Source organism: Pinus tabuliformis, chromosome 4_1 (genome assembly GCF_031772625.1).
Source record: "Pinus tabuliformis cultivar Carrire ecotype Pingquan chromosome 4_1, CPIR1, whole genome shotgun sequence".
NCBI lineage: Eukaryota > Viridiplantae > Streptophyta > Pinopsida > Pinales > Pinaceae > Pinus > Pinus tabuliformis.
Genome location: NC_142303.1, coordinates 804,486,860 through 804,558,948, shown reverse-complemented (window position 1 = coordinate 804,558,948; position 72,089 = coordinate 804,486,860).

Here is a 72,089-nt window from a genome sequence, read left to right as displayed (position 1 = left end):
CGTCATTATCAGATCTTAGCTTAAGAATTTGATGTCTAGATTGTTTTTCAACAAAGGTCTTAAAGGCTAAGAACATGTTAAATACTTCACTCTTGAGTTTTAAGAAGTATACCCAAGTGTGTCTGGAGAAAACATCAATTAAAGTTAAGACATATTTGTAGCCAGATAATGAAACAACTAGAAGTGGACCAAATAAATCAATATGCACAAGCTGTAAAGGGGCTGAGGCGTGCCAAGAGGCATGCTTTTCAAAACTATCCTGATGATGTTTTTTGAGTACACATCCAGAACAAACACCATCTCTGCAAGATACCATTGGAAGACCTGTCACCATATTTTCTTTACATAGATTTTAAAGGGAGCGATAGTTTAAGTGACCAAATCGCTCATGCCAAAGTTTGCTCACTTCATCATTATGAGCAACAAATATCGAGGGAGACTTGATGACCCAAAGTTGTTAAACTTATACAACCTTGTAGAATCATTAGCAATGTCAGTAGCTAAAATCTGTCTGGATCTCTTAGGTCCTTAATTACAACATTGTGAGGTGAAAATTCAACGATTTTACCTTCACCTAAATGAGCTATTTGATATATAGATTGAAGGTTGCAGGATAAGGTTGGAACACATAATACATCATTAAATTGACCATTGTCTAGATGAACAGTTCCAGTCCCTAAAAAACTAAGAGATCTATCATCACCAACATATATATTTTTGGTGTTACAATCATTTAAAGAAGAAAACATGGCTTCGTTTTTGGCCATGTGATAAGAAGCTCCAAAATCAATGAGCCACTCATGAGAATGAGAAGAAGAAGATACATTTAGTGTATAACTAGACCGAGATCCTTGACAACCACATGCAGAAAGTGTTATTCCTGAAGATGAAGTTGAATTTGAAGAGTGCTACAAATGGATTTTATATTTCTTCATTGTTACTTCCAAGGATTCCATCTTCTTAAAGAATTTGGATTCTATGTGGCCATCTCGATTACAAAAGTGGAAATTTCTATAAGTCTTCTTCCCTTTGTTTTCATTTTCCTTATCATTTTGTTGAAATGATTTTTCATTTTGAGACTAAAATTTCTTAGGACCCTTGTTTGGTTTAGGACCATTCTTTTTAGGATATTGATTCTTAGGATTCTTTGAATTTGGTTGTTGTTGGGTGGCTAAGGCTTTCTTAGAAGAGTTTACAAGATTAAGAATACCAAGATATAAGAGTTTTTCTTGTTCTCTTATTAAATAATCACAAAAGGCATCAAAAGAGGGGGGCTTGTAGTCTTGCCCTTGAGAAATAAATGCTTCTCTAGTAGAATGGAAGGTGGAAACAAACACAGAGTAGACTAGTCCCAACTTAGTAAGAATGGAATAGATAAGGCTACTATCTTCTTTCTTAACCTTAACACCTTTCAAGATAAGTCTAAGGGTCTTGAACTTGGACAAGAAATCTTCAATGGAAGAAAAATTATTGGGATCAAACATAAGCAACTCATTTTCGAGTTGATGGTCCCTAATTTCATTTTTAATTCCAAAATCTTTAGTGAGTTGTTTCATTGCTTCATTAGGGGTATCAAGTTTTGCGATATGGAATCTAAGGTCTGGAGAAATAAACATCCCTATCAACCCACATCTTTATCTTGCCTATTTTCCTATTTGGCTGCCTTATCTTCATCTTTAGGTTTGGTTTCTTGGGCTGAGGCTATTCTATAAAGACCTTTACTTCTAAGTAAATCCACAATGTAGGACCACCATTGGAAGTAGTTGGTGTTGTCAAGAATAACTTGGCATGGAATTTCGATTTTAACAGAAACTGAAGCTGTAGATGTTGAAACTAAGTGTTCCAATGGAAAGATCTCGAAAAATTAGGTTGATTAAAAAAAACAGCTCTGAAAACGGTTTCCAGATGAAGACGTTATGGCTTTTTGAAAAAAAGTTGTTGAAGATGCCGACGAAGTGTGTGAATGTGCCGAAGTGAATGATAATGTTATATTTTAAAAAAATCCCTCCTCTTTCCAAAATTTATCTAATTAGCTCACTTTAAAAAAAAAATTATGTGACCCACTTTTATAAATAAGTGAAAGTCACTTTTACAATGGTACTTTATGAGCTACTCACTAAATTGTAACTTAAATAAAAGATAAAGAGACTTTAGAATTATAATTGACTCACTTTTTATAATGGGTGAGAACACTTTTACATAAAGTAACTTTAAAACATAAGTTACATGTGTTTTTGAAAAAGAAACTCAACAAAAAAAAAGATTTGAACCCAAGACCTCTATTCTCATAAAGCAACTTTGGACCAAGTGAGCTAGTTTAAAAGGTTAATAATTTTTGGAAAAGAAGAAGGGGTTTTTTTATTTTTTATTTTATTTTTTAAGTAACTGAAGCTTTGGGGTGCATGGTTACTTGAAAAATCTCTTTTTTCCTACAAAACAAAAACCAGACAACCCAACATAGACATGCAAACAAAAACCAAACCTTATGGCTTGAAGTTAGCTTTCACCGGAAACTAGATATTTTCCTCCATGTTTCTAGTTTTCCGATATCACACTAAGGCGTGACAGAAAAGAGCATAGGCATGAGAAAAATCCTTTCTTTCTGTTTCTGATTTGCCTAGATCACACAGAGTCGCAGGGCAAAGAGCATATGTAGAAATGAAAGGTATAGATCCGGTAATAAAAAATAGAGAGCTAAATAAACCGAAATAAATAGAGAGATGAATAACTAGAACTGCAAAAAAAATTGTATACCTCAAGATCTTAAAAATGACGTAGCTAGGGCTATCAAAAACCTTTTCACGTGAAATGAAAGGGGTTCCTCACTGGAACAGATGCTCCTAACACAATAGAGCAATCCTCTCAGCTCGAAATCAGTCAGAAATAGTAGATCTAGGAAACGACAATTAGATGCAGTTGTACTGGCTTCGGATTTGGATCACCAATGGATGCAGCCCTCAAATAGTTCTGATACCATGTAGGAATTTATAGGGTAAGTTCTTCAGATATAACACCAAAAAACACTGCTCACAAATAGATCACAGATCAATAAACCAATATCCTTGACGTGGTTAAAACCCTCAAAGAGGGAAATGATCCACAACCTGAGCCAACGCGGCCACTTTAGGCAATTTATTAATAAAAGAATGAAAATTTACATAAGCTTCTCTCATGAAAGGTTACTCTACAAATTACCTTCCATGCTCTTTAAATAGAGACCATGGACCAATCGGGTGTTCAACCATGGATCAAGTGTCGATAATACCAAGGAGAGAATGAAACGTCATATCACTTCATGTCTAGAACATATCGTGGCCTTCAGATTGTAAGTTACAAAAGTACATAGTAAAGAAACACACTTTACCTAACTCTACACTAGACTAAGTTATACTTAACTATTTCCTATGTGTCAAAATATCCTAACAATGATTGGTTGAACTCAATTGAGTCAATCGACCACCACATTGAAAGATTTTGATGGAAGAACTTACAAACCTTATGGAATTTTAATTTCCCTCCAAGTAGAACTTGGGGGAAAAATTATTTCCATAGAAGTCGAAGTTATTGACAGATCTCTCGATTATAATATTCTTTTGGGACATATGTAGGTTTATGCCATGGCTGCTGTCATTTCGACCTACTTCTGCATGATCTCCTTTCCTTGTAAATGTGGGATTGTAGCCATAGATCAACTCACCTTTTTTGTCTTTGATTCTCATGTTATTGGAAGTGTCCCTCTTGTAGGGGAAACTCTACATTTCTATCAACATGTCAGAGTTGGATTATTGAAGGATTCCTCACTTATGGGAACCTTTCCACTCCCTCCTCCTTCCATTCCCAATAGCTCATCTTCGATTTCTTATATCAACATGATATCATATCTACTGTCCTAACGGATTCCTGGATCATACCTGATGAAACCAACATCCAAATTTTTGGCAAATGAATGCTGCTTAGCCTCGTTGAGCTAGATTATGAAGCCATCTATTCAAATTGTGCGACTTCCACCTTTTCTTTGATTAAATGGGTAGATCGATCACTGGATTGTGGAACATCTTCTGATCCTTTCTCTCGCATATTCTCTACTAATGAGAACATCATGGATATCATGATGCTAGATCCTCATGGGATGAACATCATCATCATTCCTCCTTACGAAATTCCATAGAGGATAATCTTAGTGAGGTATATTTACCTAATTTTATCGAACTCTTTACGAGTTTCATATCCATTCATGAGATCGAATCTGAAAAGAACCTTTTGAATATCGAAGAGACACTATCTCTTGAAATTTCAATTAAATAAATTATAATCGAAACTTTATACATTGAGCATCTTTTTCTCCATCTCAGATCAAGATTTATAGAGCCATTTTTTGTGAATTTCGAGATTTATTTGCCCATGGTCTTATGAAGAAATGCCAGCATAGACCCAAATATCGTAGTGCATGAGATTAAGACATATCCTAATGCCAAACCTGTCCAGCAGTGCCTCTGTCTGGTCCATCCAAAGAAGGTTGTCGGTATTAAGGCTAAAGATGAAAAGCTTCTTCGGGATAGGTTCATATATCCCATTCCTTTAACTAATTGGGTATCGAACGTTGTCCCTCTCATGCAGAAACAAGGCAGGATCCTAGTCTGTGTCGATTACTGGGACTTGAATTGTGCTTGTCCAAAGGACAATTATCTGACTTTGTTTATTGACCAGATTTTTGATGACTGCGCTGGTTGTGAGATTTATTCATTCATGGATGGATTCTTAGGCTATAATCAAATCAACATTCTCCTATCGGACCAACCTAAGACTACATTTATTTTCCCCGGGGTACTTTTTCTTATCAAAATCTCCCGTTCAGTTTTAAGAACGTTGGGGCAGCGTTTCAACTGTTGGAAATACTGAGGGGGGGGTGAATCAATATTTCTTTTCAACTGTTATTTTACCAGTTAAAACATTTATATTCAGAACACAAGATGAACAACAAGAACAAATGCTTTTATTAATATAATCTTTGCAATAAAATAGATACAATATATATATGGTTCCAATCTGTTGCCAAGCACCAACTTGGACTTTTGTGAGGTTCCAACCTCTAGAGCACCAACTTTGTTTTGTCAAGGCACCAACCTTGGACTTAGGAGCACCAACTCCCAGGACACCAATTCTTCCAGTTCTGAGGCACCAACCTCAAAGGCTCCAACCCTCTGTTATCAAGGCACCAACCTTGGATATAGGAGCACCAACTCCAAGGACACCAATCCTTCCAACTTATGAGGCACCAACCCTAAGGGCTCCAACCCTCTGCCAGTTTACATCTTCACTGTAGTCTCCATGCTACAACATCAATGACAACCAGTCTTCATATGAAGGAGTCTTTACAACTCTTCATACTATCCACATAGAGCTTGCAAAAAGTTATCTCATGATGATATCAAAATAGCCATCATGATCTCCAATAATGTCTCCACACAACTTCATTGTGTCTACAATTAACTGCACTAAGCTTTGACTATCCCAACACTGGTCTGAGCTTTTCAAAGGTGAATCCAATCAACAGAGTTGCTTGTCCTTCGGCTTCCTCCTGTCCCGCTAGACCTTCGGCTTCCTCCTATCCTGTTGGACCTTCAGCTTCCTCCTGTCCTGCTGGACCTACCGCTTCTTCCTTTCTTCCAGTTCACCAACAACAACTGCATAAAGACAATTCTTTGTTTCCTTATCTTGATATGCCTGACCTTTGGCTTCCCTTTCGCTCACTTGAGCTTCGGCTTCCTTAAAGCTTGCTCGAACTTCTGGCTTCCCTCCTCTGGTCTCTTTAGCTTCCTCTACGCTCACTCGACCATCTATGCTCGCTTGACACTTTGGCTTCCCGATCCATGGCTTCCTCTGTCTATTCAAGTGTTCCAATACTCATAGGACATGTTCAGGAGGAAGAGAGGCTGAAATACAAATAAATGTTGCTTATTAAAAAATATTAGAGAGGTCCTTTTTCCTTTAATAATATTCATACATTAGACTTCATTATTTACAGAGGATTTCATTGGAGAGACTGTACCAACAAGGAGGTCCCAAATGCCACGTCACAATTGCAATCGCAATCGGCGATTTGACATCACTTAGAGACTAGCAATACATTGGATGCAATATTACATTTAGTCATGTTAAATGGTGCATTCGGGTTTGTAATATTTATTTCAATCAACAGTCGGACGATGTCAATTCTTTTGAACATTGGGATTCAACAGATGCGATATTTCAATAGGTCGTATTATAATGTTGCAGCGTGTCCGAATACATATCTCAATCGGTGGTTCGGGGGTGACAACCCTTTATAACTTGTGGTATGAGAGTTCCGATAGGCGGATGTGATATAACAATAGGACATTTTATAATGGTGCAGCGGGTCTGCATATATATTGCATCTATATATTATATACTCTTCTGCTCTTTGCTATAACCTGTTCGGGTCCATGTATTATCACAGTTGGCACTTTCAATGTGGCAAGGCTTTACAAGAGTCTTGCGATATGGCGGATGTGATAATATATTAAATCATATTACAATAGTGTAGTTGGGTCTGCATACATATTGCTATCGCAATTTTAACGTGACAAGGCTTTAAACACTGTGATACATAACTCCCGATATGGCAGATGCAATATACCATTAGGGCATGATATAATAGGACCATCGGGTCTACAACTATATATCGTAGTCAGGGGTTTCAATGTGGTACTTAATAGAACCCACCGATGTGATTTCTCCAACATATATATACTACTCCACTCTTATCTGCTTTTGGCTTGTCGCTCCTATGACTTTCAATACACTGCTCCAATAGCTCTTCTTTGATATTCCTTCAGCATCTCATGATATGGTTCCTCTATTAATTTCTCTTCCGCTGGCTTCTCCTCCTGATGCGTGTTCCTCTTTGTTCCTTCTTCCTCTTTGTGGAACTTCTTGGGCATATAATACATGCGATACTCCCGATATGGCTCCTTTTGCTCCAATAGGTCTTCCTTTGGCTTTACAATGTCTTTCAATGAAATTCTCTGATACCTTCATACCTTGATGGCTTCTGATATCTTTTCCGATATGCCTCTCTTGCTCTGATATTCTGCAATAGTCCTTTGATGTGTTAACTCCTCTTATACTCTGCAATACTCTTAAGCATAAGCGATAGCTTTGATATGCCTTCTTTGTTAACTCCCCCGTTAACAAACTCTTACTCAAGGCTTGGCTTTCCTGATGGCCTTTCTCCTTGGTTTCTTGCTCCTGTTTCTTCATGGATCTACTATGCTTCTCCTTGGCTTCATATCATCATTTAGTATCCTAGAATATTTCCATATTGACACCAATGACAATCTAGGTCAACAATCTCCCCCTTTGTTATTGATGGCAATATCCTTCTTCTCTCCCCCTTTGACATCAATGGAAAAGGAGTGCTCTGGGACTCCCCCTATCAAATTGCTTCTGTTCTTTATGAATAGTAGATCTTCATGGGTATGTTACTCCCCCTGTAATAGTGCTTTTTTTTTTTTTTAAGATAGAAGGATTGATGCTTTATCATCAATTAGCACATTATCCCCTCTTCATGTCTCAAAACTACTTTATCATGGCTTCAACAATGCTTAAAGATGATCCTCTTCAATGCTTTCAAATAGATTTCAAATAGCCACATACCAAGTGTCCAGGTTTTTATGCTTCAATCTATATTCTTTTGTCTCCACAGTCAAAATCAAGAGGCCTTCATAGTCCAAATCAAGAGAAAATGCCACTGAAATTTTCTTTCTTACTATCTCCCTTTAGATCAAATTTCCTTTGTATTTCTATGCTTCTCCTTAAGTTACTGAACTATATTCGACTGCACAACATTCTCCTTTCTATAGTCTTTTTATGAGCCATCTTTTCCTTGTGTTCTTGAAAAAAAAGATCTCTGCAAGTTATCTCCATGAGCAGATTTTGATATCCAATCTGTGACTGTCTTTTAAATTCTTTTTACCAATTGGCACCTTTTTGCAATGCTTTAGTTTTGTTAGATGCTGCCAACTGCTCTCGCTTCATGCTTCATTCCCAGATGTATCTATTTGTTTGAAGGTTGCCTCTATTTATGTCCATAATCTACCTGTTGTCACATCAAATACCTGAGTCGAAACATTTAACATCTGTAATATCAACGACATAGTTATTTACCCTATTTCTCTAGCATTGGATGGCCTTCTTTGCTGCTCCAATTTCTGCTTAGTGATCAAGTGGAAAGCAGCTTCAACAACAGTCCAAAGAATGGTTACAAGATCATGTTCTTCAATGGAGTACTCCTAAGAAATGATCTTTATCAAAGAATGATAGTTAATATAGCTCAACAAGGATTTTATAAGGACCCTCTCATGAATAGCTTCTGCAATAATGATCAAGAATCACAGGCTCCCCCTAACTGTATGCATCATCTCTTTTGGCAGAGTCTTCCCATCAAATGCTCAGATTGTTGAAGATCAGGTCAACAACATGTGTTGTTGGCTGGAGATTTTAAGGGACTTTCGAATTGTATTAGCTTCCTTCTCCATACTTGTGTAACTTTCTTCTTTTGCATGGTTCTAGCTTGTGTAAGAGCCCAAGTTAAGTTACAATCACGTGCCATATGACCAATGTTATGACACTTGAAGCATTCTATATTGTTCATGAATAAGAATTCATGATTTCTTCTTGCAAAATTGTTCCTTGGAGATTGTTGGGGACCATAATATCTATCTTTATGATATGCCCTACAATCTTTTACCATGTGTCCAAAGTTTGTACAAGAATAACAATAGCCAAGAAATAAACTTTGGTACCTGGGAGATGGAGATTTCCTTGATGTACTTTTGAAGTATTTCTATCTTGACATCCTTTGATGATAACCATTGCTTCTCACATCTTTGACATCATCTACATTTCTTCTTGGAGTGGGATTTCTTCCATTGTTGTCTTGACTCTTCTCCTTGCCTTTGCTGGAACTGGGAGAATCAACATTTCTTTCTAGCGTTCTCACATCCATTTTGCTTGAAACATTACCATTCTTGTTTGAGGATTCACCTGCATAGCCTAGACCTGATTTATCAAATGGACATCTTTGATGGCTGAGCATGTCATCCAAGGCTTGAGAGCTCTTCAAGGTTTTGTCCATCCCTTCAACCTTTTTCCTGAGGGAGACAATCTCTTCTTCCAATATTTCACAATAATTATTTTTCTTAGCAAGTTGTTTCTCAATTTCTTCCTTGATATGAGTAGCTTCATTTTCTTATATTTTAAGGGAGATGATATATGACTTCATTTTGAAGATTTCTTCATTTTCCCTTGCTAGACTGCTCTCCATTTCTTCCTTGATCCTTGTAGCTTTACAAGTTTCGGCCTTGAGAAGTTTGATGTTAGATTTTAATTTGAAAATTTCTTCATCCTTTGCTTTTAGTTGACATATCATGGTGTTTCTCTCCTTCTCCACTTCATCAACATGTTATTCTATGATTGTCAATGCCTCCATTGTCTTCTCAGCTCCTTGTGCTAACTTTCTTGCTTCTTGTAGTTGAGATTTGAGAGAGGAGACCTCTACCTTGTACTGACCAATCTCTTCTTCAAGTTTGTTCAAGATCTTGTGCATCTGTTCAAGTTGACCTGACAAGGTATCTTCCCATTTCTTTGCTTTATCCAATTGATTTGTCATGGATATGACTTCTTCATGCTACTTTCTTTTGCTTTGATGAAATTCCTTCTTAAGCTTCGCAAGCTCTTCATCCCTTTCTTGTACTTGAAGCTTGACAAGGTCAACTTTCTTCCTTGTTTGGTCTTGGTCACTAGCTAGTGCTTTTTTCTTAAGTTCCTCTTTTTCCTTTTTCAAATTGATAATATCTTCCATGGTAGCCATAAATTGAGCGTGGAGATATTCTACAAAATCTTTTTCATTCTCTTCATCTTCTAGATCTTATTTAGCCTTGATATCATCATTCTCATTTTCAGCTTTTGTGATGGGTTCTGGATTTCCTTCTTGATTTCCATCATCTTCTTGACTGATGGTCATGGTCAATGCTCCTTTTGAGTGAAGTTCATGAAGTTTGTCCCATATACCCTTTGCTGATGAGCATTTTCCTAAATTGTTCTTTATAGAACCAGGTAGCCCATTCAAGATTGCCTTCATTGCTTTTGCATTGTACTCCTTGGATGCTCCATCCATCATGTTATCAACAATTATTGATTTCCAGATTTCAGTGCCTTGAGTCTTTAAGAAATTCCTCATTCTTGCTTCCCGCACATCAAAGTTTCCATTGAACCATGGAGCCTTCTCAAATTGATTTTCTTCTATTTCAGTGGTAGAGGGAGACACATCTTTAGGAGGATTGGAGATTTTTTTTCCTTAACTTCACCATTTTTGTTCTGAATATCAACCTTCAAGCTATTAGGCTTTGAATGAAGGTACTGGCTTTGATACCAATTGTTGGAAATACTGAGATGGGGGGTGAATCATTATTTCTTTTCAACTGTTATTTTACCAGTTAAAACATTTATATTCAGAACACAAGATGAACAACAAGAATAAATGATTTTATTAATATAATATTTGCAATAAAATAGATACAATATATATATATATATATATATATATATATATATATATATATATATAGATATATATATATTATATATATATATATATATATATATATATATATATATATATATATATATATGGTTCTAATCTGTTGCCAAGCACCAACTTGGACTTTTGTGAGGCTCCAACCTCCAGAGCACCAACTTTTTTTTGTCAAGGCACCAACCTTGGACTTAGGAGCACCAACTCCCAGGACACCAATTCTTCCAGTTCTGAGGCTCCAACCTCAAGGGCTCCAACCCTATGTTTTCAAGGCACCAACCTTGGATATAGGAGCACCAACTCCAAGGACACCAATCCTTCCAACTTCTGAGGTACAACCCCAAGGGCTCCAACCCTCTACCCGTTTAGAGCTTCACTGTAGTCTCCATGCTACAACATCAATGACAACCAATATTCATATGAAGGAGTCTTTACAACTCTTCATCCTGTCCACACAGAGTCAGCAAAAAGTTATCTCATGATGATATCAAAATAGCCATCATGATCTCCAATAATGTCTCCACATAACTTTAGTGTGTCTACAATTAACTGCACTAAGCTCTGATTAACCCAACACTGGTTTGAGATTGTTAAAGGTGAGTCCAATCAACAAAGTTGCTTGTCCTTCAGCTTCCTCCTGTCTTGCTGGACCTTCGGCTTCCTCCTGTCCTGTTGGACCTTCGGTTTCCTCCTGTCCTACTGGACCTACTGCTTCTTCCTTTCTTCTAGTTCTCCAACAACAACTACATAAAGACAATTCTCTATTTTCTTAACTTGGTATGCCTGACCTTTGGCTTCCTTTTCGCTCGCTTGAGCTTCGGCTTCCTCAAAGCTCACTCGACCTTCTGGCTTCCCTCCTCTGGTCGCTTTAGCTTCCTCTGTGCTCGCTCGACCATCTATGCTTGCTTGACACTTCGGCTTCCCAATCCATGGCTTCCTTTGTCTATTCGAGTGTTCCAATAATCACAGGAAACGTTCAGGAGGAAGAGAGGCCGAAATAAAAATAAATGTTGCTTATTAAAAAATATCAGAGAGGTCCTTTTTCATTTAATAATATTCATACATTAGACTTCATTATTTACATAGAATTTCATTGGAGAGACTGTACCAACAGGGAGGTCCCACATGCCACGTCACAATCGCAATCACAATTGGTGGTTTGACATCCATTAGAGACTAGTGATACAACGGATGCGATATTACATTTAGTCATGTTAAATGGTGCATTCGGGTCCGTAATATATATCACAATTGGTAGTTCGGTGGTGTCAATTCTTTTGAACATTGCGATTCAACAAATGCGATATTTCAATAGGTCGTATTATAATGTTGCAGTGGGTCTGCATACATATCACAATCGGTGGTTCGGGGGTGACAACCCTTTATAACTTACGCTATAAGAGTTCCAATAAGCGGATACGATATAACAATAGGGTAATTTATAATGGTCTGACAGGTTCGCATATATATCGCATCTATATATTATATACTCTTATACTCTTTGCTATAACTTGTTCGGGTCCATGTATTATCGCAATTGGCACTTTCAATGTGGCAAGGCTTTACAAGAGTATTGTGCTATGGTGGATGCGATAATATATTAAATCATATTGCAATGGTGTAGTCAGGTCCACATACATATCGCTATCATATTTTTAACGTGACAAGGCTTTAAACGCTGCGATACATAAGTCCCAATATGTCGGACGCGATATACCATTAGGGCGCGATATAATAGGACCATCGGGTCTGCAACTGTATATCGCAGTCAGGGGTTTCAATGTGGTACTTAATAGAACCTGCCGATGTGATTTCTCTGATATATATACTGCTCCGCTCTTATCTACTCTTATCTTCTCTTAGCTTGTCGCTCCTATGGCTTCCAATACACTGCTCCAATAGTTCTTCTTTGATATTCCTTCGATATCTCATGATATGGTTCCTCTGTTAGCTGCTCTTTTGCTGGCTTCTCCTCTTGATGTGTGTTCCTCTTTTTTCCTTCTCTTTTGATGAATTCTTCCTCTTTCTGACACTTCTTGGGCATATAATACATGCAATACTCTCGATATGGCTCCTGTTGCTCCAATAGGTCTTCCTTTGGCTTTGCAATGTCTTTCAATCGACTTCTCTAATACCTTCATACCTTGATGGCTTCTGATATATTTTCCGATATGCCTCTATTGCTTTGATATTCTGCAATACTCCTCTGATGTGTTAACTCCTATGATACTCTTAAGCATAAGAGATAGCTTTGATATTCCTTCTTTGTTAACTCCTCTGTCAACAAACTCTTACTCATGGCTCCGCTTTCCTGATGGCCTTGCTCCTTGGCTTCTTGCTCCCGTTTCTTCATGGATCTACTCTACTTCTCCTTGGTTTCATATCATCATTTAGTGTTATGAAGCCAGCTCAAGAAAAGATAGAAAAGATAGATTAACGCCTTAGAATTCAGCCTCTTCGAGGGGGCAACCTCCTTTACATTACATAAATGAACAATTCTTGATGATACAAATGAAAAGGCCTCCTTTCTATATATAGGATCAAAGGGTCATAACAAATCAGAGCCGCATAACAATAATAATGTAAGGGCACAATAATAAAAATAGTGGCTTCTATGGGGCACAATAGTAACAATATGGTCACTACATTGGTACATCAATATAATAAGCAGGTTATACAATAACAATAAGGGTTGCACTAGTAGTATAGGGGCCTAACATGCCCCTCTCCTTCAAAAAGTGTTGTCCTCAACGCTTGAGTAGTTCTTGATGCTTCTGTATAAAATTCTTGTCCTCCCATGTGAATCTTCAGCGGGTAAGTTCTTCACTTGATGAGATACTCTGAAATTGATCGATTTCGTAGTTGTCGGGTTCTTTTTTCTATGACTGCTCCAGGTTCTAATATGATTTTCCTTCCTCTTCAATTTCTGGCAATATTTGTTTGAATTGGGATCTTTTGCAACTTTGAATAAGTGGCCATACTTCTTCGTCCTTCTTCCATTCATCCCTTGCTTCGTTTATCCAATCTGGTTGATAATAAAATAGCAAAAAACAATGCTTCCACATCCTCATCCTTGAAGAGTCTTCCCATTCGGTAAGGTCGCCATTTTTAAGTGCATGTAGTATTGCCAACATTTCCTTCTCATAAAAGCTTGCTTGAGATGTAGCAGTAAAAATACCCAATCACCTACATCAAACATCTTTCACTACGATGTTGATCTACCTGTTGTTTCGTTTGATTTTGCACCGAAGTGGCGTTATCCTTTAAAAGTTGGAGAACTTGTTGTTGATGCTCGATGTGATCTTTCACTGCTTGAACCTTTTTCTTCTTGATATGTCCTTCTATCTCTAGAGTTTGAGGAGTGGTAATTTCTTCCAATCCATTACAAGATATGGTCGGATTCATTTGTTGATGCTCGATGTGATCTTTCACTTCTTGAACATTTTTCTTCTTGATAGTTTGAGTGGTAATTTCGAACAATGAATTACAAGATATGGTTGGATTCATTTCTTCTTTCTCGATGTGATCTTTCACTTCTTGCACCTTTTTCTTCTTGATATGTCCTTCTATCTTGAGAGTTTGAGGAGTGGTAATTCTTGCCAACGCTTTACAAGATATGGTCTGATTCATTTCTTCTTTCTTTGGGGTGGGGTCCTGGCGTATATCTTCTTCTTGATGTTGTTTCTTGATCATTTTCTTCCTCCTCTTCATATTCTATGTAAAATAATTTATTCTCAGCACACTTATGACCTTTAGTGCATTTGCTATCACAATTGTAACAAAGCCTTTTTTCTCTTCTTTTTTTCCAATTGCTGTGGTGTACCCTTGTAGGTGTGAAGGCTAGGAGAAACAACACTTCCATCTTTATATTGTGAGGGGTACGCTTCCTGGTTTCCATAATTTTTCTTTCCACTATGTCACAAAGCCCTTTAACTCTTCCAATTGTTGTGGTGTTGCTCTAAAGAAGGTGTTGCTCTTTGTATCCTCATAATGTGCTATCATTTCCTCCGTGAAAATTGACCACGTAACAAGTTGTTTACAAGAACAAAGCCCTTTGTACCATAAAAATTGATCTGATTCTAAATATGAAGATGCAATACATACCTTTTGTAACAGTTGTACACCATGTAGATCAAAATATTGCTCCATCTGAAGTATCCAATTTACCGGATCCTTGCCATCAAACTTCCTCATCTTGTTTTTTCTTGATTTTAGGAGCTCGACATTGAAACGAATATAACTTTGTACTTTCAGATCTTTAAGTTCTGAAATTGCGGCCTATAGTAGCCCTCTGTGTCCTCTTACCAATGCCACTAGTTTGATCCAAATTGGATTCTCTAAGAAAAAGTTATGCACAATCTCCCAAAATGACCTGATTATAGACCTTTCCAGAAGAGTGAACTTGTATGAAGTGCCACGTGTCACTGTTTCGATCTTTGGATCTAAAAAAGATATAAAAAAAACTACAGTTTGTACTCTTTCTGTAACTTCTTACAAAATTTCAATCTGATCCCCAGAGAGAAAGTTATGACGATTTTCCCTAGGTCACCTGTTTGGAATGTAATTCAGGAGTCTGCAAAAACACCAACTTCCTCAGATCATATCTCTGCAAATATAGTGCAAAAAGCTCTGAAATTTGGACCCGCGGTTCAGCGCAATTTCTTCTCAAATGGATTTTTTTTGAAACTTCTAAAACGTCACAGAAAAAAAGTTATAGCGACAATGCCACGATAACCTGTTGGAGCAGCGAAACTCTAGAATCCAAAGCTCTAATACCAAATGTTATGAAACCAGCTCAAGAAAAGACAGAAAAGATAGATCAACGCCTAGAATTCAGCCTCTTCGAGGGGCAACCTCCTTTACATTACATAAATGAACAATTCTTGGATGATACAAATGAAAAGACCTCCTTTCTATATATAGGAGTCAAAGGGGTCATAACATAATCAGAGCCGACATAACAATAATAATGTAAGGGCACAATAATAACAATAGTGGGCTTCTATGGGGCACAATAGTAACAATATGGTCACTACATGGGTACATCAATATAATAAGCATGTTATACTAATAACAATAAGGGGTTACATTAGTATTATAGGGGCCTAACATTTAGTATCCTAGAATATTGCCATATTGACATCAATGACAATCTAGGTCAACATCAGCGTGCCATGGATTACAATATTAAACATATCATGAAACCTTATTTGGACAATCTCTCTGCTCATTCCAAACATAAGTTTGATCACCCGATGCATTTGAGGGTTATTTTCCTCTGTTGTAAAGATTCTAAAAGTTGACTTAACCCAAACAAATGTGTGTTCAGTGTCGGTTTTGGTTGCCTCCTTATTTTTTTCATTTCAAAACAAGGAATTTGTTTTGATCCTTTGAAATTGTAGGCCATCATTGACTTACCTGCACCTTCTTCTTTCGTTTAGTTAGAAAGACTCCAAGGGAAAGTTAACTTCCTATAGAGATTCGTTCCTAATTACGTTGATCTGACCAAAGGATTAACTCGCTTACTAAAAAAGCGGGTCCCTTTCCATTGGGATTACGCTGCACATAAAGTGTTTGATGCCCTGAAAGATGTATTGGTTTGGGCATCTCTTTTATACCCCCTGACTATCAACGCAATTATTTCCTATATCTTGTTACTTCCATTGGATCTACTACAACAATGGTATTTGTCCAAGAAAATGATATAGGGACAAAACATCCCATTTATTATATGAGTCAAAACCTCATTGACACCGAAATTAGATACACTCACGTAGAGAAGTTAGCCTTGGCGTTCATTCAAGTCATCCAAATATTTCGCCATTACATCTTGCGTTGAAAAAATACAGTCGTGTCGTATTGCAACTCTATGACATACATATTGTCACGTCAATTTTTGTGGGGAAAATAATCTAAGTGGATCGTTATTCTCCAAGAGTTTGAACTAGATTTCCTCAAGTCCAAGTCGAAGAAATCCTTAGTTTTCACCGAGTTAATGTGTGAAATCCCTTCCCTTGATTCAGAATTTACATCTGAAGATTCCATCCCTGTTGAGCCATTTTTTTTTTTTATTTCGTCATCTAACCCATGGTATGGAGATTTCCTAATTTATCTCCAAACCTAGATTTTACGAGCTAATACCTCTCACTCCAAGTAGGGATGTATTCGATACCAATCCCAAAATTATGCTATTATTGATGACATCCTTTACCGTTGTGGTATCGATACGATTCTATAGAGGTGCCTCACTCTTTAGGAGGTTGAGAAAGTCTTGAATGAATGCTACTCAGGGGCATGTGGGGGACATCTATCTAGTTATGCTACTGCACAAAAGATCTTACACACTGGTTACTTTTGGCATACTATATTTTATGACTGCATTCTCGTCATCCAAAGGTGCCATGCGTGCCATATCTACGATCGTAAGATTCGTGCTCCGCCTGTTCCGTTTCATCCCATTGTAGCTGTTGGTTCCTTTGAAAAATGGGGTATCAACTTTATGACATGTAACCCTTACTCATCTGGGGGTCATGGATATATCATTGTGACTGTTGACTACTTTACTAAGTGGGCTGAGGCAATGCCTACATACAACAAGATGGGCGAAAAAACTGCATATTTTTTCTTCAAACATGTTATTACTAGGTTTGGCATCCCGTAAGAAATAGTTACGGATCACAAAAAACATTTCCAAAATCATATGATCACTGAATTAATCGCTAAGTTGGGAATTTCACATGAAAGTTCCACTCCCAACTATCCTCAAGCTAATGGACAAGTTGAGGCTATTGACAAAGTCCTTAATACTATGCTTCAAAGAATGGTAGGGGTCCGTAAATTGAACTGGCACTTGCTTCTTTATGCTACCTTGTGGGCATACCGAACCTTAGTTAGGGCTGCTATCGAATTCACACCCTTCTAGTTGGTATATGGTTTGGAAGCAATAATCCCCATTGAATGTGAAATTCCATCATTAAAACTAGTTGTCAAACGTATTCCTTCTACTTCCGCAGAGGAGGAGCATCTTTTATATTTGACTTGTTTGGATGAGACTCGGCATGGTGTTGCCTTAGCCAACAAAGCTCATAAAAGACCTGTTAAGGTACAATGTGACAAGAGTGTCAAGATTCATGCCTTCTTGGAAGGAGACGTGGTTCTCTTATATGACCAGGAGGCCAATAAGTTAGGTCCATGAAAGTTCCAACCCATATGGTTGGGTCGATAAATTTTCAAGCAAGTCCTTGAAAAAGGGGCCTATGATTTAGTAGACTTAGATGGAGTTGTAACTAACAAAATACTATGCTTGATCCCATGTGTAGTACATTGTGTACGCATTGTCTATAGATGTGTTAAGTGTGGTTGCAGTGTGTTTTTCAGAGTGTCCCATGGTTTCTATTGATCCATTTTATGTTTGGTTTGCAGATGTCAACCTCTCTCGAACTGTATATTGGTTATGCTAATGGTGTTATTCGTAATAATCAGAACCTATCTTCCATAGCATGGACCATATTTTCTCCAAATGGAAATCCAGTGAGTATGCAAGGGATTTTCATTGATCGCTCTACTAAAAGCATCGTTGAGTATAACGCGGTGGTGGAGCTACTATCTGATGATATTTTGCATGGTATCTTCCATTTAGTTATCAATCTTGAATCACAACTCGTAGTACTACGACTCACAAATATCTATTGAGTCATAAATCCCACCATCCTTCGCATGGTTTTGAGAGTGAGTATTTTGGAAAGACATTTTGAGTTCATATGATATAAACATTTTTCTAGGAATCTTAACACATTAGTAGATTCCCTAGGTAATTATGTTTTAGATAGACATTTTCAACGAATGTAAATAAGCTTCAATTCACATCACATCAAATCGAAAGCATAAGAGGATCTAGGAAACACTAAAAATATATGTATATATATTAAGTTTGGTTTTACAAAATTTGTGCCCCAAGACACATATGGCTACATCACCCATATGAAAAACTACATGCAAATATCTAATTAGACAAATCAATGGTGCTCATGATAGAATGGCATTGCATGAGTTATCTTACATAGTAATCGACCAATACGGCTAGGAACTCCGATAGAGTATCGTTGAAGTCGCATCAGAATATGATAAACCATAGTCTCATCAATCCCATGTGTCAGTCCCTCCATGTGGCACTCTACCTCTAATAGGATCTCAACTACCTCAAGTTCCCATAGTGCATCTCGTCCTACCACAATGACTTGTACTGGTTCCACTTCATCCTCACATGGTTGTCTCTTTACTCGATGGAGATATGAATCACCAACTAGTCGAACTGATCTAATATATGCATGAAAACATCAATAGTTTAGTCTCGGAAAACATAAAAAAACACAAAAAAAAATTGTAAAATTTTCAAAAACTTAAATGGTTAAAATATTTTACCTGAAGCATCCCATTTCTCACCCTGAGGCAGTAAGAGTTCGATATCATCATTGAAATCCATCCTTGCGTAAGGATAGTCATTAATCATGATGAACTGTCTATGCAACCACCCAAAGAAGGATGGTGAGAAGTTGATTTTCAATGGAATTTCATGTCAGGTCATATGATCTGTTAGCGCTTGAAATTTCACCTCAGGCTGAGAAAGGTAAACCTCAAGGCAACATCAAACCACTTCGCCTCGTAGCTAGCCCTACGGGGTGGGAGAGGGCTCTCTCTGGTCTATCTTGGTGAGATCTTCAATGGATGAGATGACCAATAGGGTAACACTGATTTTAGGCTAGTAAACTGATCAAAAAAGTTGATTTGGGGTTTTTAGGGTTTTCGGTGGCAAATTGAGGGGATGGCAATTTTGGGTGCGGGGATTGGACACAGTTTCTGCAGGGGGTTCTTTGGGGCGAGGTAGGAGACAGTATTGATGCCTTTGATTGAGGTGGATGATCAGGAATGACAGGTGAGGAGCTAAGGAGAGCAAACAATAACTTTGAATTCTCCTTAAACAATAGAAAACATTGAAATTAAACAAACTTAAAAGCAGAGCATGACAATCATGAATTCTTACTTTAACACTTCGTTTGCTTAATGTGCAGAAGGAAAAGAAAGGAAATGATTCACATAACACACTTACAGGTACATAGAGAAACACACCATCAATACATGTAACCACAAGAATCCCAAAAAGGACTGCAAAACCCTGGTCTTCCTTAGCCAAAAATTGCAGAGATACAGTGAATAATACAATGATAGCTTCCCCCTCAAGAGTCCAACCATGAAAATGAGCAAGAAAGTACATAATATAGATCATCTAACCTCTTTCCCTGCCTCCATGGGTCGAGCTCACTATCCTAGGAGCTGTTTCAACCACTTCTAAACTAAGCACTACAAACTAGGCAGTCAAAACAACTTGCCTCTATAAGCTAGGAAACCAATTCATTCATTTAATTTTCACCTTTTTCATGAATGAATCTTCTAGAAGAGGTACATAAGTGTAAAAGTGTCATAAAAGTACATTAATTACATCAAAGAGGATAATAATCCACCCCAAAAAGTCAAACAGGGTCAAACTGCGTTTTTCTGAGCTGTACACTGAAATTTGGAGAAATTTGCCTGACGGGTCGCGCGCCTCTACCTGACGGGTCGCACGCCTTTGGGACCACTTTTGGGGCACTTCTAGGTGGCCAAATTGAGCAAGAGTAGGCTTGTTGGAAAGGTCTGTGAGTCTACTTTCCCACCCAACTGGAATTTTTGAATTTGGTGGTCATTTGCCCCTCCAAAATTGCAATCTCCCAAGACTGCTTTCTGTGTCTCAAAAATGTGGCAGAAAGTCATTTTTTGCTTGTTTTTTGACTTTCTGGAGGCCCAAAACTTCATAAAATCTCTTGTCCATGGATGAGAATATGTAAATTCTCATGAAAAATCTGGAAATGTTGAGTTTTTGCAAAATGGAGTTGCCAGGATGAAGGGTCGCGCGGGGGGTGAGACCCGTTAATGGAGAAAACCTGTAATTGCTTGAAAAAACCAAAATTTACCCAAAATGCTCAAAATTTCTTGGGATTTGTGCTGTGGCTAGGCTATTTAGTGCCTTGGTCCTTCAGTGAAGCCTCGGCCAAGATATGGAGGGGATCGGGCCTCTTTCTCCTTTTTTGTGCCTTGGCCAACCGCCTTTGGAACATCTTCATCTTTGCCTTGCACACGTGCATTCTCGCCCAATAATGGTTCTTCATGTTTCTCAACAATTTTTTATCTTGGTTGGCCTTAGCCAACAGCCTCTCCAAGTGAGCATTGAGCCGGATAAGCATGGACTCTCGCTCAGCGGGCAATAGATCACCGAGTCTTCTTCTATTCAAGATGCGATCTCCACGAATCCTCCACAACTCATCAAGAGCTTGCTCATCTTCCAACTGCTTGTTGCGCTGCTCTAGGTATGAGATTGTCCATTGTGCCCCCTCTAATCTCCTCTCCAATGCATCATTTTCAGCTCTAAGGTGCTGAATGATCTCCTTTGACTCTCGGCTAGGAGAACTGACATCAAGATCAATAAGCTCTATATCTGGAACACTTGATGGTCCCTCATCAATCCTGGGCTGCTTGCCCCTCCCTGGTACCTGTGCTGCTGAAGAAAGCGAGGCCCCTTCCACCTAATGTGGAGATAACACTCGCTGAGCCGATGAAGAAGGCGAGACCCCTTCCACATGCTGTGGAGAAAGTACTCGCCGAGCTACTGCAAATAAGGCCCTCTGGCCTCTTTGATAAGTAACCAAAGGTGAGGAGCTGACATGTCTAGTGACGGGGATGTCATGCTACTGTGATGGTCCTCCCTCCTCGTGAATAACCTCAGGATGTGGCGGTGGTGGTGCTGTGAAAAGCTCACGAGAGATGAACTGCTCCCATGAGATGCCCTGCTGAGCCAACTGATGTAATACCACAAGCTGAATCAAACCATAATGGTAAAGGCTCCTATACTGCTGTGCCGGGCTCTTCCTCTGCATCATGGACACCATCCTCTTAATGTTTTGATAGAAGAAAATAGGGATGTTCATCATCCGTACCCGTGTGAAGAGCATCAAGAGGCGAATATGGTACGAATATACCTGTGAAAATCTGCCCTCACAGGTAAAATAGAGCATGATGAGCCTCATCATGGGAGCATACTCACTCCTGAGAAATCTGAAGGGAAACACTCCTGTCAAGTGTCTCATGAGTGCTGGTCTAACGAAAGGCTCAAAATGAACACTGTCCAACACCTTGCGCTTATTCCATACCTCTCCGACATTAGGTATCCCTGTGGCCTGTGCAATCATCTCGGGTGTCAATGTAAAGTCCACCCCGGCAAGGTTGACATGTCCATCATGCAAGTGTAAAACAAATAGGCGAGCCAACTCTCGGTGGTGCTGAATCCGAGAGATCCTCTCGCAAAACTCATAGCAAGACATGTACTGGAAAAATGAGACTGCCATAGGACAAGCTTGTAAATCTGTCAAAGAGGTGGGCTCCTCTCGCCTATGATGACCGCCCTTTCCACCCTTATGAGGCCTCCTCTATACCTCAATCTCTGAAGCTGATGCCTGGTCATCACTCTACTCATAGGTTTCGGTTTCTGACATTGTTTAAGGAGCAGAGTGGCCAAAATGTACTGCTGTTTCTACCTTGTAAAATGCTGATTTCTATGCTGTTTCAAGGGGACAAGGAGCACGAGGGGAATGTTAGGGGAGGGACACTTTTAAAGGGAAAAATGGGAATAAATATATAAAACAGGGATTTAAGGGAAAAAATAATGCAAAAATCATTGCATATGCATCATTATATACATTGTTTTACATGGGTATAATGAGAGGTAGGGTTAGGGCTTGATTTTTATTTTTTAGGGAAGAGGGGTAGGGTTTAAGTTTTCTTTACAAATTTAAAAGGGAAATTTATATAGAAAGACAAGGAAAATGACATGGGAAATGGGAAAAATGATTTACAAGGGAAAAACCTTAAAACAACATAAAACCCTAGGCATATTTTACAATTTTAAACCACAGCCATATAGAGCTTTTTCTCTTGCACAATGAGATCTCTAAAACATGTATTCATGATGTCTTTAACCATAACAAGTAGCAATTTATAAGTTGGAGAGCCTACCTTAGGCAATTTAGCAATTTTGTTGGCTCCTTGGATGAATTTGCAGGTGATTTGGTAAGGAGGGCGCTGACGGGTCGCGCGCCACTGACGGGTCATGCCCGTTAAAGAAATGCACTGTCGGAGGGCTGCTGACGGGTCGCGCGCCTCTGACGGGTCGCGCGCCTGGTCTGACGGGTCGCGCGCCTGTCCAGCTCTCAATTTCGCTCAAACCCTCGCCCAATCTCTCTTGCAAGTGAGTTAGATGCACAATGAGGGTAAATGGAGGGAGATTGGGCTTTTATAACTTTGATTTGAAATAATTTCATGCCCAAACCCATTTTATAATGTTTTTCTTTGACACTTTATAAAATTGACCATTTTGGTTTCCTTTGTCCTGAAATTGACTCATTTAATGCTTTTGCTCGATACTTTTTGCAGGGATATCATCTGAGGGATCTTGGCAAGGGAGCCAGGGTTACATGCTGTCCTTGGAAGCTTTTTGAAATTTCATCACTTTTTACAAAAATTTGAAAAATGACCTTGGCTTTAAAAACAGGGTTTTTAAATCCAAGGTGAAAATTAACTGTACAAGATAGAAATTTGCGAAGAAACACCTTTAAAATCATCCCTCTGGCTTGCTGAGCACTTATTGACCTTCAGAGACATGACCTTGTAAACAAACTTGACCAAAACCCTAGACCTAGGAATTTGACCTCAAGACAAGACAAGACAAGCTTGAAAGTGACTAAGGACTGAAATGACTTGATCCAGCAATGCCAAGAGGGGGACAAAGACACCAGCTCCTCCATCAGGGTTACGACATGCCTAATGGGATGCAAAAATTGACACTGATGAGACACCTACTTATGCAAATGCAAAGAGCTTTGATCGCTGATGGAGGGCTACAAGACCGACTCTAACATTGGCTCCAATGGGGATGGTAGCTCCTTGGAGGTACCAAGAACCTTAGACCTCTGGGAGAGCAGACCAATGCTTTATCATCATTGGTCAATGGAGTCAATATTTACACATGTGACCCAAAGTTGGACAACTTTATTGACTTTGACAATTGACTGAAATTTGAACTAACTTTGACACAAACCAACTCACTTTATGCAGAAAAAAGACTGACTAACACAACCTGAAAAAGTCACACCAACTAATCACCATCTTCAGAATTATAGCCTTCACCGCGGGCCCCAGACTAAAGATGGAAGATCAGTTCACACTTGCTGCAGAATGAAAGTAAAATGGTAATTACAATGAGAGTGATTAGAGCAGAAGATGCTCAAGCATGATACTTTTTAAGCAGCTGACCATTTACCGACCCACCGAGACAATCATCACCGTTCATTTCTTTGAGAAGAAAAGCATTTGGACCACGGTATGCTGCAATTTTGTAGGGACCTTTCCACAAGTTGTCAAATTTTCCATGTTTCCCTTTGTCTTCATTTCAGGCATCCCATCTCAAAACAACATCATCTATCTGAAAATCATCTGGTTTGGCCTTTTTGTCATAGATTTTCTTTATGCGCTCCTGCAACTTAAGGGAATTTTGAAGAACCTCCTCTCGTGTCTGCTGTAAATGAATCATTTGACTAATCTGCCATTGCATAGGATCCTCCTCGCCACCAGCTTCTTGAAGCAACTTTGCTACCGGAATACTAAGAGAAGTAGGAAACACTGCATCTATCCCGTAAACCAGTTCAAAGGGTGACATACCAATTGACTTCTTTTGACTTACCCGATCAGCCCATAATGCATTTACTAACTTTTTGTGCCAGCTCTTCTTATTGATTTCCAGCAATTTCTTTATGATGTTCACTAGGGATTTGTTCGAAGATTCGGCCAGCCCATTTCCTTGCGGATGGTAGGCAGTCGAATGCCCCAAGCTGATGTTATATTTGTAGCAAAAATCAACCATTTTCTTCGACTTAAAGGCTGCTGCATTATCTGTAATCAACTTATGTGGACAGCCGAAACGTGACAATATGTTATTCTCAAGAAAAGAAATAATTACCGAGTCCGTGGCCTGCCGAGTGGGAATGGCTTCAATCCACTTCGTGAAGTAATCTGTGGCGGTCAAGATCCATCGATGCTGCCCGGAAGATGCTGGGTGGATTTCGCCAATAAAATCCAAGCCCCATTGCTGAAATGGTGCGCTGATTTCAATGGGCTTGAGAGGCAACGGCTGTAATTTCTGCTTTCCTTGAAAAATTTGACATTCATGACAACTCTTAACTGCTTTATATACATCAGAAAATAAAGAAGGCCAATAGAAACCAGCTCTTAAGATCTTATTGGCCGTGGTCTTCCAAAACAAGTGACCCCCACAGTCACCTTTATGAAAATCCTCTACTGTTGTCTTAGCTTCATCTTCGACTAAACAATTCAGCAATATGCCACCGGGGTCTTTCCAATAAAGTGCAGATTTAATGATACAAAATTTGGCAGCCTTTAACTTCAATGTTCTAGCTTTGTTTCTAGGCATCCCGGGGGTGAAGACACATTTTGAAGCACATATACAATATCAGCATACCAAGGAGAAGAAACAAAGATATCTGATACCTGTAGAGCTGAATTTTCTTCATCTTCATCGGATAAGGCAGCAATCAAATTGATGTCTAAGACATGAAGATTTGTTTCAGCCATCAACTTAGCAAGTCCCTGACCTTTAATCAACTTGGTAGGCTTAATTTCCACATCATACTCTAATAGTGCAGCAATCCACTTACCCCTTCTTCCTTCCGGTTCCGTTTGTACTAAAACATCCTTAACAGCTGCATTGGGAACATATGCCAAAATATGAGAATTCAGTATGTATACCCGGAAATCTTTCAAAGCTTTTATCAGCGCCAATGCTTGCTTCTCAATGATATTATAATTCAGCGCTCCGTCCCTTATGATGCGGCTGAAAAAAGCTATGGGCCTCTCGACTCCATCTCTCTTTTGCATCAACACAGCTGCCAACGTATGCTCAGAAGCAAATGAAAACAAAATAAAATCTTGTGTATAATCTGGACTGATCAAATTTGGGGCTGAAGATAAAATTAACTTTACCAAGTTGAAAGACTTTACCGCCTCTTCGGTCCATTTGAGCTCGCTGTCCTTTTTGAGCATATTGGTTATTTCTCTAAGATGTTCGGCAAGATTGGGAATAAAGCGACGCAGAAAATTCAATTTGCCATTGAAGGACTGAATCTCCTTCTTGCTTCGAGGCTGCTCTAATTGCTGAATTGCTTCCACCCATGCAGGATCGATACGAATGCCATCTTTAGAAATAATATGGCCCAGCAGCTTGCCTTCGCTCATAGAAAAAAGGATCTTCTTCGGATTCAACGAGATACCATACTTTCTGCACTTTTGAAACACCTTAGTCAAATGAAACAAATGCTCTTCATCAGATTTAGAAAACACGGTCAGATCATCAAGATAAACGACCAAAAAGACATCCTTCTCATTAGCAAAGGCCATGTCCATTGCCCGCTGAAATGTGGCGCCAGCGTTCTTCAATCCAAACGGCATCTTGGCATAATGAAATGTACCCCATGGAGTAGTAAATGCTGTCTTGTCACGGTCATCTTCATGTACCAAAATCTGATTATACCCGGAATAACCATCAAGCAATGACATCCTTGATGCCCCCACTACCCGCTGCAATATATGATCCATTTTGGGCAGCGGATAATTGTCCTTTAGTGACACCTTGTTCAGATTTCTGAAGTCTATACACAAGCGAATCTCACCGGTCTTCTTTCTCACGGGCACCAAGTTGGAAATCCAATCAGAAAATCGGATTGGCACTATGATTCTAGACTTATATAACCTGTTGACTTCCTTCTCGATCAATGGCAGCAATTTAGGATTAATTCTTCTCAACTTTTGTCGGAAAGGCTTTTGATTTGGCTTTATGGGAATGGTATGCTGAATGATACTTGTGTCATACGTTTTCAAATCTGAATAGTCCCATGCAAAAACATTAGAAAATGAAGACAACAATCTGATATATTCTTTCTTTACCTTGGGCGACAATGCTTTTGATAGCTTCACCATCTTTGGATTCTCAGCTGTCCCGAGATTCACTTCTTCGACACCTTCTTCTGTTGGCCTCAAAGTTGGCTTGCGGGCCACATCATCTTGATCGAACAATTCTTCCAAAGGAATTAATCCTTTAGGAATGTAATTGTCCTTGAGCTGCAACACATCCATCTGATTTACTCCTTCAGCTTCCGTGTCTATTGAGATGTCTTCGAATTTACCCTCAATTTGCAAAAAATCTTTGATTTCTTCATCATCTTGGAAAACTTGCCAACACCTTTGATTATCTGGAACGGTAGGACGATGCTTCACATATATCTCAAACTTATTGCTAGAATTCACGGGTATTTTCAGATTACTTGCTGCCTTTGCCAATGCATCCGCAACACCATTTTGAATCTGGGGCACACATGTCAAAGTATGTTCTGAAAATAGTTTTAACATATCTAGGACAACATTCCAATATGCTCGCATACGAGGATGTTTGGCCTGAAATTCACCTTTCACTTGCTTGATAACCAACTCGGAGTCGCCATATACCGCTATCTTCTTTGCCTTCAACTTCCGAAGGATTTTCAGACCAGCAATAAGAGCCTCGTATTCCGCCTCATTATTTGAACAATCAAATGCCAATTTATATGAACAAACCCTTACCTTACTTGGAATTTGGTTTTGGATTGAAAATGGGCTTCGAATCCACACACCTATACCAACACCATCGCTGCCCATCGCACCATCAAAATCCATGGTCCAAAGACCATCCTCATCGTCTTCTAAGTGCTGAAAATGTGATGTCGATGCATTCTCTGTTTGCTGCCCATTTATTTCAGCTGTTGGCTTTATGACAGCAGACCTTTCTTCACTTTCCTTTCTCAAAACTTCTCTAAAATTCTCTATAATATCTGGTATATCTTCTGCTTGAACTAATTGACTATCTATCTCATTGAAATTATCCGCAAACAAAACAAAAGATTCTAAATCTGTTTGTACATAATTTACAGGATGATTGACGGGCTTTTCCTTACTAGTGATCATGTATTTCATCTTTTGTTCCCGATATAACTTCCTCATCTGACCAAAGACCGGAATTGTAGCATAGGAAAAATCAAGCTGAAGTGTACCTTTGAGCTTGGCTCCCCATGACCTCGAAAGCAACATGCCAAATCGCGAAGGAATATCCGCCACCACCACGTCCATCAAAACATTCTTTGCTGGGATTTGATCTAGACTCACTACCAAGTCCTTGATCAAACCAATACATTTCACCCTACTGGAATCAAATGAATATAAATCATGATACTTGCTTGTGATGTCAAGTCCCAACTTCTCCATAATCGCTTTGGGCATCAAATTATGTGAAGCTCCCGAATCAAACATGGCATTGTGTAGCACATACTCATGTAATCGCAAACTGATATAGAATGGAGGAACATCACTCTCGGGAGACTCACCATTTAAAGCGGGCCCAAAGATCAGCTCAGGCTGATCATCTTCTACATTCACCGTGTCTAGCATTGGATCGAAATTCAGCATCTTGGAGATTTGGCCTCGGTAAGTGTTGTTCTTCATGATTTCCATCAAGGGAATAGACACCTTCAACTTTGCAATCTCATTCTCCAAACTGAAAACTGAAATCTTCTCACCTTCTTTGGCCGGATTATCTCTTTTTTCACCTCTATCTCTTGGTGCATTTGATGGCTGGTCTATTTTGCTTGCTGATAATGATTGGCCTGCTGGAGGATCGCTTATTTCTTTCCCTTTTTTCTGCGGGACAGCAGAACCATTCTTTGCCGAAGCTTCTGTTCTCTTCTGGATGGGATTTATGGGAATCACTCGGTTTCTCAATTTCCTTTGCTAACCTTGCTACGCTGATAAAGCATGCAAATACCCTCTTTGATACTCTTCGGATTCTTCTTGAAGTGCTGCATCGTTTGACAAAATATAATGTTCATCTTGGGGAATGATGGAATTACTCACCAACTCTTCCTCTTCTGTAATAAAAGTGGGCAGATCATCAGGAGTGAAGAAGTGATTTTCCTCTCCAACATTATCACCTTCATCCTCTGATTCTTGGCTAACAAAATTCTGTTGAAAAGGAGGTTTCATTTGCTGCTGAACTGCTGCCTCTTGTGCCTTTGTTTCACGCTGCTTGATTCTATATTGTTGCTGCTGTGCACCTCGGAAATTAGGATTATGGATCTGCGGTTCCAGCTTATCAATACGAACATTTTCAAATGCCCTCTTAAGCTTTTCAACTTCACGAAGAAGCTGATCTGATGTGGATGCTTCCTCTTTGATTGTGACTCGCTTTTCGGCCTTCATCCTTGCTCTTTTATCATTCAAATTCGCTTCAACACTAACAACAATTTTCTGCATATCCTCCAAGGTAGGTGGATCTCTGTCTCTCAATGAGTAGGCCATCTCCGGATCAAAACCATCCGGGAACTTAAGAAGTGCTGATTTTCTTGACGGCTTCAAATCATCGGGAATAGCATTATAAACTGTATTGAATCTGATTATGTAATCTTGAACGGACTCACCCGGATTACGCTTGAGGTTGTTGTATTCGGCATTAATCTGAAGCGGATCCTTTCTGATTTCCCACCGATCTAAAAACTGATTCTGAAGTGCTTCCAAGGTGGCAATGCTTCCGGCTGTCAACCCTCTGAACCACTTTCTAACCTCCCCTCCAAATGTTTGGACGAACAACCGCATAGTAACATCTTCTTCATCTATCTCATATAGATCGAAGAAAGTTGTCATTTTGTCAATATGTTGCTGAGCAGAAATACTTTGTGGAGTACCATCAAACATGGGGATTTTACTTTGATAATCGGCTGGCATATTATGAAGATTTTGGGGAAGAGCAAGTGGGGAAAATCGGGCAGCCATTGCTTTAGGAGGGGGAGTAGGATGAGTATGAGGAGGAGGAGCTGTAATAGTAGGGATTATAATAAGAGAAGCTGTAGTTTGTGGAGTTGGGGGAGTCGGAGGGGTAGGAGAAGTAGGAGGGGTATGGGGTGTAGAAGGAGAACCGACTGTGGATTCGGGATAAGTGATTATAGGCGAAACTGAAACATAAGGAGGATAAGTTTCTTCGTGAGCCGTGATAGTGGATCCAATATGATCAGAGATATTCTCAACAAAATCAGCAAGGGTAGTAGCTTGAATATGTGTCTGGAGATGTCTCAAGATGAAATTTTCGACCAACTTGTTGTGTCTCTCAAATTCAATGACAACTGCAAAATCAGGGTCAAGGACTAGAGAATCGAGCGCACTTTCAGACTTGGCTTTAAACAGGGACAACTCAAAGCTTTCGTCAAAGTCTAGATCTTCAAAATACTTAATAATAGCTGGAGATGAATGGGATTTGAAAATGGGTCTAGGATCAGTAGCCAGCTTGTTTTTCTCAAAAAGACTAGGAAAGAAAAACCATTCAGCCTGTGAAAACTCTCAACCTATCATCCACGGCTCAGAGTTAACAATTATACTGGGATAAAGTGCCAATGAAGCGCTATGTTCACAAGCTCACGGAGATTGACTGAAGCAGCGTTTATCTACTAACGCTGATGTAAAACAAGAGCGTTTTCGAAGGCTACCTGGCGTATCTTCAGGCTCCGTCTAAGACTTATGAAATAACACGTCAATGAGCAAACGATTAGTTTGTTCTCCCCAGTATGGTCGCCAGTATGTTAGCGCTTGAAATTTCACCTCAGGCTAAGAAAGGTAAACCTCAAGGCAACATCAAACCACTTCGCCTCGTAGCTAGCCCTACGGGGCGGGAGAGGGCTCTCTCCGGTCTATCTTGGTGAGATCTTCAATGGATGAGATGACCAATAGGGTAACACTTATTTTAGGCTAGTAAACTGATCAAAAAGGTTGATTTGGGGTTTTTAGGGTTTTCGGTGGAAAATTGAGGGGATGGCAATTTTGGGTGCGGGGATTGGACACAGTTTCTGTAGGGGGTTCTTTGGGGCGAGGTAGGAGACAGTATTGATGCCTTTGATTGAGGTGGATGATCAGGAATGACAGGTGAGGAGCTAAGGAGAGCAAACAATAACTTTGAATTCTCCTTAAACAGTAGAAAACATTGAAATTAAACAAACTTAAAAGCAGAGCATGACAGTCATGAATTCTTACTTTAACACTTCGTTTGCTTAATGTGCAGAAGGAAAAGAAAGGAAATGATTCACATAACACACTTACAGGTACATAGAGAGACACACCATCAATACATGTAACCACAAGAATCCCAAAAAGGACTGCAAAACCCTAGTCTTCCTTAGCCAAAAATTGCAGAGATACAGTGAATAATACAATGATAGCTTCCCCCTCAAGAGTCCAACCATGAAAATGAGCAAGAAAGTACATAATATAGATCATCTAACCTCTTTCCCTGCCTCCATGAGTCGAGCTCACTATCCTAGGAGCTGTTTCAACCACTTCTAAACTAAGCACTACAAACTAGGCAGTCAAAACAACTTGCCTCTATAAGCTAGGAAACCAATTCATTCATTTAATTTTCACCTTTTTCATGAATGAATCTTCTAGAAGAGGTACATAAGTGTAAAAGTGTCATAAAAGTACATTAATTACATCAAAGAGGATAATAATCCACCCCAAAAAGTCAAACAGGGTCAAACTGCGTTTTTCTGAGCTGTACACTGAAATTTGGAGAAATTTGCCTGACGGGTCGCGCGCCTTTGGGACCACTTTTGGGGCACTTCCAGGTGGCCAAATTGAGCAAGCGTAGGCTTGTTGGAAGGGTATGTGAGTCTACTTTCCAACCCAACTAGAATTTCTGAATTTGGTGGTCATTTGCCCCTCCAAAATTGCAATCTCCCAAGACTGCTTTCTGTGTCTCAAAAATGTGGCAGAAAGTCATTTTTTGCTTGTTTTTTGACTTTCTGGAGGCCCAAAACTTCATAAAATCTCTTGTCCATGGATGAGCATATGTAACTTCTCATGAAAAATCTGGAAATGCTGAGTTTTTGCAAAATGGAGTTGCCAGGATGAAGGGTCGCGCGGGGGGTGAGACCCGTTAATGGAGAAAACCTGTAATTGCCTGAAAAAACCAAAATTTACCCAAAATGCTCAAAATTTCTTGGGATTTGTGCTGTGGCTAGGCTATTTAGTGCCTTGGTCCTTCAGTGAAGCCTCGGCCAAGATATGGAGGGGATCGGGCCTCTTTCTCCTTTTTTGTGCCTTGGCCAACCGCCTTTGGAACATCTTCATCTTTGCCTTGCACACGTGCATTCTCGCCCAATAATGGTTCTTCATGTTTCTCAAAATTTTTTTATCTTGGTTGGACTTAGCTAACAGCCTCTCCAAGTGAGCATTGAGCCGGATAAGCATGGACTCTCGCTCAATGGGCAATAGATCACCGGGTCTTCTTCTATTCAAGATGCGATCTCCACGAATCCTCCACAACTCATCAAGAGCTTGCTCATCTTCCAACTGCTTGTTGCGCTGCTCTAGGTATGAGATTGTCCATTGTGCCTCCTCTAATTTCCTCTGCAATGCATCATTTTCAGCTCTAAGGTGCTGAATGATCTCCTTTGACTCTCGGCTAGGAGAACTGACATCAAGATCAATAAGCTCTATATCTGGAACACTTGATGGTCCCTCATCAATCCTGGGCTGCTTGCCCCTCCCTGTTACCTGTGCTGCTGAAGAAAGTGAGGCCCCTTCCACCTGATGTGGAGATAACACTCGCTGAGCCGATGAAGAAGGTGAGACCCCTTCCACATGCTGTGGAGAAAGTACTCGTCGAGTTGCTGCAAATAAGGCCCTCTGGCCTCTCTGATAAGTAACCAAAGGTGAGGAGATGACATGTCTAGTGACGGGGATGTCATGCTGCTGTGATGGTCCTCCCTCCTCGTGAATAACCTCAGGATGTGGCGGTGGTAGTGTTGTGAAAAGCTCACGAGAGATGAACTCCTCCCATGAGATGCCCTGCTGAGCCAACTGATGTAATACCACAAGCTGAATCAAACCATAATGGTAAAGGCTCCTATACTGCTGTGCCGGGCTCTTCCTCTGCATCATGGACACCATCCTCTCAATGTTTTGATAGAAGAAAATAGGGATGTTCATCATCCGTACCCGTGTGAAGTGCTTCAAGAGGCGAATATGGTACGAATATACCTGTGAAAATCTGCCCTCACAGGTAAAATAGAGCATGATGAGCCTCATCATGGGAGCATACTCACTCCTGAGAAATTTGAAGGGAAACACTCCTGTCAAGTGTCTCATGAGTGCTGGTCTAACGAAAGGCTCAAAATGAACACTGTCCAACACCTTGCGCTTATTCCATACCTCTCCGACATTAGGTATCCCTGTGGCCTGTGCAATCATCTCGGGTGTCAATGTAAAGTCCACCCCGGCAAGGTTGACATGTCCATCATGCAAGTGTAAAACAAATAGGCGAGCCAACTCTCTGTGGTGCTGAATCCGAGAGATCCTCTCGCAAAACTCATAGCAAGACATGTACTGGAAACATGAGACTGCCATAGGACAAGCTTGTAGATCTGTCAAAGAGGTTGGATCCTCTCGCCTATGATGACCGCCCTTTCCACCCTTATGAGGCCTCTTCTGTACCTCAATCTCTGAAGCTGATGCCTGGTCATCACTCTGCTCATAGGTTTCGGTTTCTGACATTGTTTAAGGAGCAGAGTGGCCAAAATGTACTGTTGTTTCTACCTTGTAAAATGCTGATTTCTATGTTGTTTCAAGGGGACAAGGAGCACGAGGGGAATGTTAGGGGAGGGACACTTTTAAAGGGAAAAATGGGAATACATATATAAAACAGGGATTTAAGGGAAAAAATAATGCAAAAATCATTGCATATGCATCATTATATACATTGTTTTACATGGGTATAATGAGAGGTAGGGTTAGGGCTTGATTTTTATTTTTTAGGGAAGAGGGGTAGGGTTTAAGTTTTCTTTACAAATTTAAAAGGGAAATTTATATAGAAAGACAAGGAAAATGACATGGGAAATGGGAAAAATGATTTACAAGGGAAAAACCTTAAAACAGCATAAAACCCTAGGCATATTTTACAATTTTAAACCATAGCCATATAGAGCTTTTTCTCTTGCACAATGAGATCTCTAAAACATGTATTCATGATGTCTTTAACCATAACAAGTAGCAATTTGTAAGTTGGAGAGCCTACCTTAGGTAATTTTGCAATTTTGTTGGCTCCTTGGATGAATTTGTAGGTGATTTGGTAAGGAGGGTGCTGACGGGTCGCGCGCCTCACCCAACGGGTCGCGCGCCACTGACGGGTCACACCCGTTAAAGAAATGCACTGTCGGAGGGCTGCTGACGGGTCGCGCGCCTCTGACGGGTCGCGCGCCTGGTCTGACGGGTCGCGCGCCTGGTCTGACAAGTCGCGCGCCTGTCCAGCTCTCAATTTCGCTCAAACCCTCGCCCAATCTCTCTTGCAAGTGAGTTAGATGCACAATGAGGGTAAATGGAGGGAGATTGGTCTTTTATAACTTTGATTTGAAATAATTTCATGCCCAAACCCATTTTATAATGTTTTTCTTTGACACTTTATAAAATTGACCATTTTGGTTTCCTTTGTCCTGAAATTGACTCATTTAATGCTTTTGCTCGATACTTTTTGCAGGGATATCATCTGAGGGATCTTGGCAAGGGAGCCAGGGTTACATGCTGTCCTTGGAAGCTTTTTGAAATTTCATCACTTTTTACAAAAATTTGAAAAATGACCTTGGCTTTAAAAATAGGGTTTTTAAATCCAAGGTGAAAATTAACTGTACAAGATAGAAATTTGCGAAGAAGCACCTTTAAAATCATCCCTCTGGCTTGCTGAGCACTTATTGACCTTCAGAGACATGACCTGGTAAACAAACTTGACCAAAACCCTAGACCTAGGAATTTGACCTCAAGACAAGACAAGACAAGCTTGAAAGTGACTAAGGACTGAAATGACTTGATCCAGCAATGCCAAGAGGGGGACAAAGACACCAGCTCCTCCATCAGGGTTACGGCATGCCTAATGGGATGCAAAAATTGACACTGATGAGACACCTACTTATGCAAATGCAAAGAGCTTTGATCGCTGATGGAGGGCTACAAGACCGACTCTAACATGATCTATCCACATTCTCATTCATGGGGCCCTCACATCCATAGGCTCGAGTATGATCTACTAAGGTTGAAATAGTGGCACCCATCCTAGAGAAAAAGAGACTAAGATCTCACCATAGCCAAAGTTCTTTAACTTCGCCTATCTTGATTTAGTCAGTTGCACTTTCATATTGACCAAAAATCCCTCACTTCGGTTGAACATTGTTGGCTCTAGACACTTCACCCCATACTGCATGTATGATTTACTTGCTACGTGAAGTGTTGAGATACCTACGAATATCACAATAATGAATAGGATAATTCTCAAAGGTAATTGGGTTATGTCTTTTATGTTGATATTTCCATCCCTGGTTGGATGGGCTCGAGGTCTGCAACAGGTGGCGATATAATATTTCACTATCTCCCCACCACTTCTCCCACCTAAGAGAGACATAGGGGCACCCCTTTTAGATAAACCTATCAAAAGGTAGATATCATCTACCTTTATCTCGAGCAGATGTTTCCCGAATCTGAATGCTTATGCCTAAGCATCCCATGAACAGAAATGATATTTCAACAATTCCATATGTTGCCTTACACCTGGAAGGTAGAAGATTTTTAGCAATCCATAATCTTCTAGTGTTTGAATGGTAGCAAGATCATTTGGTGCATTTATAGCTTGTTCTCTTTCTCTCCAAACAAATGTTTTTTTGTGTTTACGAACACCCAAAACATCAATCGTAGATTCATTAGGCTCATTTTCATGTAAAAAAACCTGACAAATTTGGGGGAAAACTGATAAAAATTATAGAATTCTACACCCAACGCACCCTAGTAGTTCATGACAGAGCATTGCACCTCTCCCAGCAATGTTAGACTGCCTAGGTATAGTGCAGGTTTCGATACAGGAGGGGTGCGTTGGTCCTAGGGTATATTCTTAGAAATCCAAGCCCCTCAAATCCTCAAAAAAATTGTATGAAATCAAAAAAATGGACCATGAAAATAAAGAGAATGATTTTAGCTCCTACCTGGAAGAGATGGCACTCAGAATGGTCCACCGAATTGGCCGCAATCAACTACAGAAGATCAAAGGAAAAAGAGATCAAAGTTCTCACTGTTGAAGGTAAATACGAAATGGGGAAAATGAATACGTGTTTTGAGTATTTATGGTATTTTCTCGCATTATTTTATTCATATGTAATGTTGTAGCCTAGATATGCTTCATTTTTACTATGAAACATGAATGTTTAATCCTTCTTGTGTTGTTTTGAGCAGGTCGAAAACTGTTAACATGTTATTATCATGCTTTAAACAAGTTATTTGACCAAGGAGTATACTTTTATCTCCTTTTCAGGCTCTGTAAACCTATGAGAAAGGAACCCCTTGGAGTCCTCTTTCAACTCTTTTCAGACTCCCAAAATATGAAAATATCGTTGAGCAAATGTCTTTTCAAACCCGTAAAAATAAATGAAAGTGCGTCTACTCAATATAAGTTTAACCCTTTTCCGGGCTGAGATAGATTATTTATGAAAAAGGAAAACCTTAGTCGAACATGGCTAAGAGGTTCTCTTAAATATTGTTTTCTACCTTTTCGGACTTAAGAGACTATTTACAAAAAGGGACATCTGGAGTTTTCTTTTTCACCTCTTTTTCAAACTCTCTAAACATGAAAAAGATGTCGAGTTTTACCTTCCAAGGACTTGTTAAAACATTAAACAATGATGGACTTGTCGAACATGACAAGGCCGAGCCACTCCTTATTAGGGTTTGTTAAATATACTCAGAAGGATTCATTCGAAGGGTGAACTTATAGATCAAGCATATGTTATCCTCCTCAAGCTTGTTAAAAAATAAAGAGGTATTGACTAATATGGTTGGGGAAATTGGGAAAACAAGGTATTCCATTTTCTAATGGAAGTGAGTTGCTCTTGAACACAACACTCTTCCACTTCATCTCCGTGCTTGTTGGATTGGTAATCTACTTGTCTTTTGGTTATCATATCATTTTCAGAGCCTCCATTTCGATATTGGGCCAATGCTCCCAACTCCATTCAATGTTGTCGTTGTGTTCAAGAGAATTCATTTAGTTGATATCCATTACAATAATCCTAAGCCTTCATTCCATGTTTTAATTTCATAATTCAGTTATGTATCAACATCATTCTAATCATTTTGTCTCAATCTTGATACCCATTTCATGTTGTTGATGGGGGGTACATCAAGGACCTCCTGCAATAGTTTGCTTCCTGTCGACATCAACACATCATCTAGGAAGTTGACTTAGAAACACCCTTTGGTACGTTGGTGCTTGCATACATCAATGGCAAGTTTCCTCTCTCTTGGCGATAGGTTTATATCAATGGCCTTTGACCAAAATATTATGTCTCGTGTTTGGCATCGACTCATTTATTCGCACCATATGGATTGTATTGTAGTACCTTGAGAACCATTAACATCATTGGTGGTTTCTCTAGCATCTGTTAAAAGCTTACATCATCGGACGGTAATTAGATAGTGTCTACCATGTTCAACCACAGCTCATTGATTCACATGGTTAGACTCGTACGTTGGTTGGTCGTGTGAAGGAGATAGAAGACCCAAAAACTAGTTTCATCCATCCAGGCTGCAATTTCAAGAGTTATATAGAGATCACAATGTATGATGTTCATGATCATACAGACAAGAATCCAGTCATGGGTCCACCAGTTTTCATCCGTGGACATGTCTTTTGATCATTTTACATATTATGTTAGCTTATGCGCTAAATATGGGTATGCCTCCCTTAGTAATAAAGATGTCATGATGAAAATGTATTGTAACAGATGAAGCTCATCAGTTTTTCTTTATCCCAATTTGTCACATGGTAAAGCACGTTAGTCATCAGTCATCATTTCTGAATTTTCACATTAGGGGGAAATCTGTTATATCCCATTTTGTCACATTTGATCGAAAGGCCTCTTAATGGGATCAATAAACATATTATTCCCCCTTGTCATCACCTTGCACAAAGCCCTAAGCATGTCTCTTTCATTCCCCATAGTTTCTTCCTTAAACTGCATCATCTGAGCCAGTTTTAGGACCAATGCACCCTGGCTTCTTGCTGGACAACCTTCACCTACAGGTTTCTCCACTGTGGCCTATGTTGATCACCTATAGTTTTATCCCCTTTTCACCCACGTTGGTTCTAGAAATTAAGGAAAAAGAGAGAAATTATGGAAGACTCCTTTTCCAAAAGCTTCTATAATTTGTTACATCCATTTACCTCAAATAAAACATCCAGATCCTATCCTATCCTACTTTGGATTTTCCATCTCAAATCCTTTAATCCCATCCTCCCATCAACTGTGGATCTAAAAAGTTAGATTGGTAATTAGATAAGAACTCCCAACTTACCCCACTCCTCTATATATTTACAACCTTCCATATGCAAGAGGTTGGATTTTGGAGAGTGATTCTACCCTTATGTTGTTGTTGTGAGAGGTTTCATTTCATGCATTTAGGGTGATTGGAGGTGCACATTGTGACAAGGAAAGGACAAGTTATCTTGGAGGATCTCTTCTGCAATATCAACACCTCTCTATGGTTGTAAACTCCTTCCATTTATAATAATGCAATCATAAATCCCACATAACAATCACTTTAAGTGGGGTTATTGAAATTAATTTTCTTTTAACCACTTTATACCTATTTTCTATGATCGCCATCATCTTGTGCTCCTTGACAACGTTCAACGATATAAATTTAATCAAATTTTGATAGTTAGATACAAAGTTATGTCCCTTTGAAGTTTTACCCCTCTTAGGACCACATCAATAACAATACCATTAACATGTCACAATCATTTGTCCATGTGTCACCATCATACAATTCCACATCATCTAACATGTGGCTAACACATAGCTTTCTTCTACCCATGTGTGACCACCACATAAGCATAAATTTGTGACGAGACAAATAGACCCACTAGCTGACATCTAAATTTAGGTAAATTCATAAAATCCTCTTTTTAAAATTTATATATCTCTAATTATTTATATTTTCAAATTCTATGGATTCATCCAAAAATCCAGTGCTTCTAATTTCATTTAGAGCCAAGAGAAGCACTTAATTAATTGTCTACATTCAAATCCAGGAAGACCCTTTTTCTAAAAAGATAAATTTATGGATATCTTGATTCCCAAATATTCAGATCATCCACTATTTGGATAAATCCACATTACTACCACGACGATTGGCACATCATCTTCATACCACTTCAATTCAGTCAATGAGGTCAATCTTCCAAACAATCATATTTTCAAAATTTCTAAACTCATATATAAATCCAAATATTATATATTCATCTAAATTTGGAAAAATAAAACCAAAAAGACATTTTTACAAACCATTAGATTTCAGTACTTCTAGACTCCACATCACCCACCATGCCAACTGATCTATACCGTCATGCCATGTTAGCATGCCACACTAGTAATCCACATCAATATGTTATGTCACCAACATCCATGTTAATAGTGACACATCAACCACCACATCAATAGTCACTTAACCCTCACTTATCCATTCTTCATAGACTAGGGTTCGACATACAATGCTCCACATGATTTCTGCATCATTTACCACACATATGTCCATGTCACATCCATGTGGCCCACTGCATGGCTAGGTGATACATATTGTATTATATTAATTTTCATCCATCTCAATGCCTTCATAATGGAAGAAATGGAAGAATCAACTTGCATGGTCATTTTTACTAACAGACCCAATTTAGAGAATAAGGGCCTAAAACCTTACAGGGCCATTTTGAGGCATTAAAAAATGTATTTTGGGTCAACTCTCTCTCACTAAAGTGCAGGATCCTTGTACACGGTTGTACACTCAAAGACCTTTCCAATGGTTCAAAATTCGTATAAAAGTCATGCCTCTCGCAAGTTGACTTATCATGACTTAGTACCATGGTTCGAGAGGATGCCACATCAACCCATGTTATTTAGAAAAAAGGGGCTAACCACATATGGAATATGAATAATAATTTAGAAGGGTCAAATTTGTAATTATAGTTAAGAATTGAAGGAGTCAAACCTAACCCCTAGTTGGCTATCAATTTATGGTAAAACCAAGTCACCAGGATGAGAAGGGGTTCCATTCAATTATATTCAAGTGTATCTTGTTCCATATAAGAGTAGAGAAACTAGGAATATGATTTAGGAAACATAACATAGGTGGCTAGTGTCATGCAGTAGCCAAACAAGCAATGGGTCTTAGGTAACTCTATAGAAAGTTCCTTCTCCTTTGTAATTCCATTATTTTCATAATATACAAAAGAGAGTAATGCAACTTCACCTTCTAATTGTGTTTTCTCTCGTGAAGGTTTCTCATAGAAAATATTTGTGTTAATTTTTGTTGGTATGTGATTTTATTTGGTTTCTCCATTTTATTCATGTTATATATTTCATTTATAAGTGAAAATTCACTGTTAACAAAATGGAATCTAAAGGAATCTAACCTTCATATTATAGATTTCGGTTTATTTTATTAAATATATTGTGATGAACTATCCAACCAAATATCCACAATAGTTTACAAATAATCTTGGTATTAGATTAGGTTTCTCTGGGAAATTTCATGGGAAGTTTCATGGGATCCAAGAACTGAATTAAGAATAATCATAGAACTTCATACATGGTTCATGAGTATAATCACAATAACCCTAATCTGGTAGAAGAGATATTTTCTAGGCTAGAAGTGTAAGTTGTTGATATCAACCACAAAATGAACCTCCTTATGGAAACTTTAGAAAAGAAGATGGAGGTTCCAACTCAGAGGTCAAATCGGAGGGGAAATTGGGGGGTCATGAAGACCCAGAAAATGAGTCAAGAAAAGAATTTGAGAAAGAGTAGATGAGTTTGACTGTCATTAGCTATTCATATTCCTTATTCAATAGGGGAGTGAAGATCGACATGAAGCCATAGCATGAGATAGATGGCCTAAAATTATTGACTAGTTGTAACAATTAGAAGCATATTTTAGTGTTTGCCACATACACCGAGGAGCAAAAAATGTAATTTTCTATATTGATGTTAGATGGCCATGCCCTAAATTGGTGGGAGTTCCATATGAAGAAATTTTCATTGGAGGTTGACCCCATGATAACTGAGTGGGAGGAATTAGAGACCCTCATAAATTCTCAATTCTACCCTGTTAGGTATGTAGAGGAACAATGGATCCAATGGAAGTATTCAAGAAGAGCTAGGGACATAGTGTATAAGAGTACACTATTGAGCTTAGGAATATAGTCATTATCCTAGGTATATCTCCCATTATCCAAGATGTACTCCTCAAGTATCTAGCGGTATACAACATCTTCAAAAGTAAGTAATGTTGTACAAGATAAGAATAATGGATGATGCTTGTGTATAGGCTTATTATCTAGAAATAATGGTCCAAAAGAAAGGGTAGCCAAGTGATTCATAATAGAAAGAGACAAGGAAGCTTCCAACCAAGGGAAGAAGTGGAAATGGAGAAAGTACAAGAAGACAATAGGAACTACACATTAGTGAAAGGATCATATCAATTGTTGCAACCACTACAACATTGATGGTCATAATAAGGAGAAGTGTTAGAAATTGCATCCGAAGCTAAAATAAAAGAAGGATGGGAAGAAAAAAGAATATTCCCGCCATATATTTGAGCAATCAAATGGAAAGCAGCTTTGAAGTGGATGGAAATATTTTCTACACGTCACTACAAAATGAAGTGAATTTGAGTGAGTTAAGATGGCATGAAGATTTCATTTGCTTGGCTGAAATTAGAGGGCCATTTCCTAACCTCATGAGAAATCCACATAGAGACCTTGAGTTTGAAGGTAGATCCTCCGATGACTAAGTGGGGGGATTCAAAAACCTCATAAAATCACAAGTTTACCCTATCAAGATGTAGAGGACCAATGGATCAGATGGCATTATTTCAATTATAAGTAGGGGAAAAGTGTACACGAGTATGCCAAAAAATTTAAAAATATGGCCATGATGTTGGGTATCTCCCCAAAAAACCAAGATTTACTCAAGAATCTAAGCGGTCTACACAATCATATGCAAAATCAAGTGATTTTTTTAAATATAAATCGATGTACAAGGCTTATGCATAGGCACAATACCTGCAGAACATAGGCCAAAATACAAGGAAATAAAGTGGGTCAAAGAAGAAGAAGCACAAAGAAGCTTCCAACGAGGGGAATAAGAAGTGTAAATGGGAAAGACAAAAATATAACCACCACATCACATTAGTGCAAATATCCTAGATGTTGAATTTTTGTAGCTATAGTTAGTCTTCATAGTTTCTTTTAGCCCTCAAAAGAAAAATAAATAATAAATACAAATGTAAAATTAAGGTCTACTTCAAAAGAGGGAAAATTAATTTTTGCAAATTGAATTAATTGTCTCCACGAGGTCAAGTCAGCGCTGTTAGCGCTTGAAATTTCACCTCAGGCTAAGAAAGGTAAACTCCAAGGCAACATCAAACCACTTAGCCTCGTAGCTAGCCCTACGGGGCAGGAGAGGGCTCTCTCCGGTCTATCTCGGTAAAGATCTTCAACGGGTGAGATAGCCAATGAGGAAACATTGATTTTAGGCTAGTAAACTGATTTAAGGTTTGGTTTGCGATTTTTAGGGTTTTGGTGGAAAGTTGGGGAAAGGCAATTCTGGGTGCGGGGATTGGACACAGTTTTTTGCAGGGGGTTCTTTGGGGCAAGGTAGGAGACTATATTGATGCCTTTAAATTAAGTGAATGGATAAGAATGACCAGTGAGGAGCTAAAGAGAGCAAGAAACCTTCAAGAGTTCTCTTTAGACAGATGAAAACATAAATATTAAGCAAACTTAAAAGCAGAGCATGGCAATCATGAATTCTACTTTAACACTTCATTTGCCTAATTTGCAGAAGGGAAAGTAAGAAGATGAATCACATAACAAATTTACAAGTACAAAGAGAAACACACCATCAATACATGTAACCACAGGAATCCCAAAAAGGACTGCAAAACCTTGGTCTTTCTTCCTTTGCCAAAACTGCAGAGATACAATGAATAATACAATAGTAGCTTCTCCCTCAAGAGTCCAACCTCTCCAACCTCTGAAAATGACTAAGAAAATACATAATATAGGCAAGCTAACACCTTTCCTTGCCTCTAGGGGTCGAGATCATCCTTCTAGGAGTTGTTTCAACCAATTCTAAACTGAGCACTAAAATCTAGGTAGTCAAAACAACTTGCCTCTATAAGCTAGGAAACCAATTCATTCATTAAATGTTTGCTATTTCATGAATGAATCTTCTAGAATAGGTAAATAAGTGTCATGTCAACATGAAAATACATTAACTACATCAAAGAGGGTGAAAAATCCCATCACAAGTCAAAACTGGTCAAAACTGGGCGAATTCCTGCGCTGTAGATGAAAAATTGGCAAACTTTCCCAACAGGTCGTGCCCTAATCCTGAACGGGTCGCGCGCCTTTGGAGGTACTTTTGAGGCATTTCCAGGTGTCCAAATGAGGCAAAAATGGGCTTGGTGGAAAGGTCTGGATGTCTACTTTCCAACCCAAGTGGAATTTCTGAATTTGGTGGTCATTTGCCCCTCCAAAATTGCAATCTCCCAAGACTGCTTCCTATGTGTCAAAAAGGTGGCAGAAAGTCATTTTTTGCTTGTTTTTTGACTTTCTGGAGGCCCAAAACTTGGTGAAATTTCTTGGCAATTGCTGAGAAAGTGTATCTTTGCATGAAAAATCCAAAAATGCTGAGTTTTCCCAAAAATGAGTTGCCCAACGAAAAGGTCGCGCGCGGCGCGCGACCCGTTGGTGAAGAAAACCTGTGTTTGGCACAAAAAATTCACAATTGACAAAATTTTCTCCAAATTTCTTGAAATTTGGGCTGGGAGTCCCCAATAAAGTACCATGCTTAGTCAAAGAGGCTTTGGCCAAAATTTGGAGTGGATCGAGCCTTTTCTGTCGTTTTAGTGCCTTGGCCAACCTCCTTGGATCTCGCGATTGAAATTTTGACATTTCTCTAAAACCATGACACCTGTGCAAAAAGTGAAGGAGGTTTTTCTTCTTTGTCACGTTGTGGACAAAAATATCTCTCAGTTTTCGAAAATTCATCTTTGATTGCTCTGAAACAGCTTTTGAGTGAAACTTATCTCGATGTGTGAAACAAGGAATTTTGTCGAAATGAAGCGAAATGAAGGGGATATGGGGCTTCTAAATTCTTGGGGAAATTTTTGGAAGTAGGGAGGGATGTTAGGAAGCAAGGGAAAGTGGAATCTCAGAGTTTGAGTGAGGGGAAGGGGTACAAAAGGGAAAAACACAGGCCAAACCTAGAAAATTGCCAGGTTGTAGCTAGAAACTAGGGTTTGTGCAAAAATGAAGAATTTGGGGGATCTCAGTGATGGAAAGTGTTTAATAAGGTACATGAAGGATAGGGTAAGGTGTATGAACATCAGGATACAATTTTTGCTAATGATTTGACCGTCCAAGAGATATTGCCTTCAAAACCCTAGGAGAGGGAAATGACCTTGCCTGGGCGTAACTGAAGCATGAACAAGGTGTAAAATGACTCATTAGACACTGACATGACAATGAAAATATTATGAATGATGATAGACTCAGCTGAATAGTGACATAGATTGGCATTTGGGCAACTTTGAAAAGAGTGAGACCAAACCCTAGACCTAATGCCTAGTGACCAAATTTTGCTTGAAGACTCACTGAAATGACAAAATTTGACCTTGACACTATGAGACCACTTTGTAAGAGCATATTTGATCACTGGAGGAAGGCTGGAAATACTGACACTAACATTGGCTCCAATGGGGATGGTAGCTCCTTGGAGGTGCCAAGAACGACAGATCTTCGGAAGAGCTAGACAGTGCCTTCATCCATTGGGCAATGGAGTCAAAAACTCAAACTAAAATGCATGACTGAAAACTGGTGACTCGGATGACACAAATTGACTCTCACTCAACTAAAAACTGACTCAATACTTAAACACAACTGACAAACTGGAAATGATGCTCAAAGTGGAGCTTATTCATCAAAACCTACTCTAACAGTTTCATTCATCACCTGATCAAGTGAAATGAAACAACCAATGCAACCAAGTAAGTATCCCATCTGCTGTTCGAATTCTCTGCAAGTGCTCACTTATGAACAACAAGAGAGAACTACTGAAAGGAAACTCCCATGACAATTTGGAAACAGATCTGTAGAATGATATGAATTCTCTATCCACCTCCAAAAACACTGCATAAGGATCTTGAAGTTCATGCACACTGGGACTTAGCTCATCCAATGGATTACTTCTCTTCTCCTCATACCATGAATGCAATTTTGATCTGACCCTTGTGACGAGACCTCTGCTGAAAATGACAAAGAAACCGGCTGCCGGATCAAGTTCATATCAGCACATGTTTCAAACTCACATGTAATCAATGGAGAAAGACTTTGACTGCAAACCTCATCCAAAACATCAGCTATTGGATCATGAAAAACTTGAAAAGACTGTTGTAATGTGTCCATTGAAAATGTATGACATCCTTCTAGCTGTTCATCTTTTTCTTGAGAGATCTTATGAAGATTCTGCCTTATAAACTGAAATGCTTCGAAACAAAAGGGTATAGAATCTTCCTGCATCATCAAATCATCTTCCACAGCTTCATCTGTAATCTGCCCTTCAATTTCATTTGGTGGCTGCAAATCTGATGCTACAGGCTGCTCAAGAATTTTGTTATCTGTCTCGTCCTCAACATTAACACTGAGAGATTGCTGATTTGTTATAGGTTGTTCATTTGAAGATTTACTATGCAATATACCCTTCAAAAACTGAAATGATTCAAAACAGAATGGTACGGAGTCACCTTGAATCATTAAATCATGTGTGTCCACTTCCAAGTCTTCAGCTGCAACTTGACAATCAATGGCTTTCGGGGGTTGCAAATCTGAATATGAGAAGTCTTGAACAAAATTTTCATTGCTCCCAAGATGATTCAAATCAAGACTTGTTGAGATTTGATTTCTGATTGCATGGTAGTTATCTCTGATGAACTGAAACGAATCAAAACAAAAAGGCAAAGATCCTTCACTTACTTCAAACTTTGTTGCACTTTCCTCGTCAATGTCATAGCTGATATGCATCGCTTGATCACTGTATTTGAGCTGCTGTAAGTGAACCTCTTCCTCCCACAAACTAGCTGCTGATTTGTCTGCAAGATTAGCTTCTGTTTGGAGAACATAATCATCATCATACTGATCAAACTGAGGCAAATCATCGGTATAAAACATATCATCAAGCATGCAGGTCATATCAACAGTTCTTTCTTCGCCAAGGTGATCTACAAAACAATCATTATCAGATCTATGACAACTAGGATAAGAAACAAAATGTTTTGGATCAACAACTTGTTCTTCTTCAATCAGCGAGCCATGAGCTTGAACATCATAATCATTTCTTGTGGTGATCCTGCCCATCATCTTTTCCACTGCACTTACCAAAATGTCAAGCTTCACCTCTAGAGATGTTGATTCGGCCGGATCTATGTTTTTCATCTCTTCTTCTTTCAACCTTGCCCTTCGGATCAGCAGATGAGACTCTACATTTACTGCACTGTTCTGCATCTCGTGAAGTGTTGCAATATTCCTTTCTCTCAGCTGAAACTCCATTTCCAGATCAAAGGCACCTGGATAGTGCAAGAGAGCAGATCTAGGAGAAGGTCTTATATCAACTGGCATTGAATAATAAACTGATTAAATCTGGCCGAAAACTGTTGTACTGTCTCCCCTGGTAGTCTTTTCAGCTGGTTATACTCTTCTACAATCAAGAAAAGGTTCTGCCCGATCATCCACCTGTCAAGAAATACGTTGACGAACTACCGGAAATCTGAGATGCTTACATCAGGCAAGGTTTTGAACCAACTCTTAACTTCAACTTGCAAAGAAAGAGCAAAAAGCCTAATACTGACATCTTTGCTATCAACTTCAAAAAGATCTAGAAAATTCTCAACATTCTGCACATGTTGCTCAGCGGTGACATTCTTACTTTCACCATCAAACCTCAGCAGGTATAGATCATAATTTTTAGGGAAAGCATGAAGAACAGAAGGTAGAACAAGAGGTTTATACCGATCTGGAATTTTACAAGGTGTAGGGGTATGTACAACAGGTATATAATCGGTCTTGGTTGCTTGGGGTTCATAAATTTGAGGATGGTCATCACAAAATTTAGAAGAAAGGTCTTGATCAAGCTCAAAGGTATGCAAATCTTTGGTATTCACAATCTTCAAAGGGAAAGAATCAACTGCAGGCCGAGGATCTTTTCTCAAGCATAGTATACTTTGCAAAGCCTTCTTGACATTCTTGGGAAAAGAGAAGAAATAATTTATGACAAAGAACAAAATGTCTTGGATGAAATTCCAACTTGAATACCTGGTCTGTCCATGTTGTCCTTTCATGTTTTTGCTGGTCGGGATCATCCTCCAGTGGAGTCTTTGGATCTGATCTTGAAAATGATTTAGAGTCGCCGGGTGAATGATTTCAGCCTTTCAAGTGTCTGATCATTGTCCACCATCAACAATCAGATCTGACCTTGATACATGTACTGGGGTAAAATGCAAATGAAGTGCTACATCCACAAGCTCACAAAGATGGATTGAAGCAGCGTTTATCTACTTCCGCTTATGCAAAGCAAAAACGTTTCGAAGGCTACCTGGCATAACTTTAGGCTCCGTCTAAGACTTATGAAATAAACACATCAACCCACCAACAAGTTTGTTCTCCCCAGTATGGTCGCCAATATGTTAGCGCTTGAAATTTCACCTCAGGCTGAGAAAGGTAAACTCCAAGGCAACATCAAACCACTTAGCCTCGTAGCTAGCCCTACGGGGCAGGAGAGGGCTCTCTCCGGTCTATCTCGGTAAAGATCTTCAACGGGCGAGATAGCCAATGAGGAAACACTGATTTTAGGCTAGTAAACTGATTTAAGGTTTGGTTTGCGATTTTTAGGGTTTTGGTGGAAAGTTGGGGAAAGGCAATTCTGGGTGTGGGGATTGGACACAGTTTTTTGCAGGGGGTTCTTTGGGGCAAGGTAGGAGACTGTACTGATGCCTTTAAATTAAGTGAATGGATAAGAATGACCGGTGAGGAGCTAAAGAGAGCAAGAAACCTTCAAGAGTTCTCTTTAGACAGATGAAAACATAAATATTAAGCAAACTTAAAAGCAGAGCATGGCAATCATGAATTCTACTTTAACACTTCATTTGCCTAATTTGCAGAAGGGAAAGTAAGAAGACGAATCACATAACAAATTTACAAGTACAAAGAGAAACACACCATCAATACATGTAACCACAGGAATCCCAAAAAGGACTGCAAAACCCTGGTCTTTCTTCCTTTGCCAAAACTGCAGAGATACAATGAATAATACAATAGTAGCTTCTCCCTCAAGAGTCCAACCTCTCCAACCTCTGAAAATGACTAAGAAAATACATAATATAGGCAAGCTAACACCTTTCCTTGCCTCTAGGGGTCGAGCTCATCCTTCTAGGAGCTGTTTCAACCAATTCTAAACTGAGCACTAAAATCTAGGCAGTCAAAACAACTTGCCTCTATAAGCTAGGAAACCAATTCATTCATTAAATGTTTGCTATTTCATGAATGAATCTTCTAGAATAGGTAAATAAGTGTCATGTCAACATGAAAATACATTAAATGCATCAAAGAGGGTGAAAAATCCCATCACAAGTCAAAACTGGTCAAAACTGGGCGAATTCCTGAGCTGTAGATGAAAAATTGGCAAACTTTCCCAACAGGTCGCGCCCTGATCCTGAACGGGTCGCGCGCCTTTGGAGGTACTTGTGAGGAATTTCTAGGTGTCCAAATGAGGCAAAAGTGGGCTTGTTGGAAAGGTCTAGATGTCTACTTTCCAACCCAAGTGGAATTTCTGAATTTGGTGGTCATTTGCCCCTCCAAAATTGCAATCTCCCAAGACTGTTTCTTGTGTGTCAAAAAGGTGGCAGAAAGTCATTTTTTGCTTGTTTTTTGACTTTCTGGAGGCCCAAAACTTGGTGAAATTTCTTGGAAATTGCTGAGCAAGTGTATCTTTGCATGACAAATCCAAAAATGCTGAGTTTTCCCAAAAATGAGTTGCCCAACGAAAAGGTTGCGCGCCGCTGGTGAAGAAAACCTGTGTTTGGCACAAAAAATTCAGAATTGACAAAATTTTCTCCAAATTTCTTGAAATTTGGGCTGGGAGTCCCCAATAAAGTACCATGCTCATTCAAAGAGGCTTTGGCCAAAATTTGGAGTGGATCGAGCCTTTTTCGTCGTTTTAGTGCCTTGGCCAACCTCCTTGGATCTAGCGATTGCAATTTTGACATTTCTCTAAAACCATGACACCTGTGAAAAAAGTGAAGGAGGTTTTTCTTCTTTGTCATGTTGGGGACAAAAACCTCTCTCAGTTTTCCAAAATTCATCTTTGATTGCTCTGAAACAGCTTTTGAGTGAAACTTATCCCGATGTGTGAAACAAGGAATTTTGTCGAAATGAAGCGAAATGAAGGGGATATGGGGCTTCTAAATTCTTGGGGAAATTTTTGGAAGTAGGGAGGGATGTTAGGAAGCAGGGGAAAGTGGAATCTCAGAGTTTGAGTGAGGGGAAGGGGTACAAAAGGGAAAAACACAGGCCAAACCTAGAAAATTGCCAGGTTGTAGCTAGAAACTAGGGTTTGTGCAAAAATGAGGAATTTGGGGGATCTCAGTGATGGAAAGTGTTTAATAAGGTACATGAAGGATAGGGGAATGTGTATGAACATCAGGATACAAGTTTCGCTAATGATTTGACCGTCCAAGAGATATTGCCTTCAAAACCCTAGGAGAGGGAAATGACCTTGCCTGGGCGTAACTGAAGCATGAACAAGGTGTAAAATGACTCATTAGACACTGAAATGACAATGAAAATATTATGAATGATGATAGACTCAGCTGAATAGTGACATAGATTGGCATTTGGGAAACTTTGAAAAGAGTGAGACCAAACCCTAGACCTAATGCCTAGTGACCAAATTTTGCTTGAAGACTCACTGAAATGACAAAATTTGACCTTGACACTATGAGACCACTTTGTAAGAGCATATTTGATCACTAGAGGAAGGTTGGAAAGACTGACACTAACAAGCTCCAACTACCCAATTTAGCTCAACCAAACAAACACACAACTTGGGGCACCTCCAATCACTATATGAAGGCTACTCATCCTCCTCCTCAAGGCATCAATTCATATCACTCATATTCATATTATTTCACATGTGGGAGTTTAGAAGGATTATTTTTTATTCAATTTACCAAAATTTCTGAGGAAAGTGCAAGAGGCTGAAATTTCAAGAGGCTGAATTTGTCTCTAGTTGACCAAGTTTGACCTGGGTATGTTTTTGGTCAGTTTGAATTTATTTTTGACTGGAACATCAAATTGTATCTATAGCACCCTGCTCTGGTTGATGAATGCTAATATGACATTATCCTTGATACTTTATTCTTTGAGGACATCAGGTTGAGGATATAGATATTTGACTCTTACTATGAATGGATACTGATGAGCCCCAAAAATGGATAATTATTTGGGCTCATTCAACCTGCTAATTCGACTTAATCCACCATTCTCATTAGTTTATTGCATGTTTTTTATTATATTTATGCTAATAGAGTGAATCGGGTTAGTCATTATGCCAACAAGTCTAATGTGTGCTTTGTGTAGTCTTCTTGGTCAATTTGGAGACAAAATCAAAGGTTTAAATGAGCACTTGGCAGCCAAATTTGTGGGAGAACAAGGGAGAGGATTTGTAAGAAGGCGTCCCCTTCATTTATGGGCCCTTACCTCGAATACTCCACCATCAGCTCGGAGTTCAAGGGCCACCAAATCAATTAACACAAGGGCAGCCAAGCAAGTCAAGTAGGACTGCTGTTAACTGCAAGTTTTGGGCAGCCAAGTCCCTAAAGTTTAGGAGGAATGTTGGGGTCCTCAATTTGTATAAATAAGAGGGCTTAAGGCCTCATTTCAGTTAGTCATTTTTGTAGCCAGTAGTTAGTCACTTTATAGTCATTTTGTATTCATTTTGTGGTCATTTTGTAGTTCGATTTTTAGGCAGTAGATTGGCTTTGCTTTCAGCACATTTTCAAGTTCTCCTTGTGGACAGTTTTTGGAATGTAACATTTCTTTTGATCAATAAAGATGAATCTAGCTTTGCACCAGCTCTAAATCTCTCTTAGGAGGCTGCAGATCTTGGGGTTGGGCCCATCTCAAGCGCCCAGTACCTCCTTTGTTTACTTTCATGTGTCTTTGTTGCATTCTTAGAATAAAATCTGCTATTTTAGATTTAAATCTTACTTTGGTATTTAGATTGCTTTTGATGGTTAAAGTAGCTTTTCATGTTCAGATCTAGTTGGTAGGATAATAACAGAAAAAATCTCCAAGAAAAGGGTCAACAACACTCTCTGTTTCGCCTCATCCTTATTGGATCAGGGGCTGGAATTGAAGAAACGTATCTGCCACAACAAAAACACTAGTTTGCTTGACCATGCAATCCTTAGTGTACTGTTTCATTTGCAAAAGTTAGTTATGGGTTCAAATCTCTGAAATGTTTCTTTGCATGATAGATGTACATGGTTTTCTTTCCAAATAAAGCTGTTGTTCATTCGTTTTATTGACAGTTAGATTAGATTAGCTAGGACTTTGATTATTTGTAAGATGTTGTTGATTTGATTAAATGTACATTGTGCAAGGCATCTCTACCACTCTCTCATCTGCCTAAGCTTCATCAGAGCCATCTGATCCATCTCCTAGCTAGGTTCCTCGTCTCACATCTGTCCTCTTGCCCACGTAACCCTACCTTTTTGTGGAATCATTGTTTCATCCTTCTTTGAGCCAATTTACCATCTACACCTCCTCACCACTCCATCCACCAGTCCCTGGGCCACTTCAGACCCCTATCCTACCTCCATATCCATCCATGCATCTTCCCTCACTCACCCATCCTCCAAAATCCAATTTTTAAACATCCTGTAGAAATTTCTGACCATCCTGTAGAAATTCCTGAAACATCCTGTAGAACCCCTGCAGACTTCCTGTAGAAGCTCACGAATGAGGTTTCTTCATAGCCAAACTCTGTGAAACTCTCTAGAAGGATGCTAGGGACTCCTTAGACCCTCTCTGAACCTTCCCAACCTTTTCCAAGCATTTCTCCTCCTTGATCCACCTCTGCACAATAAAAAACAGTTAAATTGTATGCATGATAATTGTGACAACTTATTAAAAAATACAAAAAGATGTTTTCTTCAGATAGTGATAACTTAGACACATGCATTTTACCTTCCTAGAAGTAAATGGCATCTCTTTCAGTAGCTTGCATCCTCTTTTTCGCATCAGTAGGGCTAGCTGGTAAAATTAGGGTTTGCTAGGGTTTGCATTTCCTTTCCGCTTTCCAGTTTCGTTCTACAAGTTAATTAGCCCCTTTGAGTTAGCTTTCATTCATCAGTTAAAAAGATTCTTCTAAGAGCTCATAGAAGTTGGCTTAAGCTCCTAGCGGACTTGTGCCAGCTGACCAAGTGACAGCTGCAGCAAGAGCTAGTACTTGTGCATACAACACCGTCGCTTCCAAGTTTGTTACGAACTACCGGGTTGATAAAATTAAAGAAGGGAGTTCCAGGAGTTGCAGCATTATTGCTGCAATACTGGGGCCCACCATCTTTTTGGCGCCGTTGCCGAGGAAGCGTCAGAGTATTGGTGATTGCTGCTTTTCTTCTATTTTCCACTACAACCTTCTGCTAAGTAGTTTATTTCATTTCCATTATGCAATTTCCTTTTTGCAAAAGTAGATTAGAATTTCCCACTTTCATAGATTAGCATTTCAATTCCTCAATTTCATTTCTGCAAGCGTAGCCTAGAATTTCATTTTAGCAAAATAGATTAGTCCTTTCCTGCTTTCATTTCAATTCCGCATTTTCATTTTAGCAAGATAGTTAGTTGCAATTCAATCTATTTTAGTTTTTGCAGGTACAAGCAGAAAAAAAGCAAAAATCAACCAAAAAGATTTCCTTTCATACCTTGTAGGAGTAGAGATAATTAATAAAAAATGATTGCACAACACCCCCACTGCTTCACACGGCCAACCTTCTCTCTTCTTCGATGGCTGTGAGTAAATAACCCTTAGGTGGACAGCAAGACATATTTGAAGAACCTCAAGGGAAGAAGAAGAAGAAAACATTCCTCTGGAGCAAATGGCTACAAGCAGAAATGTTGGGAGCAATACCTTATCCAAAAATGAATTTGCAAATCAGATGGAAGATTTCAAGAGCGAGGTAAGGCAGTTTCTTGCCATGCAACTGGATACCTTGCAGATCCAAAAGAAGGAAGAAGAAGCCAAGAGGGCTTTGGCCATTTTTTGTCCTAGGTGCACTAGAAAGCATCCTAGGAACGAATGTCCATTGTACTCCATAGAAGTGTGTTTTGTCTGTGAAGAATACCATCCTACAGATCAGTGCCCTTCCTTACCCAGAATCAAAGCTGCATATCAGAGAGCCAAAGGAGCCACTGAATCACTCTATTATATGAACCAAAGGAGGCCGCATGGACCTAGATCTTACCAGCAAGAACTGCAAGGGACACCCGATACCTATTATGACCCCTATCAAACCACTTTCATGCCTTCTTGGGGTCCCCCTGCTCATCCTTTCTGGTTCACACCTCCTCCTTGTTCCTTCACAGATCCATATTATGCCCAACCAGTTGCTCAGTCATTTCACTCTTATGCTCAACCACAGCCTCAATGGAATGCACCTCATCAGGGGTGGAGGCCCCAATACAACACTCCTCCTACTTCTTTTCCTCCACCACCTACTCATCCACCACCATCGCCTCCTGCTCCACCAAGGCAACCCCAAATTCCTGCCCAACCACAACCCCATGCACATCCATCTCAAATATACACCCCCACTCAACTACCCGTACCACCATCTCCAAACCCGCACATTGGAATAGCTCAACCCAATTGCAAAGCTAAGGCACAACATGTCCAAATGACTCCTCTTGAGCTCAATGATCTTCACCAAAGCTCAAAAAGAGTGTTGCAAAACAGAGACTATATTGACAACATTGAAGGACTAAAGGAAAAGGAAGATTCCAAATAGGAGATCAAAGAACCATGGGCTGCACCTGATGAAGAGAAGAGATCAGAATCAGAGATCGAGAAAGCTTCTTCATGGTTACCATCAAATCTTCCATGTATTCAAGAGAAAGATCAGCAAAAAGAGGATGATGAGAAAGTCATGGTAGAAGGTGACATGAAACATGATCCAGATCAGCAAAAGGACCAAGGATATCAAAGTTATATTGAGACATGGTTCCAGACAGTCACTAAGTTGCAGCAGTACTCTCTTCCTCAGCTATGTTTGATCCCTTCAAAGTCAGATCATTTTGTCTCTGAAATCTGGATAGCTGTCAAAGCATGCATTTCGAGCCTTCACATTGTCTTGTCTCTAATCTCGATGTGCACATGGCTCCATTGGAAGTATTCTTATACTTGGAAATTATTTTGTTTTTCAAGTAGGGTAGGGTAGAAAAAAGGAAAAAAGGAAAAAAATGAAAATAAGAAGAAAAATAAAAATCTAAGGTGAAAACCTCCTCAGAGGTGCCTTAGATTGGCTCATTGATTGAAAACCTCCATGAGGCAGTCAATGGGTTGGAAAGAAGAGAAAATAAAAAAGGAATAAGATCCCTGGGTGAAAACCTTCCTTGGAGGCGCCCAGGGCAGGCAATTAGGGTGAAAACCTCCATGAGGCGCCTAGTTGTTTTTCAAAAAAAAAAGAGAAAAAGAAAAATAAAAATAAACCTGATTTCCATTGGATAATTGCAAGTTGTAAGAAGGACATTGCAGGTCAGGAGGATCACTCAAAGCAAAGACAAAGGAATTTTTGTGCCTTCTACAGGAAGTTCTGTATTTCTACAGGAAACACCCTGTAGAACCTTTGGACGAACCAAATTCAATTTTAAAAGGGAATCTGATGGTGGGAATCTATTGGTTAGGCCTGCAAGCACCTCGGTGTCCATCCCTCGCCTTTCTCCATCATTTTTTCCACCTCATTGTGCTTCTTTTATGAAAACTGTGTTTTCTACAGGAAGTTCCTGTAGAAATTACAAGAAGCTAAAAATGGATTGAAAAAAGGTGGTTTGGCGAACACGATAGCTTCCACAAGGGTTTAGAAGTCCTCTTGCAACCTTAAAACTCCTCCTCCATCATCTCCATGCCTGCATCACAGCCCAAGCTCAACTTTTCTTTCCATGCAAAAACTTGCAGAATGCTTTGAAGAAAAAATACATAGGACAGAATTTGTTTTTGCCCTAACTTGAAAACCATGCATCCATTTGAAAAACCGTTTTACAGGGAATTGTATAGGGATGATGGCAACATGCCCAAGCAGTTTCAACCTATTTCGATGCACGGTTTCCAAGAAATCTGCCTCCAATAGCGTCAGCCGTTTTTGCATTTTCTCCATATTCGTGCATCCATTTCAAAACCTGTTTAATGGGGAGATGCATATGGGTGATAGTAACCTACTCAAGAAGTTTCAGCTGATTTCGATGCACGGTTTCCGAGAAATTGATCTCTAAAATCTTCAGCCATTTTCCATTTTTATTGAAATCTGTGCATCCATTGATCTCAATTTTGATATGGGAGGTGCATCATGATGATAGGAACATGCTCGGAAAGTTTCAGATCGATCTGATCTATCGTTCGGGAGCAATGGTGAAAATAAGTTTTGGTCCTGTGAAAATTCAGCAGCAGCAGCTTGAGGGTGCAGATCTGAACGTGGAAACGAACTCCTGCAGCTTAGATCCGGCTAGAGGATACCTGCACAAGCAAAATAACCACACATTAGACAACAAAGAGCTTATAGCACAAAGGATCCATCATGCAACCACCGAAACAGATGCATGCAACAACAAAAAGCACCTCACAACAACCATTTGACTTCAGGTACGTGACTAAAACTCATTCCTCTGATTGCATGAATGTAATTCGGAAATAGCATGAGCAATGAGATGGTTGGGATTACAAAAATCAATGGCCAGCTAACTGGCCACCCTCATCCAGTTCAACAGCGCTCGGTGGGTGAATAAGACACGTGCGCTCAGCCATCTCAAGAGGAAATCAGAAAACAGGTAGTGATGACCAGTTAAACTTCAGCGTGATTGATGGAGTGATCACAGGTAGGAAATATGATAATTTGTGGCAGCACTTCCATCTGCATGGCCAGCACATGTTTTTGCCACCTCACCACAAATCACGCAGCAATTAACGAACGCTCAGCTGAAACTCACAGACTGCTGTTAACTTGCACTTGCAACATTTTCAACTGAAGTATGCATCCTCTGCTTCCACAAAATGATTAACCCATCGTCCTCCATTGAGCTTTTTGGCTTGGTTCACAATTCTCCACCGTATTGGGCTCACTCAGAGGCGCAGGGGCACTCTACAGGCATTTCTACAGGAAGACGTCCTACAGGAAAGTATAGCAAAGCTATCCAGAGCAGAAAATCCTGAGTTTTTCTTCATCAAATTTGGAGCCTGAAGAGAGATATGTAGCACAAGGGAAGAAGATTTTGCAGCCTCATCATTTATTAGATGGAATAACAGAGGTACTGGGAGAGAATGATGAACTTCAAACGCTCAAAGATGGGCTATTTGGAGATGTGTTAAGGTCCACACTGGAGGCCATCATTCTTCCACCATGGATTGTTCTTGCAGTATGGCCAAGGCCTGGTGTGTGGGATTATGTCTGTGTCAATGTTGATGAACTTGCTGCTAAACAACTTTCTGTGGCTGAATATTTGGAATTCAAGGAGCACCTTGTGGATGAAAGTGTCAAGGATAAATATGCATCGAAGCTAGACTTTGAGCCCTTCAATGAATCTTTTCCTTGCCCAACACGACCATCTTCCATTGGTAGTGGAGTTCAATTTCTCAATCAACATTTGTCCTCAAGATTATTCCATGATAGAGAAAGCATGCAGCCCTTGCTGGATTTCCTTCGAGCACATAGCTACAGAGGCCAAAAGCTGATGCTGAATGAGAGAATACAAAGTTTGTCCAAGCTACGCTCAGTCTTGGTAAAGGTAGAGGAACATCTTAAAAAGTTCCCCAAGAATACACCATATACAGAGTTTGAATACAAATTACAAGAAATGGGATTGGAAAAAGGATGGGGAGACAATGCAGAACATGTCTTGGATATGATTCATTTGCTCTTGGAGACTCTGCAGGCCCCTGATCCATCAACTTTAGAAACATTTCTAGGAAGGATTCCTATGGTCTTTAATGTTTTGATTCTTTCACCTCAGGGTTATTTTGGCCAAGCAAATTTTTTAGGAATGTCAGATACTGGTGGACAGGTTGTGTATATACTTGATCAAGTTCGTGCATTGGAGAATGAAATGTTGCTGAGAACAAAACATTAAGGATTTGACATCAAACCTGAAATTATTGTGGTGACTCGGTTGATTCCTAAGGCCTATGGTACAACATGCAATCAACGAATTGAAAAAAGCCACAGGAAAAGCAAGAGAAAAAGCAAGAAAGAAAAAGAAGGAAGAAACAGAGAGGGAAAAAAAAAACAAGTTTAATCCTTGGAAATTGTTGCAGGTTGTAGGAACACCATGCAGAAAGGGGGCCTCCCAATAGAAGCAGAAGGGTCCCTACCAAGTTCTCAGGCATCCTCACATCCATCCCCTCCATGAACACTCATTTTTTCAGGGTTTGGACACAATCTAGTCATGGTTCAACCTTCTACGGGAAGCTACAGGACTTTCTACAGGAAGTTCTATATTTCCACCAGAAACATCCTATAGAGCCTTTGGGCAGGCCATAATCGATTATGGAGTGGGATTTGAAGCTTGAAGTTTGTTGAGGAGGCACGCAACCACTCTTTTCTTCCATCCTCCACTGGTTTCATCTCCTTTCACCACCATTGCCACCATCTGATTGACTATACTTGCACAATCATACCAAAGCTGAAACTTCTCTAGGAAAAGGAGCACAGGCAGTGGGAAGGAGCAGAGAGAAACGCATGGTTTCATGACTGAGAAGAGGACATCACTTCAAAATCTTGGCATGACAGGGAGGCCACTAGTGCCATCAAAGACGAGGAGATAGATTGGTTGCTTAGAGGATGAGCAACACTTTCAGTAGGGGGGTGATGATGAGCCCCAAAAATGGATAATTATTTTGGCTCATTCAACCTCCTAATTCGACTTAATCCACCATTATCATTAGTTTGTTGCATGTTTTTTATTATATTTATGCTAATAGAGTGAATTTGGTTATTCATTATGCCAACAAGTCTAATGTGTTCTTTGTGTAGTCTTTTTGGTCAATTTGGAGACAAAATCAAAGGTTTAAATGAGCACTTGGCAGCCAAATTCGTGGGAGAACAAGGGAGAGGATTTGTAGGAAGGTGTCCCCTTCATTTATGGGCCCTTACCTTGAATTCTCCACCATCAGCTCGAAGTTCAAGGGCCACCAAATCAATTAACACAAGGGCAGCCAAGCAAGTCAAGTAGGACTGCTGTTAACTGCAAGTTTTGGGCAGCCGAGTCCCTAAAGTTTAGGAGGAATGCTGGGGTCCTCAATTTGTATAAATAAGAGGGCTTAAGGCCTCATTTCAATTAGTAATTTTTGTAGCCAGTAGTTAGTCACTTTATAGTCATTTTGTATTCATTTTGTAGTCATTTTGTAGTTCGATTTTTAGGCAGTGGATTAGCTTTGCTTTCAACACATTTTCAAGTTCTCCTTGTGGAAAGTTTTTGGAATGTAACATTTCTTTTGATCAATAAACATGAATCCAGCTTTGCACCAACTCTAAATCTCTCTTAGGAGGCTGCAGCTCTTGGGGTTGGGCCCATCTCAAGCGCCCAGTACCTCCTTTGTTTACTTTCATGTGTCTTTGCTGCATTCTTAGAATAAAATCTGCTATTTTAGATTTAAATCTTGCTTTGGTATTTAGATTGCTTTTGATGGTTAAAGTAGCTTTTCATGTTCAGATCTAGTTGGTAGGATAATAACAGAAAAACGCTCCAAGAAAAGGGTCAACAACACTCTCTGTTTCGCCTCATCCTTATTGGATCAGGGGTTGGAATTGAAGAAATAGTGCTGCCCCAACAAAAACACTAGTTTTCTTGACCATGCAATCCTTAGTGTACTGTTTCATTTGCAGAAGTTAGTTATGGGTTCAAATCTCTGAAATGTTTCTTTGCATGATTGATGTACATGGTTTTCTTTTCAAATAAAGCTGTTGTTCATTCGTTTTATTGACAGTTAGATTATATTAGCTAGGACTTTGATTATTTGTAAGACGTTATTGATTCGGTTAAATGTACATTGTGCAGGGCATCTCTACCACTCTCTCATCTGCCTAAGCTTCATCATAGCCATCTAATCCATCTCCTAGCTATGTTCCTCATCTCACATTTGTCCTCTTGCCCACGTAACCCTACCTTTTTGTGCAATCATTGTTTCAGCCTTCTTTGAGCCAATTTAGCCGTCTACACCTCCTCACCACTCCATCCACCGGTCCCTGGGCCACTTCAGACCCCTATCCTACCTCCATATCCATCCATGCATCTTCCCTCACTCACCCATCCTCCAAAATCCAATTTTTAAACATCCTGTAGAAATTTCTGAACATCCTGTAGAAATTCCTGAAACATCTTGTAGAACCCCTGCAGACTTCCTGTAGAAGCTCACGAATGAGGTTTCTTCATAGCCAAACTCTGTGAAACTCTCTGGAAGGGTGTTAGGGACTCCTTAGACCCTCTCTGAACCTTTCCAACCTTTTACAAGCATTTCTCCTCCTTGATCCACCTCTGCACAGTCAAAAATAGTTAAATTGTATGCATGATAATTGTGACAACTTATTCAAAAATACAAAAAGATGTTTTCTTTAGATAGTGATAAATTAGGCACATGCATTTTACCTTCCTAGAAGTCAATGGCATCTATTTCAGTAGCTTGCATCCTCTTTTTCGCATCAGTAGGGCTAGCTGGTAAAATTAGGGTTTGCTAGGGTTTGCATTTCCTTTCCGCTTTCCAGTTTCTTTCTGCAAGTAAATTATCCCCTTTGAGTTAGCTTTCATTCATCAGTTAAAAAGCTTCTTCTAAGAGCTCATAGAAGTTGGCTTAAGCTCCTAGCGGACTTGTGCCAGCTGACCAAGTGACAGCTGCGGCAAGAGCTAGTACTTGTGCATATAGCACCGTCGCTTCCAAGTTTGTTACGAACTACTGGGTTGATAAAATTAAAGAAGGGAGTTCCAGGAGTTGCAGCATTATTGCTGCAATATTGGGGCCCACCAGATACGATAATAATTATTTTTGCAGTTTGATGTTATGATGATAATAGTTGTGATGGACATGTTTTATGACTATGTCTAATCATATGAAGGATTCATTGTGTTTGTTTACATTTTTTCTTTCTCACAGTTACAAATATGTTGATGATTATATCATGATGAGGATTTATCATATATGAATATATTGGTGACTATTGTTGTGAACAAATTCTACTAATGATTATTGAGTGTGGTAGGAGACCCCAGATGCACTTGCATGTGATGTGTTGAAAATCTCTAGTTTTGTTTGAATTATATACTATTGTCTTAAGAAATTTTTAAGGTTCAATTTAAAATTCTACTATGAATTTTAATAAAAGATATTGACTGCAGACACTGGCTAGTTGCTTGTCTAAATGACTCACACATGGGTGATGGGGCTATACAGATATATCGAACTTCATGGGAGGGGTGGGGCAACATCCTTGATTTCACCCACTATCACTCCCACCGTGACTTGGGCTAGAAGGTGTTGGGATACCTTCGCCTTGAAGATCACGATGTCATGGGGGAAGACCTTGGATTGGGCCACTCACGACAATTTTACTATGGGGCATTCATTAAGGAATATTATTTGATCCCCATCACCATTAGTCTCACTATAGCAGGTGACATAGGAGAGGATAACAGTCTTCATCATCGCACCCAGTTTTTCCCCTCGTAGTCACTGGTTGCTTGAAGGGAAAGCGACGTGGCACCTACTCCAGATTTATACAGGAACAAAATACAATATAGATTCAAATAGAAATACTAAGCTTCAATGAAAACTGAACTTTAATTCATTAATAACAAATACTCAAAAGTGTTTACATGCAGAATGGACATAAACTATCTTGGGCAATGGTAACTTATTTATGAGAAGAGGTGTGACGACTACATTCCTTCTTAACTGTGTTTCAATGACACTCGGAGGCATTTTTATTACTAAGAAAACAATAAAAAGCCATGAACATTGAAAAACCTAACCCTAGAAGATGAAGCGCTAAAACTTTGTGGACCCCATTGGGGTCAATTGGTACATAAAATTCTCGGGGTTGTAACTTTGGCATACAATCTTCGTTTGGTGCATTCGATACCTCCTTAGAAAGATCTATCTAAGGATAACAACTTTCGGTTGAAAAATCTTATCAATGCCTTTGGGTCTACCAATTTTCCAAGAAAAACATAGTTTAGGGCCTCAAAATGACTTTGGAAGTTTAGGACCTAAAAAGCTATCAAAAATAATAAATTATGCTACACTTAAAGAAACTGAAAGAAATGGTGTTGGGGTCCAAGTGGAATAGGTGGTGGCCACCAATATCCACCTAGATCAATCCTTCCCCATAGGAAGCAATGGATCCCATTGCGTTGAGTGCCTTCATGATATGGGGAAACATCTGCTAAACTTGGTCCCTAGTGAGTCACTTGCCTTGGTGTAGGACTTGGACAGCTTTAATAACTCGATACAGTTGGATCCTATATTGGTGATTGTTCTTGATCGGTGTGTCCATGATACGATCATTTATGGCCCGTTCCATGCAGTTTGGGTTGAGATCTATTGGTGTTAATTGTTTGACAATCTTTGATGTGTCCATCAATGGTGGAAAGAATGGTTGAAGGTGGTCAACATTGAACACTAGGTGCAGGCCAAGGAATGAGGGAATGCTAAGCTTGAAAGCGTTGTCTCCCACATCCTTGGTGATGGTGTAAGGCCTATATCGGAGTGGCTAGAGCTTCTAATGGGCTTCGACAAGGCGTTCTTTCTAGAAATGCAACAAAACTTTATCGCCCACCTAAAACTTATGTGGAACCTGATGTTGATCATGTTGTTATTTGTACTTGGAATTAGACTTATCCAAGATGTCATGAACCTACTAGAGAATGTGTTGGATGCATTTAATAAACTCAGTCTATTTATCATCCTTGAACTGTACATGTGCATATTCTGCCTGTGTAGTCACATCAAGCATGACAACATCAATCAAACACAATGGGTGAAATTCCAAACCCACTTAAAAGGGGTTGTGACTCGTCGAGCTATGAGGAGCTCTGTTATAATTGTGTTGTATATAGGTAAGGCTCTCATATCATGTGTGTGGATGCTTGGAGTTGTACATGTGTAGTATGTGCATGATCATCCTGTGGACGACCTCTATCTGGCCATCAATTTAGGGATGGAATGCAATCGACTTGGTGAGCTTGGTGTCCAATAATGACCAGAGGCTTGACTAGAATGTGCTCAAGAACCTACTCTCTTGATCTGATATGTTGGCCTGTGGGATCCCAAAATGTACCCATAATTGTTCAAAAAGAGTTTGGTAATGTCCTCTGCTATGATACTCTTCTTGCAGGCTACCAATATAGCCATCTTAGAAAATATGTCCACGACCACAAATACAAAGTAATTACCATGCTTGGTATAAGGGAGGCCAGATAGATAGTCCACGAAGATGGATTCCCAGGGCTGGATGGGAGTAGGAAGAGGAGTGTAAAGGCCTTGATTTTTGATGGTTGTCTTACCAATGACATAAGCAGTGAAATATATGATATATTTTCCAAAATACTATTGAATTTTTGGCCAATAAAAATAATTCTATAATACTCCCATAATTTTCTCCATGCTAAAGTGCTATGCGACTCAACTGTAGTTTGCCTCCCAAATCAGCTTGGAATCCTCACTTGAAGGAACACAAAGGTTTCATAGGTAGCATCATAATTCAAACCTGGAGGTGGAAGTCTCGAACTTGCTTTCCATCCAATAGAACCTAGTATGTGATGCAAAAATCTAGATCATTTTCTTATAGTCATGGCCATCTAGAGGTCTTGTGGCCACAAGAGCTCAGAACAATACTCAGTGCTGCAACTAGGGGCCAACTAAGGAAATATGCAACATGATTGGTGTGGTCGTTCTTGTATTTAATGATGAAGTGGAATTGTTGTACATATGTGGACCACTTCTGATGGCGATCGTTCTACAACTTCCCTTGTGTATGTATAAACTGAAGATGTCAATGATATATGTGGATGACCATCTCCTTCCCCATAATGTAATTTTTCCATTGTCGACAAGCCTACACGATGGAATACATCTCTTTATCGTAGGTGGTGAATTTCCTAATTGTACCGGAAAGTGTCTCACTTTGATAGGCCACTGGATGCCTTGTTTGGTAAGAAATGCACCCATAACATAGTTATATGCCTCTGTCTCAATTTCAAATGGTTGTTGCAGGTCTGGAAATGTAAGTATTGGTGCAAGGGAAAGGAAATGCTTCAGCTCACCAAATGCCTTATGTTGGGATTCATACTAGAAAAACTTTTCTTTTTCTCCACCCTTGGTAACTTGACTCAAAGTCCAAGTGATATGAGAGAATCCCAACACAAATCTTTGATAAAAATTGGAAAAGCCCAAAAAGCTATGAAGCCCTATTAGAGTGGTTGGGGATGGCCAATCCCGAATGATTTGGATCTTAGCTAGATCCATGTGCATGCCTTTCTCATTAATGTTGTAATCTACATATTGTACTTGGCTCACAACAAAGGTGCATTTATCCAAATTGGAACATAGTTTGTGTCACTGCATGGTTTAAAGGACATGTTAAATGTGTTGCAAGTGCTCTTCCCAATTCTTGCTGAAGATGAGGATGTCGTCTAGATATACAACCATGAACGAGTTGGTAAAAGGTCGTAAGATGTCATTCATCAGCCTCATAAAAGTTTCAAGGGAATTTGTTAACCCAAAAGGCATGACCAACCAATCAAAAATTCCCTCCTTAGATTTGAAGGTGGTCTTCCATACATATGTGGGGTTTATTGGAACCTAGTGATAGCCAAAGTTTAATTAATCTCGTTGAAGTACTTAGACCCCTTGAGATGGTAAATAAGATATTTAATCCATGGGATTATAAACTTTTTCATAATAGTGATTTTATTTAGTTCCCCATAATCAATGCAGAGTCTCCAGGTCCCATCCTTCTTCTATGCAAGTACAATCAAGCTCCCACAAGATGAGGAACTTGGTCGGATGTGCCCTTTTTGCAACAATTCCTAGATCTGCCACTTGATTTCTTCATTTTCCAGAATAGGTTGCTGGTATATCGACCTATTGGGTAGGGGAACACTTGGAGTAAGACCAATTGAATGCTTAATCGAGTGCAAAGGTGCCCTTATGGGTGAGGAGAAGATGTATCTCTATTCTTCCATGACCTTATCCACCTACTTCTGCTGCTTGGTAGAACCCTTCTCAAGGGCCATGGACGTGGCCATGATCTTCTCCTTACTTTGAGAGTGGATCATAAATAAAACAAATTTCTTGTTTTGGGAGATGATCTTAATACATTGCTTAGCGAAGATCAAAGAGATGGTGGCAAGTAGGGATACCTCTGGTATCTTGTATAACTTATTACCAAAAGTAATAATAACAGTGCGAGGCATGTGCTCATACATAGCATGCCACTTCCATAAGTATGGTTTGCCCAATAACACATCACATACTTCAAGAGGAGAAACATCACAAAGTATCTCATCTGTGAAGGGCTTGATGCTATAGGGAAGGCAACACTGCTAGTTGATGTGAAGATCTCATCCTTGATGGAGCCACCTAATGGTGTATGGTTGTGGGTGTGGTGTGGTTAGGAGGCCCAACCACTTAATTACCTCTATTGAGATGAGGTTATTTTGGCTTCTGCTGTCGATAATGAACTATAGCGGGGACCCCTTCACCCTCATCTGTGAGTGGAAAAGGCGATCCCCTTCCGCAAGATCTTCTGGCTCAATACTCTAGACCTTGGTGGTGGGAACAGTGGCAATGGGATCTACATCGATAATCTATTTCCTTTGTCATTCCCCTTGTCAAGTTCTGACTCAGAGTCAGAACATGCATATGACTTTGAAACATTCAGCTCGGTCATAAGTGACTACTTGGTGCGAACTCACTTATGTTGTGAGTGGGTCTCTTGTGGAATCACACCACTTTCCTATGTCCTTTGTCTTCATGGTGTTTCTATTTTCTTGCGGCTTCGATGGGTTATCCAGGGTCACCCCACCTTGGCTTTATCCTTTTTTCTACAATTTGGGAGCGCCTTTTACTTGCTTTGAATTCACAGATCCAAAATCTCACTTCTACTATTTAAATTTATGCTCGATCTTGATAACATATCGGTATGTGATGCCAAGAAAGGATATGTCTTGGAACTCCATCTCATTATGGATGTATTTGTATGAACAGTCGTAGTACTTGAGTACCAAATGCTTCTTGGAATCCTTGATACACAACTTCATGTGAAGGGTATGAGAAATATATGTGAATCCTGACATGTATTGCTTCCTTCCTTTCCATAGTGTGGTCCATTTTATGTACTTATCTTCATAGCTCTCGATATGGTAATATTTTTCCTTGACAGTGTAATCCCATGTGGGTGCGACTGAAAATAATGAGGGCTCCCTCTTGTACCTTTGCTCACAGTAGGTTTCCCACTAGTGCTTGATGTGGGGAGTGGCCTTGAGGAGTGAAAAATTAACCTTTTCCCTATTGGAAAAATTATGGGCCAAAAAATATCCTTCCAATAGATGGGTGTTAGTATAGACCTGAGTTACACTTTTTTGCAAGCGAAGGCACATTTAGGTGAAAACAAGAGATCTCAATCAAGCATATTAAGCACTCGATCGAGCCCCTTGAGTGCTAAAACAATTGATCGATCGAGGTTTTAAAACTAACCCTTGATTGAGCTCTAATGCTCAATCAAGCTTTAGGGCTCAATCAAGCGTTAGATCTTGATTGAGCTCCTATTTCATATTAGAACACATGTTCATGGTCTCTGCTCATCATTTTTCATAGGCCGTAGACAAACAACAACTCAACCAAGGTATTTTGATCTTGATTGAATGATTGTGTGATGGAGAAACCCAACCAACCTCGCTAACAACGACACCAATGTCCTAGAGGTTTAAGGGAAGTTAGGTTTCCTATGCCTTGTGTTTTTTATTTAATTTTTCTTGCAAAATTAAATAAAGTAATTTGGAAAAGGAAACTAACCATATAAAAACCATGAAAACCACCAAAAGAAACCATTGAAAACAACAAAAACAACTTAGAAAACCATAAAACCAACCTAGAAAACAAAACAAGAAAACCTATAAAACCACAAGAAAACAACTTAGAAAACCACAACAAACAACTTAGAAAACCACAAGAAAACAACCTAGAAAACACTTTGAAACCACCAAAAGAACTGTATTTTAGGTTTTAAATATTTTTCTTACTTGAAATAGTAGCATGTTTACCATGTATATTTTTTAATTTTGAATGGTAAAAACATTATTTTCTAATTATTTTAGATTTTAAAGATTTCTGTTAGGAATTTTGTGAAATAAATTTTCAAAATTTTTAAATTTTTTGTTATTTAAAACATATTTTAAATTGTAATAAATTTGACTGAAAAAATATACCCTAAAAACATCAAAACATAAAACAACCAAACTATAATTAATAAATAAATAAATTAGGAGCTTGAGAATGACATGATGAATATAGGTGCTCACGGTGAACCCCTATTTATCAAATAGGAAATTTTATTTTATTTTATTATTTTAAATTTAGATAAAAATAAAAATATTAATCTTTAAAATTAAAGATCCATAAAAAGAAAATTTTGTTATTTTTCCTAGACCCCAAAACTGGGACTACCAAATTGATGTTTCATTATATTCCTTTCAATGTTACATACATATATATACTTGCTAAAACATTAATAAACCCCAATCCATTAACCCTGGATTAGAATTCTAGTTCCCTTCACTGGATCTACAAGATACCATGCACAGAAAACCATCATGCCCAAAACCACGTGCAAAAACCCATGCACAAAACCATAGTTAGGTCCGCCCACCTAATATAGGGTCCATTTTTTTTTTAATTAATTTTTTTAATTTATTTTTACTTTCTTCGGGGGCTAGTCATGGAAATAATATAGCACACACCCAACACAAAAAGTACACACACATATATAAGATCAAGTTTCAATAACACATCATTGATAGATACATTAAATTTATCATGAAAAGTGCATTTAAAGTGAATAAAAACATTTTGACTCTTTTCTAATTTGTACCATATTGTTTCATTATGTAGTGTGTTGTACAAGAAATATTGTCTTTATGTTCTTGCACCTAATACATGTCATGTGTCAAAGTCAAACATTATAAGAACTTATAGTCTATTGGAGTATTTGGTTCACATGAAATTTTATTAGTTTTACAAATAGGTTTATTTCAATTTTTTACATATTTATGCCCTATGAATAAAATGCATTATTTAGAAATGGGAAAAAGTGTGAAGGTAGATTTGATCACTTCTTTCAATTGTGTTTACATGGAACTCAATACTTTGGTTGATAAATTATCAAAAAATGGACTCTAAAGTTTAGGACTTCAGGCTAGATTATTCTACTTGAGTTTAGAAATGGTTTTCTTGTCAACATTCTTTCTAAGTCAACATTTTTTTCTTGGATTAGTTTATATGTATTATATGTAATAGTTTAGTCAACATATTTTTCTTGGAGTAGTTTATGTGTAATATATGTAATATGCAGAGGCATCTCTTATATGCACCCCAACTGTTGGGCATCAGAGTGCGAGGCGGTATGCTATACATGGTCAGGCTCATGATAGATCACATAGCCCATGGTCAGGCTCAGGAAGTATGCTATTTCTATGCGTGAATTCTACCATGTGTACTATTGATGATCACTGATCAATGATCCTAAACAACGGGTGCATCGACGGGGCGGTAATGCCTTATCCATCAAATTGAGTCACTTGATTTCCATAGGGTGAGTTTCAAGGGTCAAGGTATTGGTGCTTGTTCTAGTTCTCCTGGAAAGGTCTCCTGGTTAGGTCTCATTTGAATTACAAACACCTAACATCGTGTAGTGGGATCAAATGCATCGACTGCATCAACTGGCATGTCAGAAATTACCTTCAAGCAATGATAGCAGCTATGAGTGTGTGTGTTCCACTCATAGATCTTACCTCTGATGCCATTCAAAGTGCCATAGGTAGTGTTTCTATCTCTTTTGATGATCATGCTACCTCCAATGCACCTTATTCACTTGTTTCAGGTACATCTCCTACATTTTAAAATCATCTTTATACTTGATGTGTTTATGTCATGAAATTGTCTTTAATTTTTAAATCATCTTCAACTGAAGTGTTTGAATTTAATTTATATTTTATTATGCTTCTAGTTTGTTAAATATATATGTTAAAATGTGTTTATTATTTGCAGACCCTCAATAGGGTGAAGCTAAGGATCATAGTGCATACTCGATCCCTTTGTAAGATGATTCTACAACTCATATCACATTGGAGGATGTTACAACCCAGCATATGTGAATCACACGAGAGCTTCTTAAGATCCCCTCCAATTCACCTACTAGTCATAGTTTGTCTTTGATGCTAGAAAGCATCAATAGGTTGATCAAGACATACTGGAGGTCATGCCCACATAACTGCCTCCTACAATCAATACAAAGAATTAGGATTCGTGAGGTTAGAGGCCCACATACTTGGGAGGTGGTGAAGGAGGAAACCAAGAACATTGATGTTCCTGGGGCGTTGTTCAACATCCCTCTAGATCACCCTGCTAGACATAAAGGTTTGGTTCCACTCAAATATTTTAAGAATATGGATGCAACCCCTTTTGTGTGATTGATTCATTGGAGTTTGGGGCCAATTCTGCCACCATGACTAGGTCATTGTTTATTTTTCCAAGCATATATATGCAAATTTCATGTTACATATGAAGTCATATTATATTGATATCGTATCACATTATTATGGAGCCATCTTGGGACATACATATGATCGCAAGGGTTCTCGTAGGCACCCTGGGAATGTACCACCACCTCTGAGATTATTGTCACTACCATCTCAGAGCATGGCATTTCCAACAGAGCTATAGGAGCGATCGCAACTCAGTGTTGAGACCAGTGATACCATTGCAGATAGCATGTGGATGTCATTGGTCAGTGTGTGTGTTGCATTGCGTTGAGAGGTTATCATACCACCACCATTGCGTTGTGACCCACCAGTTCATTTATATGATGATTCATTTATCGCGAGCTTACCCAGTAACCAACTCTTGTCATATGCATGTATGTATCGTGATGCCATCTGTGACACTTGGAGGGTGCACAACTCACGTGACACGTACCGGGTACATATATATACAAAACTTTTGACTCTTATTGCCAAATTATGCATAATTATTTATATTAATTTCTAGTTCATATTAGATTGCATTTATATTAATAAGTTCATGATAACATGTAGACACAACGTAGCTACATGGATGAGCTTATGAGGTCATCTAAGGGGCTAGTTGATCAGTGAGGCTATCCTCCACCGAAGCATGTTTCCATGGATTCTCCTCCACCTCTATCTCCACCTCATAACACTTGTGTGGCAGAAAGTCACTATGTACAACCACATGGGCCAAAAATTGAGGTAAACATTTTTCCTTGTCTCCCTCCATCTCCCTCTCCCTCTCTCTCTCTTCCCCTTCTCTCTCTCTCTCCCCTTCTGTCTCTCTTCCCTCCTAATCGCCTCTCTCCCTCTCTCTCCCTCTCCTTTATCACTCCCTATCTCTCTCTCCATATTTCTTCTTACCTCCCTCTATCTCCCCCTCCAAATTTATCTCTCTCTCTCTCCCCCTCCCTCTCAAGTCCTCTCTCTCTTCCTTCTTCTCTCTCCCTTTCTCTCCCACCTCCCTCTATCTCTCCACCTTCTCTCTCTCTCTCTCTCTCTCTCCCCCCTCCAACTCTGTCACTGTTTCCCTCCCTCTCTTATTCTCTCTCCCACTTCTCTCCATATCTCCTTCTTTTTCTTTCTATCTCACCCCAAAAATACACAATCTCTCTCCATCCCTCCCTTCTCTCTCTCTCTCTCTCTCTCTCTCTCTCTCTCTCTCTATGTCTTTCTTCTTCCCTCCCTATATTTTGCTCCAACTCCATCTCTAGATATCCGTCTCTTTCTCTTCCACTCTCTAGACTCCTCTCCCTCTCTCCATCTTTGTGTCCCCCTCTCTCTCTTACCCTGCTCTCCCTCTCTCTCCTCTCTGTCTCTCTTTATTCACTTCTTCTCTTCTATCTCCCTCACTTTATCTCCATCTCTCCCTTGTCACTCCCTCTATATGTCTCCACCTCTATCACTCTAAGTATTTGTTTTTGCCTCCCATATATATTTGGAGTTAATATACATCCTAATATATTAATATACATTATAATATAAGAAATTTTATATTATATTAAAGTTAATATTATGTTAATCCAAATTTAATAATATTAACATTAAAATATATTAATATTATTTTTTATATTAATATCAGATTTTATAATTTAATAATAATAATAATAAAATAATAATAATTTTTTAATATCAATATTAAATTTAATAACGTGATTTCTACATGACATGATAACAAAAATTATAATAAAATTTGGAATTTTAAGGTGGTAATTTTTTTTGTGGAAGGTAAATTTATGATCCATTCAAATTCAAAGTATATTTTAAGCATGGATAGACATACTTAAACATTGCCCCCATACTAGGTTATAGAATGCACATCTCGGCACAATAGCATACAAATTTTATAATGTTGTTCATAACCTAGATCCACTTGAATTTTCATTTTTAGTAAAATAATGTCATATTAACTTGTTAAATTATTAATGGATTACATTTTAGATCTTCATTGATTCTAAAATCTAAATTATGGGATTCACAATTTTTTTTATAAAGGCTTGATCAAGCCCATGGTTAACCACATAAATGGCTCGATCGAGGGTTTAGCAAACCCTCGATTGAGCTATTTGAATTTAAATTTAGGCACTTGATCAAGTTTTTTAAGTGCTCAATGGAGCTTCTAAAGTCTTAAAAACCATAATTTCAAAACCCTTTCTGCATAAAATTCTGCAACACCATTTTGTACCCTAGCATAATTAGGGGAAAATTTGTCCTTAGGTGGCGGAGTTGATCATGTTGGATTCATGAAGCAATCCTCTATCGAATGGCATATGATTTTCACATTTTCACATTTATATGATAAACATAATGCTTTAATTTTTTTTGGACAATTTTAAAGAGATTGAGTAAAAAATCAATATAATGGTGAAATAACTTGTTCAAAGTTTTTTTTAAACCCAAAGTTTCAGACTACTATGTGAGTCCATCTTTAGGGGAACACCTATATTCTTTGGGAATCTAGGCATTCCCTTGAAGATGGACTCACATAGTAGTCTGAAACACAGGGTTTAAAAAAAAAACAAGAGTGAGAATGGTTTGCCGAATTGGCTGCAATAAACTACAGAAGATCGAGGGAAAAAAGAGCTCAAAGTTCTCACTATTGAAGGTAAATGTGAAATGGTGAAAATGAATAGGCGTTTTGAGCATTTATGGTATTTTCTCACATTATTTTATTCATATGTAATGTCGTGGCCTAGATATGCTTCATTTTTACTATGAAACATGTATGTTTAATCCTGCTTGTGTTGTTTTGAGCAGGTTGAAAACTATTAACATGTTATTATCATGCTTTAAACAAGTTATTTTGACCAAGGAGTATACTTTTATCTCTTTTTCAGACTCTGTAAACCTACGAGAAAGGAACCCCTTGGAGTCCTCTTTCAACTCTTTTCAGACTCCAAAAATATGAAAATATCATCGAGCAAATATCTTTTCGAACTCGTAAAAATAAATGAAAATACGTTTACTCAGTATAAGTTAACCCTTTTCTAGGCTGAGATATATTAT